We start from the raw sequence: 72,089 nt of genomic DNA, 5'->3' as shown, positions 1-72,089 counted from the left end.
TTGGTATAAGAATGACTCTTGCATTACACTTAGGTTGCACTCAAAGAAAAAGAATCTGAACTTAATTCCTGGACACAGTGTTCCAGATATTAAAATCTTTTCTGTACATTGATTTCACCTGAGAATTAAAACTAATCTACTTCTGGAATAGATTCTTAATTCCCATTGTTCAAATAAAGTGAGGTACACAAAACTTAAATTTGGAAACCATTTTTAACCTTATGAAACTATTTTCCAAAAGTAACAAAGAACAGCTTATACAAGCTTTTATCTGACCTCTGCTTCTTAAATAAAAAAACATGTTTTCAGGGAAATGTGTCTTGGAAGTAACTCCCCCCCCCCCCCCCCTCGATTTTTCTCTCTGGTTCTTGTAAAACATTAGGTCAGTGGGTTCATTTTATTTTTGTTTGTTTAAAGTGGGTGAAAGTTTCCTTCTCGAGCTATTATACTTGTAATATTTTTTTTAAATCACACAATAATCTTTAAGAAATACAAGAACAGATGGAAATGTCAAAAGACTATCAAAATTCATACCAAAGGAAATAGCATTAATCATTGTAAAAAGCCCAAATAACCCCTCAATAGCAATAAGAACCAAATGAATAAGAAATGTGTTGCTTCAATAGCACTGAGACATTACTGCTGATTTTTCTCACTGCTTGGCACATGAACTCAATAAAAATGTATATTTAAAAATGATCTTTCTCATTCTGACTTTAAGCCTGTGTTTCTTGTGGTGCTGTTATAGTTCATGCACACTTCATGTGCACTCCTGTACCTTACCTAGCATTTCTTCTTGCAAATGTAGGAGATGTTTTGGTTGTCCACTGAAATGCATTTTCGTATGCGTTCACTTGTGCAAATAAGCATACAAATCTGAAGATAAGACTTGCAGAGAGATTTGTATCTTGTGTTTTAAGCACTATTAACTTTGACTTCAATATCTTAAAGCATTACAAATCATAGTACAAATCAGTTGTTTGAGCCTGTATGGACTGCTGAGTAAACGTAAAAAGATTTTCTTGAAGTATTTTTCAAGGCACTGTTTCTATGTTCACCAGGGTGTGAGAGTGCCCTCCTAGAGAGTATGCTACAGGTGATAATTTAGGCAGATTTTTTAAAGGAAAATATACAACAAAAACTTAAGAATTTTTGTTAAAAAAATAATCTATTATAATTTTTCAATCTGTGTCACTTTGACAAGATTTAGGTTTTTTTCTTAAGTAACACACTTCTGAGAATATTCAGAAATATTTACCCATCTTACATTGTACCTCTAGTGAAACAGTTTTTCTACCTTAAGACTATAATTTTTACAAACCTGAATTTTTCTGTGAAAACATCCTAGTATGCTAAGAATATATTTGTATAACTCTTGCTTGTAAAGATATAGCTTAGGTCTATTACCTCTGCTAGCATTAGCTGTACTGGTATAGCTTGGCAAAGTCACACTTGTATAATTACATTCACATGTGATGACTCTGCCAGCAGTGCTACACATACCAGCAAAAATTTCATCAGCATAGACAAAGTCTTATTTATGCTGTTCATATTTGCTTTATTACTGGAAAAGAAAAAACGCAGTAGATTCATAGTCTGCCTAATTTAAGGAAGTCTTGTCAGAAATGTTTTGGTTGGAACTACCATCTTGCCTATTTCTTCTCTCTGCAAATTGCTTTGTCTTAGGTCCTCCAAAAAGATCTACATTTTCAGACAACTCCTACAGTACAATGAGCCCTTTCTGCTGCTTAGAATACAAGTATGTGGCTTTTACAAAATTTTACTGTCTGTGATACACCGTAGTGACATTTGTTAAGTTAGTGTTCCCCAAAATAATAATGATTTTACATAATAATAATAAAATCTTAACTAAATTGATTTGTTTGAAGTCTAAAATTATCCAAGAAGTTGAGAATAATCTTAATATAACAGTATGTGAATGGTACTATAGACATCATGTAATGTATAATGAAGTTTAAAGAGGTTGCTCTTTTCTATTATTAGGACAATTTTCCAGAATTAATCTTGAAAGTACATAATTTAATTCTATTCACTTAACTAATGTGGTCTTTCATTTTGTGTTGGCGCACCTCCCCGCCCCACAAATTAAATACCATCCCAATAATTTCAGTAAGCTTTTGATGTCATGAAAGTGAAATCAGTATCACTCGGTAAAACACAAACAAAACACCTGAAACAAAGTATTAAAAATAATAGAAAGCTAGCATGTTAATTCCTTTTTATGGTTAGAGAGATCATTCCTTATGGCAAGAGGGGCCAAGTCCTATCCCCACCTCAGGAAATACTCTCACTGTGATGAGCATATCAGGTCTCTGGGTTCAAACACAGCAATATTTAGCAAAGCATAACTGTTTTCAGTAAGTAATTCTAATCAGACTGCTCATCTGAGTTCTACAACCTCAAGTGTGCAGGACATGAAGTCTGCAGCTTACTTTTGGACAAACACTGTAGCCATTATTAAGAGTACAATCTATTTCCAGATTTCAGTTAGATTAAAATAGTTATGTTTGTGCAGGTTATCGTTACAAAAGAAACAATAAAATGTACTGTACAGACAGACATCTTACTCTTTTCCTGCACAACACTTGGCATTTTTAATCAATGTGTACATAAATGAAAAGAAAAAAAGCAGATTATCATATTGTCCTTTGTAATTCTCTTTCAAAATCTCCTGATGATAGTCCACAAGGAAATAATAAATTGCTTCTATTGTGGAAAGGTATGTATCTGGCTTTCCCTTCTGATGACGCCAGAAGCAAGTTTTCCTTGTCTTCAACTCAATTTGCAGCAATCCTGTCAAGAAAAAACAGATGACATAGATTAGACAATGTGGATTGGTGGATGGGATACCAAACAAGTCTTTAGTTTTGTTTTCTGACTTTGCTGCTAGCCTGTTAGATGCCTGCATGCAAATAATTTCTCTTCCTGTACCTCCTTTTTTTTACTCGTAAAATGGAGGCAATAATTTTATCCTCCTTTGTGGACCACTTTGAAATTTGATGAAAAAGCGCTGTAAGTTCTAGGTTACAATCCTCATATTTGCAATTAAAACTTATAGGTTATGCCTTCATTTGTACAGCCTCACAGCCCTCAGTAAATTGCAGGGTGTCTTCAGATGCGAAGAGTGAAACCCATATCTACAAAGACTCAGCAGTGTTCATAACATGATTAATAAACTTCATCTTTTGTAAAGCTAATACCTTTCAAGTGTAAAACAGAATCCCTTAGACTGTTAGTTTTGCTGAACTGAGGAATATTTGCTAAGATTTATGCTTGTTAAGTAACTGAAATATCACTGGGATTACTCAGGAGTAAGTACGACAGAATCTGGTCATTAATTTTATTAGAAACTAAAAGCATTCCCACTTGAGATGAAAGAAAAGAAATTTGGTCTCTATATGGCACATGAAAATCTTTTATCTACTATAGTCTCTGTAACTGTTTTATTATTCAGATGAATTTTAAACATGTATCTTGTTTTTTATGTTCCTTAAGATGCACAAACTACTCAAAATGAAAACCACCTTCATGTGTAATCACTTTGTAAACAGGATGGACAGTAGGACTATAAAGTATAGTGTATATACCTGTCAACAACTAGGATCAAGTTGTAAAATTATCTTTTTCTAAATGTGAAAATTGGATAATAAGTGTGTGTCATGGGATGGTTTAGTACAAGTAATTACAATATGGTTTAAGAATTGCTTGGAAGTTATGGACAGAGAAGTTTGGACAGAGAAGATTCAGTAAGGTCCAAATTCAGGAGTGCAAACTGGCTTATAGACAAGCATTTGTAATTCCATACTTTTAACCTTCAAACTATGTTTAATTCTTTCTAGTGTAACTGCAAGATGGATTTAGTTGTTTACTTTGCAGTTAGCAATATATGGTATCTTGCATAGTAAAAGAGACCTCTTCTACAGCATTATTTAAAAAACTGAACAGGAGATTCCATCACTGAATTTCAATTTTATTGCTGGCATTTTGGAACCAAAAATTCAAAATTACATAGTCTATTACCTCTAATAATCTCATACATGTGTATTCAAAATAGTAATCGGAAACGGCATTAAGCTTGTTTCCCTCAAGAGGTTTCAATACTTGAATTCTCAGCCCTAACCAAAGTGAAAACTTTCATCAAATTCAGTGATATTTCCACCCTAACAGCAGTGAACTAAATTTAGGGGACGATTCCTCCACTGTCAACTCCCACCTCTGTGGTTTGAATATGAACAAAAGTTCATTGAAGGGATCACCACTGACACTACTGAGCTTACCACAAATGCAGGATCAGTTAATTGCAAACACAGAATTTTAGGAGTTTTTTAATAAAAAAAATTAGAGGGGGTTAAGGGTTACGGTTTACTGAGCATGTTTCTATCATCTGTACTGTATCTATATGCATACAACGAAACGCAATATTTTATTACAAATACTGATTGTTCATATGAAAGCCTAAAATACTAAGGAAATCAATATGTTGGTTTTGCTTTTTTAGCATCCACATACTTTGAGCTCATTAGAAATAAATGTTTCTGTGAATCTGAGATCAAGAAAAGTGGAAATACAGCTACATTTAAATCTGCCTAGGTAATGTAACCAACTTTCCCTTACAAAAGTTATTCTGTGTATGTGTCTTACGGCAGACAATACCTTTCAGAGAGATCTCCCGCCTTTCCTTAAAGCCTCTGTTTTTTTTCCTGATATGCTACATCCTATTATCACAGCACAGTCCCTGTGTTCCTTCCACTATAATAATCAAATGCTCAGACCTGTAGGATCCTATATTAATCATGTTTGGTCACTGATGTTACATCTAGAGATGCTAAGTTCTTATCAACAAGATGCAAGTTGTAAAGTTTACACACAGGCTGAAGCCTGTTGCTTACTCTGAGCCTTCCATTGCCTCTTCATCCCTGTAGTTTGTATAGTGAACTGGGACATCCACTAAGCTAATAAAGTAAGACATTTGGCTAATACAAAGTGGATCAAACTTACAGGAAAAAATACCAAAGCAATTTGTTTCTTTAACCACCATCTTGATGCTGACAATAAGCTTCATCACTCATATGAAAAAGTAATCACTAACATTAGATGCAACTGTTTCCTTTCTAATCTAGTGATCCCTTTTAATGAAGTAATCAATCCTAGACATTACCAACTTTCAAATATTTCCTGTCTTTAACACAAGTGATTTAGTTTTGCTTTCTAAAGATGTATTACACCACTTTTCCAAGAAGATATAGAAGTACTTTTTTGTCCAAGTTTTCTTGGCTTTTTTTTTTTAAGATTGATGTACTCATTTGCTTTCTCTTGCAGTACAATTAGCTAGATTTACTCTCTATATAAATGCAGGCTCACAAAACACAAGGCTTTTCTTTACATTTTCTTGGCTTTATTAATGTTTCCATCCTGAATAAGTACAGCAATTACTTTTTAGTTGCAATTATGAACACTCCTTTTTGAACTTTAATATATGAGGAATATTTTGTTGGATGATGACTTCATTTGTAGTTGAACTGAAAAATGACAACAATTCTCTATTTTTTTCATGTGTGTACAACACAAAAATTCCATCGGTTTATGCCTAAGGAAGCTCTCCCCCATTTATCCTGCAAGTCAAAACTGCAATCTTTAAAAGGAGTATTAATGCAACTTACATCTGCTATGACGGGCGCTAAGGAAAGCAATGAATGTATGGGTTGTGCACACTTATACCTGCTGTACAGTGGGTAACATTCTCCCCTGGGTGTGGATAAGAGTGACTTGCATGACACCAGTCACACCTTACAGCAATCCTGAAAGGTGCTCAGGGAAGCAGAATACAGCTGGAACAGAGATGAAGTTCCAGAAAAGAGGGAACAGTCCACCAGATCAGCATTCACATGAGGTAACTGGAAATCATTCTTTAAGAGCTCCAGAGTAACACCAATCATTAATTTTTTAATGATATACTGCATAAGCTTCCATGGAAATCTTCAGATCCCCTGGCTGCCTGTTACTTTTCTTAAATTCATCCTTTTAAAATAAGTTCCATATGCTTTACAGTAACTTGCAACATGCAATTACTCTAATCTTTACAGTAATACTTCAATTTATTTGATAGAGTATGTTTTGTGTTAAACTAAATACTTAGTAACAGGATTTTAATTAGCCAATACATTATACTAACATGTGGGATTCTTTAATAAACTGACTAGATAGATACCAAGGCAACATTCATCTTGCATGTAAGAAGTCTGTGAAATTCCCTGTAGGGCCCAGTGCAAAGGAGGCATAAGTAAGCAGTTATATGTAGTACATATAAACTTGATAAGCTGCGTCCCTTTCACTAATGAAATTATTTTCAAATTCCTATTTATTTCAAAGGAAATGGAAAGCTGTTGCTAAATTGTTTTATCTTTTATGGTATTATTTAGAATACTTAAACGTAAACTTCTTGTAATGAACCTAAGACAAAAAACCTTTGCAGAATTACAAGTGTTTGCTTTCAGAGATGGGAAGGCGTGGAGGGCAAGGAGGCACTCCCCTTTTGTCTTGAAATTAGTGAGGTCACTGAAACGACCATGAAACAAACAACTTTACTAGAAAAAGAAACCAAGCCATGACATATTTGTGCTGAATCTCCTAGATCCCTCATTCACCTTCTAGTGGCCTGTCTGCTACTAGCATGTACAAAAATGGTCCCCTGTGTCTCCTGAAAAAACAGATAGCCACCTGCAAAGGAAATCTTTCTGGCTTCCTTCAGAGGTCATTCGAACTACTGTTCTATTGTCTGACATGACAGCTTCCATTCTGTGAGATTGAGGAAATTTATTCCAATAGAGACATGAGAGAAATAAACGTAAATGCTTTATTAATAGTAGTCTTACCATTTTGCAAAACACATTATATGACATGACAAGTAATGGAGTCTTTGGCTCGGGAAGTCTTCTACAGCACTGAAATAGGCTGTTGAATCTTTCATGTATACTCAAGATATAGGATTACGTATACACTTATATCATGCTCAGGTCTGTTATATAGACATAGGTCTCCCTTAATCATTCCTGTAGCTATAACATCTCAATATCAACTTTTTTTTTTTTACCTTGAAGTCGTTCATCAGTTATTATTTTGTTAGTTTGATTCCAGGTACTGTCAATAAATATTATTTTCTTCAGTCTAGTGCCTTCACTCCCGTTGCTTGAGATGCATTCATTTAGATTTTTTTCTTCTTTAGGTTCTATTTTTGCTTGCTTAAGGCATGGCTCTCCGGAACAGTCATTGTCGTTATCACAAATGCTTTTCTTGGTGTACTTTTGGAGATGGAAAGCAATATCTTTTACTGAAACTGAATCAGGGCCAGGAAATATAAGCGCTATCTAAATGAAGAAAAGAAAGATATCTGACTGTCAACAGAATCTAATAAAACACCAGGAATTGTTTCATTAAAAACCAGAAATTTTCTATCCCCTCCCACAACCATGTTAAGTCAGGACATGACAAAAAAGCATTTCTTAAAAAATATTCTATTGTCTAATAGGATAAAAGACTATGTCAAAATAATGAATAAAGACACTTTATTAGAGATCTTTAATTAAATGTCACCTCCACACCTCTACTACTAACTCTAATAATTCTGTAAAAAAAACTTTTTTCAGCTAAGACAATGGTGTCAGCCCTGAGGAAGTTCAGATTTCACTTGTCATTGCAGTATATGGGGCAGGAAGGCCATAAAGAATAGTTTCTAATTTTGTTCACAAATTTTAGACCAGAAGAAATACTCTCTTCTGCCCTTGCATCTACTGCAGGTCCCATGAATATCTTAAATGAAAAAGACCAGTGATGGCCCTATTTAGTATTTTTTCAGTATCTTATCGCAGCATTCAGGATCTGTGACTTGGAAAGCCTGGACAATACAAAGTCACTACAATCTCTTCCCACTTTTGCCTGCCTTCCCTGTTCCTCTTTCTGCTTTTTTCAGCTTCCTGCCTCTTTGCCAACTATGCTTTCCTTGATGGCTCATTTCCTGAAGAAAATAACATCTCTATCAGATATGTATATTATCTTCTTCTTCATGTAGTCAAACAATAATAAAAAGTGTTAATTATGACATCAAATGTGTAAATATTAGATTTCAGATTAATCACATCATTTAAATGAGCATATAAATTGAAGGCTTTTTCAGGCTCTGTGCTGACTGTGATAGACAATAGTTGCATTTTAGTAGGTTTTCTCTTTAACAGCAAAATTTAAAATTTTAAGTTTAAATACTGCAGCTGCTGAATACGATGAGCACAACACCGAACTGTTTAACTTGCTGTATGTTGAATACTTTCATATGTTTTGGCAAAATATTTCTTACAGTACACAATGAATCCAATTATCCATTATCTGTGGTGCTGAATATAGGAAATTCAGGGTGGTTAGATGGTGCTACAGGTTTTCTAAACTTTGGAGGACGGTCCATAATCACTGTATATTTGTAGGCCCAAGCTCTGAGAAAGTGCAAGATGGAGTGGAGTGGATTAATAGAATAATGCTTTCCTCCCACTCCCTCCCAGCAGAGTGCAGTACCACTGCAGGAGGAAGTACAGCAGATACCTCTGCATCTCTCCAGCACAAAGCCGAGCTATCTATATAGAATTTCTTACTTCATGTCTTTTTTCTTCATATTCTGGAATGCAAGGGTATTTATAAATTGTAACATCATCAGGTGCCAAGAGCTTAGCGTGCACAGCAGTGCTTTTGCCATCTGTTTCATTTGGATGTTTAATAATGTCAATCTTCAAAGGTAACTACAGTAAGAAAGAAAAAAAAAGGAAACAAGCACTATTTATGATCATATATACGGGTACAAAAATTTATGCAAAATCCAGGAGAAATCCCCCTGGGTATGTAATTAAGACGCATTTGACAATTTTTTAAATAGGTTTAGAACTAAATTAGAGACAGGTGACAAGAAGCACCTGTTACATTCTTTCAGTTCATATAAATACCCAAGTATGCAATGAACGCAATTGGGAATGCTGCAGTAGTAGTGTGGTAAAAAACTCTAGAAATAGTATCAGTAAAATAAATAAGATGTGGTCTTAATTTGAGCAATATAATGGTCCTAAATATGAATACTAATATGTATTAGGAATTTACTCTGTTGCAAAAATAGCCAGTTCGATGAAAATACACCTAAATACACTAGGTCAAATTTCTAAAGTACTTCTAAAGTATTTTCATGATGCTTTCAAATTACAGAGTGTCTTCAAATTGCATTTTAGTTCCTAGGTGATTTTGCAAAACGTCTTACTCCTCTTTGATGGTTTCTCTAAATATTTTAGCTGAAAGGCATTACGCTTTTTATTCTTTATTTATATTTTAAGAGTGGTTATCTGAATTATACAGCCATGACGTTTAAGAATGCCTTTTAGCTCACACTTACTTTATGTAAAATTCATTCTTGGTTATAGACAAATCATATTTTTTGTTCACAATATACTCTGTTCTGGCCAGAATTCTTAGAAACTGAAGAATGAAGTTAATAGCACTGCAAAGAAACTTTTAAAAACTAAGTGAAAACATATCATTTGCTTGAGAAGCTGAGTGACTTCAGCTTATCTTCTCATCTAGTACATACATAAATGTTTATGTGAGGACTGAAACACTGTCAGTGTTTGTATGTGTAATTCCTCAAGTAAGAGCAATAATTTTATCTAACTATAGTTTATTCATACTTATAGCGGTGTTAAAGATGAACATCCGTAAAGAATGTTTCAGAAAGGAAATTGTCACAGACAGACTGTTTGCTCCCTGTCCCCAGTAACTAAAAGGCACAAGAATATTATACAAAAAATCCATAAGAAATATTAACCTTCACAGTCGGAATTTCTTTGGTAGGGACAGTTTCAACAGGAACAAAGCATGTATAACAATAAAACATCCTTGAACTACTGCATCGGGGGCATTTTGATCTCCCGCTCTTTTTTGCTTTTTCAAGCACTTCCTGCGATGCTAACTGTAATTGTTGAAGTGGGTTATCTTGAAACGATGATGGAGTCTGCAACTCTAGACTTTCCAAACATTCAGGATTTCTTTTTGGTCCTTGAGAGTTTTCTTCATTTAAAAGCGGAGATGAATTTAAAGACATGGTTAGCTGAAACAGACAATATGTTGTAGCTGTCAAGTAGAAATCCAACATACTATGAACTAATTTATTGGATGCGATTCTGTATGATCCTATTTAGCAAAACGATACTCATTAAAGAAGGTATTTCCTGTAACAGAAAGAATAATAAAATCATCTGATTCAGTTATAGCACAAAGAACTCCAAATAGATTTCACGAGAGCATGAGATAAACAGCTAGGAAGAACTTGAGATCTGTATCCTTAATGCATGCTTATGCACATTCATAATTTTATTAAGATAAGTTATCCCACTCAACTCGTGCAGAATTATATTTTTTTTCTATTGGTAGGATCAGTGTCTAAAAGCTTGTGAGAACACTGGTAGACACTATTTACCTGGATGAGCAGTCCCATTAGTCCTCACCATGACTACTGACAATGAATTAAACGTCTACAAGACAAATCCATAAGAGAAAAAGTCAATTGTACAAATTTAGATCTCCATCCTGAAATTTATTGTGTGTGGGCAAACGAAACTACCTGAATGAAATCCCTGTTGACAGAACTTTGTGAGATAAAAGAAGTCTTCCAGGAACAAGGCTTGAGGCTGAAAAATTAGTCTCAAGAACTAAAACACAGCTTTGGTGCTCCATAGACAAGATAGTTAGTGCTGACCTAGTCTAGACTCACTCTGCAAGCTTGGATTTATTTAGTAACATTGATGGATTTTTTTTCAGGTTTTCTTCAGGACACACATCTCACGCTCTGCAGCTGGCATAAAATTTTCACTGTGTAGTCTGGGTAACATATCAGAAACATGACTGTATGTCCATACCTGAACCAGACAGAATTTGTATTGCTGTGTGCAGAGGTTCATGTTCACAGTGACAGTTTTAGTGAAACCCTTCTGACTAGATCACTCAGGGTCTTCAAAGCAGCCCACAGTCAGGAGCCTCACAGCCTGCAGTAGTCATAAACTGCCCTTTGCACTCTGTGCTGCATCATTTAAAATGAAAAAAAGTCATTCTCAGTATTTACTTTCAGCTAATTTAGGTTTACTTTTTCATGTCAGGGATCACACTTGTGAAATGATGTAACAAAACAGTCACGTTTAACAAAACCAAACAAACAATAATTCCTGAGATGTGATCCAAAATTAAGTGTTTAAATAAGACCAAGTGCAATTTAATTGAAAAATAACAAAAACAAAACACTCTGCTAACTTTCCAATAAAAATTTAAAATTGATCCCAGAAAAAGTAGTTGTTATTTTCTGGTAAAATTAAATACTCATGCATGCTATGATACCTTCCCTTTCCCTGCTGGCAGGCTCTAACTTTGGAAAGGTCAGGGATGTCCATTCAAATAAACACAAAATCAAATATCTATATAAATTTTATAGTGCAATTTACTTTTAAATATCTCCGAGATAAAAGCAAATGCAGCCAACATCTGAGACTAACCCGTACTATTATCAAGTCTCCTCAAGCAGCAGAGAGGGCGAGAGAGAGGCCCTGTAATTTGACATGCATTCCCAGCCTGCAAACTGACTCTTTTTAGTATAATGTCTTATGGCACTGTGGTGTTCAACTATGACACCGCAAAGCACTTTCGTTATTGATACTGACAAGAGATACGCTGCTCCAACGGCACAGGAAAACCTTTGTCGTCTCAAAATAATAGCTGTCCACCAAGTTACAGCAGTATACTTATAGTATACTTTTAAAAAAAAAAGCAATAGCGTTTACACGACTTGTAAGATCCAAATCTCGACTCAAGACATAAAATTTTAAGACCGTAAATAGCAACTCCATCTATACCTAACTGAAAACCCCAGATAAATCACTGCCGCTGGAGGGTACCCTCCACATTCCAACTGCCCTTCTAAGACAACTTAAAACCTCAGTTCAGGACTTGGGAGTTTTGTGTAAATTTCATGAAGTGCCAGAAAGCACGGCCATCTCGGTTACGGCCGCGGGAGCTCACCAATGCCTGCTGCGCGATGGGGCTGCAGCCCGCTTCGGCCTCAGCCCGCTTCGGCCTCAGCCCGCGGCGGTAACCGCTCCCCAGGAGGCAGCCGACCGCCGCCGCCAGCCAGGGGGAGGGCGCGCTGCGGCACTTGACGGGACCGGGCCTTTCTGTGGCGAGGAAGTCCCGGGGCAGCATAAAGCAGGCCGCAGGGAACGCAGCGGAGCTCTGCGGGGCACAGGCCGCTGCTGCTGTGGTGTCTCACGGCAAACCACTGCGCAGTTCTGCTCTCGCGGCCTGACTGAACGGCGCCCGCCACCGCAGGGACGCCAAGGCCTCTGAGGGCAGAAAGCCGCCGCCTACCGCGGGCCGGCCTAGCCGGCGGCCACGGCGGCGGTCTAGGGCCGCCCCCCCCCCCCCACCCCACCGCCGAGAGAGCTGCCAGGCCGCCCCGCGCACGGCCCCGAGGCCCCGCCAGCCCCGTCGCGGCCGCCTGGGCCTCTCGCGGGCCGCGGGGCTGCCCCGGCGATGGGCTGCCTCCTCTCTCCTTCCCCCGACCCCCGTGGCCTCGACGCCCTCGCGGTGGGGCGAGGAGCTCCGCACCGCACCGCACCGCTCCGCTCCGTTCCGTTCCTCACCCGCTCCCTCGGCTCCAGCCCCTTCGCGGGCCGGCGCTCGCCGCAGAGGGCCGCCCGGCTCTTCCACGGCCCTCACAGGCCCCGGAACGAAAGTGTCGGGCTCGGCCGCCGCGGGGAGGAGAGGGCCGGAAGAGTGTGCCCGGGAGGGTGCTTTTCGGCGCGGCGCGGTTGCTAGGGGCACTTGGTGACGGCACGCGCGGGCGCGATGGCAGCGCGTGCCGCCCAAGGGCCGCGTGGCAGCCCCACGCCACAGACTGACTGACTGACTGACTGACTGGGCGGGCCTGAGGGCCCTTCTCCGTGGCGGCGTGTCCTCCTCCCCTTCTCCCTTTCCTCTCCCTCAGCTCGGCTGCGGCCCGGGGTCACCCCCCGGTAGAGGAGGACAGCTCGGAGCAGCCTGAGTCAGGGTGTGGCTCCTAACGGGTCGTCTCTATCGCTGGATTTTGTGTTTAGCTGAGGGCCTCCCGCCCCGAACCGGCTTTTCCACGTTTTGTGTCACAAAAACCCGACCAGAAATCACATGCTGTTACCTGTGGGGAAGAAACCCGCCCTTTCCAGCGGGTTTCCCTTCCAGGTTTTACTAGCCCCTGGGAAAGATCTGCGACCCTTTACTCTCCCTGCGATGGGAGGTGGTGCCGTCCTGTGGGGTCTGTCCGCTCGGTAGAAGTACCTGGAAACCGTTGTGGTGGGAGGCTGAAGGTTTTGTTTCACTCCCTAGTTAACTCCAGGAAAGCTAGATCGGTTAGATGTTTTATTTTTTTATTTTTTTTCCCCACCTGGTTGTTCCCCCCCACCCCCCGGTAGTATGCTTACTGCACGCTTAGGGTCAAGTCCCAAGTGGTGGAAGAATTGTGTTGCTGTATTCCTCTCTTGTTTTGCATCTCTCTTTACATAAGGACATGGGACCTTTTCTGTGGAATTCCTTGGCCTGGTTGAGGATGCTGCTCCACAGTAGCATTTACCCAATATTCAGTGTTCAGTAACTGCATTTTTAGGTTGAAGTGACTAAACTGAAGCAGTAATTTTGGTATAGAGGATATTTCTCCCAACTCAGTGAAATAAAGTCTGTCATATATTAGTCATAATAGCCTTAGGGGAAAAAGTTGACATTGTAGGCAGATTTTATGCCAAACTTTGATCTCAGTTACACCCCAAAAACCTCACTGACTTCAGTGTGGTATTACATTCAGTAGCAGAGTATTTCTACCAGCATTCTGTTATTACTTGTTTTGGTTTGGCTTGATCCGTTTTTTGTGCTAGCAGTTCGTAATACATTGCAGTAGTAGGAAAAAATGGCTACATTTCACCATCCGTATTTTTTTTCTCTCCTTACGCTGTGACAATACGTCTTGATGTGCAGTAGTCAATCATGTTGAAATAACAAAGTGTTTATTGGACGCAAAGAAGAATTTTGTAATAGTTTATAGAATTTTTTCTTAATTATGGTAGGTTTTACTAAGTGTACCATGTCTTACTTTGTTTGAGTGATTTCTTGGGGTGCTTAATCTAGAACGTGTTGTTTGGGAATGAACAGAGCCTGCTCATTTTTTAAAAGCAGGCTCTGAAATCTGAATTACTCCTTTGTACACTTTTATTCTATTGTTATTTGCACAAAAGCTGTGATATTAACAAAACCATTTTTAGGAATAGTTGCTATAACATTTGTGTTTGGAGGTTCTTAATTCACAATTTACTAAAAAGATAATTTTTTTCAAAGCAGTATTTCTCACACTTGGTTTCTGCTCATATGTAACCATGTAAAGTTTGAGTTCTTAATTATACTGAACTCAGAAGATACCAGTTGATTGATTTCAGTAAGAGTTCTTCTAATCTGCAACCCTCGCGTTTCTTCCAACTTCTAAACAAAAACTGAATCTGTAAGAACAGAGCCAATTTGCGTGGTGATTGGACATTCACTTCAGTATGTATTAGTATGTCGATAATAATAGTACAAATATTTCATGTGGAGGTACTGAGAAGAAAATGGAAGTTCTGCCTTTATGATTAAATGTCCTTGCATATCTTTCACATCTTTAGCATGTTTCTCAACATCTAAGAATGTGTAGTATTCTTCTGTTGCTAATGTATGTTATTTTAGGGGTTTTTTAAGGCATTCTGGTGAGAACAATTCTTACTGTATGCCGGCAGAAAATGCAAGAGCCTCCTTTAACTTTTGAAGAATTCTTACGGTCTCAAGATTTGGTGAGTCCAACTGCTTATTATTTTAACTACCCATGTGTATGGTGAACTGAACATGCAGGAGTCAGGTCCTGAGCAAAGCCATGTAAATGTAAATATTGAGAACTGAGTTGAAGCATAGATTGTGTTTCCAAGACCCTCAGGCACTGGAAACCAAGAGGTCTGTAGAAATGGTGAATCTTTAAGAGAGCAGCCTCTCTGTTGTTCACTTCCCTTTTTCTCAAAGCTAAACCATGGAGGATAATTTTTGTCTGCTGTACAGCAATTTTCTATTGTTGGAAGCATGCTTGAGTGATGACACTGAATCAAGCTTTGTTTAAAATATTTGATCAGTCTACAGCATTACTAACGTAATGGAAAGTCCTGAACCCTGAGGCAAAAAGTTTGGATGAATATGAAAAGGGGAATAGCTAGTTTTGCTTTTTAATGAGATTTCTTTCTTTTCTTGTACTGATAAGACTGCTAGGGAAATCTTTGACTATGCCTTTGTATTTTGCTAAAGAATTTAATATACTGTGGTTACCAGTGATTCACCGAAATTACATTCTCTTTGGAGGAAACAGAATGTTCCTTTTGACATGCCTACATTATTTGCAAGTATTGATTCACTCAAAGCCTTTAACTACAGAGCTATGTGAAAAATTGCCCTTTTGCTTTGAACCAGAACTTTTTTTCTCACAGGAACAAAGAAACGAAAAATGTTTAAAAGTATTTTGATGGGCAGAACATTTCATTATAAAATTTAATTTTTTCTTTAAAAGGTGTATTTTTAAGAGGAGCAATCTGACATAAAAATGGAAATGCTTAAATTTGGGATAATGCCAAAATAAAATATTAATATGTTTTAATTTTCAACTTGGTTTTACTCACCTTTTCCCTTTTTACTGGAAAATACATATGTGTATTAATTGTTTGCATTTAATTTGATTTTTTTTTTTTAAAGAAATTGTCTTACTGTCCTGCTATTAAGATAGAACATGTCATTGTCTTTCAGCTATACTAGAAGGTTTAAAACCACATTGATTACTCTGTATTAATACTTACTAAGTTATTTCAGGAAAGTGACCAATTTGATGATTAACTTCAAATGACTGCCATTAGTTTCAACAATTTGCTCAAATATTTAAGCTGGTAGTTTAAATTCTTTGCTAGATCAAGGAACAGTTTCCTCCTCTGCTTCCAAGGCTGTTCTCAACAGATGGAAGGCGTTACCGTCCTTTCTGAGAACTTAAATTGCACATGATTTTATTTGTCCCTTTAGAAACGTAATAGTGCTTTTTTTCTTGACTTATCTCCTTCTGTAACTAAAAAGTTATTTTTTAATTACTCTGTGTATGCCATAATGGGCCTTCCTGGCCTATTTCTGGTTTTCTGTCTCTTTGAGATGATGTAGTCATCTTTGAATGCAGTACATGGGAGAGGAGGAAATCACAGTCTATGTTAACAATGTTGCCAAAATTAGAGATTCTTAGAAGGTATATGTAAAATGTATTTATACTGATATTACAATTCTTGATGCAAAATAAAATTCACAGATTACCTAATTTAATCTTTGCATTTGTATTATTTTCAGAAATAACTATTTTTACTACCTACTGATTGCAGAAGGAATGGCCAAGTTGATCTCTCTCAATGAGCCATATTTTTTGGTGGGTAAGTTACAAAAAAGATTATTCTTTCAATGCTATATGTAAATATTTGTATGACCATGTTCCATTGACCTATCAGTCCACCCTCAGATTTGGAGAAGAGAATAAACACATGTATCACTTAGCTAAGAGAAACATGCTGAAAAATATTTTCATTAGAATGTGGACCAGCATATCTAGAGAAACATCTTGCTGCCCTTGAACAGAGTAACCGATCGACATTGGCCCAGATAAGTCTTTACAGCTTTTCCTCAGTTTGCAAGTGTGAAGCTTATAATTTAAAAAATTCTAATAAGCTGAAGTTCCAGTTCTGCCTGGGCTTCAGGAACATTTTTTTTCAGGCCTAAACAACGTGCGGGCAAGTGTCTATGAAGACATGTTCTCCACAGATTTTGGTGTTATAAAGGAAAGATGAGATACACAGAAAGACCAAAATGGTGATTTTTAAGCTTTCCAGTCATTCCAGTGATGGAGTTGGACTACACAGTGTGTTAACTTTTGTGCACATACACATTTAGATGTAAATCTAGATATATGAAAAGTCTTTGCCAGATTAAAACTTCTAATCAATAAAAGCATCAATCCAGCCTCTATTTCTAGCTAAACCTTACTAATTTTTTTTAAGACATTGCTACTGAGCAAATTGATGCAGAGGAAGTTCTGACTCAGACAAGTGAGATGAGGAAAGCAAAGGTATATTACATATTTTTAATTCTTTACATGGATTAGACAAGAAAGAACAGATTTTAAAGTGTTTTTGTTGGATCCAGAAGTGGGATTTCACCTATCTCTGTGTGTTTGTTGGGGCAGGAAAAAAAAAACCCTACTTGAAAAAGTACTTTTTTTTTCCTTATATCTCCAAAGGTATTTTGTAGTCACCTAAAGTCTCCATTTTAGACCATTGTTCCTTATCTAAAGTATATTCACAGTTCTTAGTATGAATTCTCTTAGCTGAAAATATTGTTTATATCATTGTCTGAAATAGCATTAATTATGAATTAAGTATTTAAACCTTTTTCAGGTTGCCAAATTGTTGAGGAGTCAAAGAGTAGAAATGTAGAGGTGACCTTTTTTACGCTACATGTAAAAAAGTACACAGCGTTCTGTCTTATGAATGTGCTTTGAATTGAAAGTCAGATAAATACTTCCAATGCCAAACTGAGGGAAGGAAAAGTTTTGAGATTCACTCATTCAAGAGTCAGTCAATTTTTCTAAGACTACCTGAATTTGGATATATTGGGTAATGGAAATTCCAAATACAGTGTAAATATGATGATTAGTTTTAGTCATCTGGCATATTAGGGTCAAATCTTTGGAGCCTAGTGTCTGGGACTTTACAATGTGCTAGATGAGGGACTTGAAGGAGAACAAATGTGTCTATGGTAGTTTGGAATGTCTTGATCCTGGTATTTCTTAGATGTTAGTTAGACTTCAGGCATAACCAGACATGAATAGGTGTTTTATTTGAAATATTAATGTGAATACTGACAAAACTGGGCCTTAAATTATTAAGAACCCATTGAGTTAATGTGTTAAGTGATTCAAAATTTTTAACATAAGGCCATATCATATTTGTAATTTGGCTTACTAAAGGTTAATTAAAGTTTCTATTGAGGAAAATATTGAGATATGTAAAAATAACAAATCCTTTGTTAGATTATTCTGAGACATCTTGGAAATTTGGCATGGGTTTAGTCATTTTCTGATAGAAAAGAAATTTCTGAGAAAGAAGAAACTCACAGGAAACAAACCTCATCAAAGATGAAGCAGTCATTTCATGTATTTTTGACAGACTCTTAAGCGTACTAAAAGAAAGCAACTGCTAAAGAAAGTATCTTTATAAAATGGAGTCACCAGCAAGTGAACGCCTCTATTGTAAAATATTTTTAAAATTTTAATTCAGAAAAAAATTGGTTGTGTTTGAAATAGTATTTTCTCATTGGAGCAGCTATTTAACACAAAGGGAACTTAATAATTAGCTTTAGTTGCTAAATGGTTTTCTTTTCTTTTTAGACCTGTAACTACCCTGTTTCCAAGGTAAAACAGCTTTCAGAATTGCCAAGACATCTGGAAGCTCCAGAACTTTGGGACTTAGTTATAAAAGCTCAGCATTCCCAAGTATGTACTCTTTCTTCCACTATCCTAAACAGAAGCTGCTGATATGTAGTATTGCAAATATTTTGACACATCTGTCTTTGCGTTCCATGTTCATGCTCCTTTTAGCACTATTAGCATTTCTTGAAGCTACAAAATTGAAAAATCTAGTAGTCATTTATTATTAGGAGCCACTGTTGTTGAAAGATTCTTCTTGCTGCCCTGTCCTTATGTCCCAGAGTTGACCAATAATTAAAGTACTGAAATAAATAATGTTAAAATAGTATTAAACTTCAAAAAGAATTTCAAAAGTGATGTAAACCCAGAATTAGAATGTAGCGTATGTAATTTTATTGCAGTCCCTTTTGGCATATATATTACACATCATCTTAAATTACATGATCAGGTTTTTTAATGTATTGAGTACACAAATCTGACAATGCTCAGGGAGTGATTTAAGATTATGCAGTGAGATGATTATCTGTAGCACCTACATCTGATTCGCTGCAGGAATTGTAGGATTGGTAAAGTAGGAGTTTGCAGTAAGTATGTGAAACACTTGAATGCTATCATGCAAATTAATTTCAAATTAATTTCGTTTGTGGGTGATCATTCAGTTTTACTCCACAGCTGGTAAGCATGAACCTCAAGGTTGTGAAACTGATCTTGTAGCAGCAGTGTCAGCAGCAGTATGTACATACCCAAATACATACTCATGCCTCTCACCTGACGGCATAAAAAGTGAAAACATTCCTTATTTCTTTCATATGACCAACAGCAGCAAAATTAAGCCCTTACAGTGTCCAGCTGCTTCTGTGTGCTATTAATAATGTTAGTTAACAGCTCTTTTTTGTCAGCCAAGACAAGATTTATGTGATGATATGTTAATTCCCCCAGTGTGCATGCACCCATCTTTTATGTGACTGATGTGGTGTACTAATTATATGTAAAGATAAAGCTTTTCCACCTGCCCCTTGACTGAATTAGTCATAAAAATTTTAAATGACAATTTAGAGTATTATTGCAATACTAACCTTTCTGTTTCGATTTTTCACTCACTTCAGTGGGAATTAGCTATGGCCTCAAATACTCAGTCACTTCACTGGCAGACAAATGAGAAGTTATAGTCTTTCCATGTGAATTCAGAATTTTAAGTAACAGTTGCAAAAACAGGGCTGTTTTAGAGCTATGTGTCTCCTGTCTTTGTGATCTGCTTTAGACAGTGATCCCTATTCCTGTGGCCAGTTAGTTGACTGGTAGGTCATGGTAGCTTTCTCTGGGAAGGTCAGTTTGGGGCAGACTCAGAATTCATGGCACTGTGAAACGCCAAGATACAGTACGTTAGATTTTTTTATAACTTCCACTTGAAGTGGAAATGTGTAAGCCTTCATTAATATTTATCTTTAAAATGTAAATGCTTAATGTAATAAGATACAGATTACATAAGTATATATACGTAGAGCATAAATGAAACCATAAGGAAAAAGTAATTTATTTTACGAACAAATTTGAATTCTCACTATAGAACATTTTAAAAATTTGATAAGTAGCTACCCCAGATTACTTCCTTTATGCTGTTGAATCAATAGGATTGCATTGGTACAGAAATATATAGAAATGTGTGGAACAGATTCCTAATAGTCATGTGATCATAGTTACCACCAACATAAAACAATCACTAATTTGTTACTAGTATCAGATACTCTGAAATCCTGACTTTTGATCCATATTGCATATTAAGGTGTTATTATTAATCAAAATAAAAATTATTTTTATAACTTTTTTGCAAATTAACCTATCATTAAATACTATTACACAGACTGAATTTCACAATCTATGTTAAAATAGTTACTAACTGATAAGACTGAAAGATATTGTAAATGTTATATCACTTACCTACTGCATTTTTCTGAATGAATTCTGACTGCTTCAAATTTATAAATGAAGGAAACTAATTCCTGTCGTTTGTCCAAGTCCAAATACTGTCAAGCTGATAAAAACAAGTTGTGCAGAATGAAGGTTAGATTTAAAATTCAGATTGTTAAGTGGCCTTGACAAACTCTATGTCTAAATAGTGACCTGTTGATACTACTTGCTGCAAAACATGTGTGCATGAATGTAACATGTTTGAGAAAAGTGTTTAAATACAAACAGAAGCATGCTTGTTGAAGTTGACAGTGAAATATCAATATGCAGAAGTAATCACTAGTCCTACAAAATATGAAAATTCATAAATTTTTTGCACAAAACCTAATATCTTGGCACTCAAAGAATGGCTGTAGTCCTTACTATTTGCACTGGATAAAAATATTGTATGGGTTTATAATCTACAGCTATTCCTGTTGAGGTATTTGTAATACACTGCCAGAACCTGATGTAGCTTTCTGAAACACCACACCTGTGTTTTAAAAAAAACCCAACTTTGGAGGACTGATTTTAAAATTTTGTTTATTTGTGTTTAAATTTGTGCAAATGTACCCAGATAAGCAAGATACAAGGAATACAGAAATCCTGTTAGCACTTCTGCACACAGTTCTGGACAGTTTGCAATCAATGCTTGCCTCCTAATGTAAAAGGAAATAAATTAATCCAGCTTTGTTGGATTCCAGCAGTCTTCATCTGCTTTGTTGTTGTGGTTATTTACAAAATTTCTGTTCTTAGATATTTTTAAACTATGTAATAAAGGTAATGCCACAAGTGTGACTTGCTGTCTTACTAATTTTTTATACCTTCATTTTGTGTTTTAAACTTTAGGTATTTAGACTTTCAGTCTTAGGTTTACTGAAAATTTAAAAAAACAGTAAAATGCTGAGAGCATTGTGGGTATCTGGCAAATGCAGATCAGTCCTTATATTTTGACGACCAAATGTTGAAGTACCCAAAGAAGATGCTTTTGTTGTTCTCAGTAACAGTTAAGCATTTTCCCTGCAAGTTTTTTTCCCTTCAGTACTTCCTCAAACTGAAAGAAGTTCCTATTTGCTTGTGGAATTTGTTCCAAATTAAAATCCTTGTACTTTTTCCCTTTGGTTTGTTTTGTGGTTTTAGAATTTTTTAAATCTCTGCATTCAGTGTAATTAATATTTTATTGTTGTTTTGACAGAAAAATGTTCTCAAAGTTTGGAAAAGTGTGTTTCTCTCAAAATCATCTATTGCAGTGTTTCAGCATTCTTTTTGATGGTGGTTTCTCCAAAGTTTAATGTATAAATTAATTTCAAGCATTCTTAATTTCAAGCATGTTATTATCAAACAAATAAGCTGCACATTCTGCAAGTAAAAAATGCAAGTGTTTTACTGATTAAGCTCAACTGCATCAAGTGTACGCCCAAGACTTAACTTTTCATGTAACTTTAAAGAGCAGTAGTTGAACATATGAAGAGCTAATTTAGTTAGCAGGTTTATGCCATGAAGCTTAAAATAAACTTTTATATCAAATTGACTATTAATTTTACTTTGCTTACTTTGTGTAATGGTGTTAGGGTTTATAAAAGGTATGAGTTTGGAATATTTAGGTTAAGAACATAAATCAAGTGTATGGATTCTGTTACCTCAGATGATCACTATGTTCTTTATTAAGAAGAGAAGGAAAATATTGATGTGGCAGGAGATTGTGATTATGTACACTGGCTTTGATTCAGTACAGCACTTAGATTCTATCTTTAATTGTTAGCTGATAGACTTAACATATGCTTCAAATAATGCATGTTCTTAAGTGCTGTTCTGAATCAGGAACTACTGCAATGTACTAAAAAAAATATCTGTTAATATATTTAGAAAACATATTGGAGTAAGAGGTGGAACTAATTTAAGAATAGGTGTTTCAGTGGTAGTCCTTTGTATTGTCAATACCTCACATCATAGGATAGATAACCATGAACTTTAATAATGTCATGCATCAGTATATTAGCACACAACTATACCTGAATTTATGCTGATACCTTTTTCCTGATTTTTTCCCCCCTTTGAAGCCTAACCAAGAAGATCAATACCACTTATCAATACCACTTGTTTGACAGAATTGCAGAGTTTGTGGCACATTTTCTTCTTGTTCCTGGGGATCCTAAAGATGCTTATTTTCAGGCAACAGTACAATTCACATTTTCAGTGATATATGGGTAGATGCTGTATTTCAGCTTATAAAAGTATTAATGTGTCACATAAACCAATTTTCATGTATCTAGATTGGCACTGTTTGGCTCCAAAAGAGAGCTGGAAGGACACACATATAAGTACCAGAGAGAGAACAATCAGAAATGGTGAGGAAAAGCTAGAAATTATCGTGGGCAATCAGAAGTTAATTTTTTTGGCTCATATAAAGTGTGAATAGTAAAATGTAATGATAATATTGAGATGTGATTTTTTAAAAAACATCTTGTTTTTCATTAAATATAATGATTAGTTAAATATTAACAAATAGTGCTTTATTCTGCATCCTAATTTTAACCCTATGTGACTTGTTCAAAGTGTGTAATTAGTTGAAATCAGCATCCTCCAGTTCAGGCTTAACTGGGAACTTAGACTTATACATTGATTAAGCAAATTTTTGAGAAGTGAATTTCCCTATTGTTGATACAGTTGCCTAATGTTTCACACAAATAATAAAAGGTTGTACTATTTTTGTTTTTAGCAGAATGGCTTTGCAATTACTATGGTTCACTTAAATATTTTTACATTAACTAAGAAAATTGTAATGTGAAATATCTTTTGTAGCCTTTTTAGATACAGTATTATTCTTATGTTGGCAGTTATTTCCTGATTGTTTGTCACAAGTAGTTTTTGTCACTTTCTATGAAGCATTTCCTGAATCTATTACATGTTTTGATGATTATTTTAATGATAGTTTGGTAGACTTAATTTTTCAGTGGACATCAGGTACTGGTAGGTTTTTTTACTTCTCCCTGAGGCATATTTTGTCCAGACCGCCAAGTCTGTGTTTCAGTGAGAATCCATTGCTTTTTCCCCTAGTAATTATATACATATATATACATACATACATAGAAAATTGAGTACTAGGAATATTATTGTCAAAGCTGGCTTTCTCTGCTCAATAATAATGATGATGATGATGATATCTTAATTCTGATTATTGGTATATAAATATGGATAAATAGTTTAAAACTAGCCTGGTAAGGAGACAAAGAATCTGAGCTGACTGTCCATGGCCTTATTTCTCTTTAAGGAAAGGATCAGACATTTCAAAATGTTTTTGGCAAAAGCATGTCAAGCACAGTATGTAACCTGCATTAACTGTTAAACTATGCTGTATAAATCTGTCCTGACAACCTGTTTAGTATCCCACAGCTGACACAATGGAAGCCTACTGCATTCTAATTATTTATTTGTGTAGCAAGATTAGCTGGACTGGACATCCCTGTGTTTACTAATGATAAAGTTTTACTGCAAATATGAGACATTACTGACATTTCTGACAACCTGCTTGTGTTTCTATCTTTCTATCGTGATGCATGTTAGATCCAGTTTTGGAATTGTTCCTGTGTAAGATGACTAAGGATGAAGCTAGACTGGCATTTTTCAGTTGAATTTAATTAAATATTTTTCCCCATTAAATTAAGCTCTGATGTCACAAATGTAAAAGCTTGTATGCCTCAGAGTTTGAGTGGATGGGAACTGATTAATCTCTTTAGAGTTGGTATCAGGATGATACTGAATAGGGAGTATTGTATTTTTAAGACTATGTGTAGGCTCTAATCCAGTCCAAATCATTGCCTTATTGCAGTGACTCCATTCTGTAGTAACTCTATTAGCTGTAAAAGTGCTTGTCTATTTTGGAATTACCCAGCAAGGATATAATCATACCCAGAGACAACTTATAATTGAACTGATGAATGCAGATTTCATTTCACTGCTTTCTTTGTGCTACTGTGTAGGAGAAGTATTCTGGAAGAATCTATGGTAAGCATCTAAATGCAGTCAGGAAGGAAGTCTTACAATTCAAGCCCTAAGCAAAACTATACTAGTTCCTGGAAAAGCTGCTGAACATAGTGAGATTGGTGTTCTTTGATTAAAACAGAAGACTAGGAGATCTTCCCCAGTAACTATCTGTAGGTGGCCTTGAAGATGTCTCTCTATAAAATATGGTCACTTTGTATAAATATTCTTGCAGGATTCAGACTGAACCTGTCCTAGAAGTTTCTATTGGAAGTAGTATTATATTACCATTATTATATATCTGCATGTTTTAACAGTAACAGTTTATGATTTTTAAATTGTATATGTCATTTAATATCCATTTCAAAACTTAGTTTTAGAGCATATTTCTATCTTTAGTGTTCATTTACTTAGATTTCATGACAATGTGGATTTCATTATCTTGTAGATTGAAGCTGATTGACAAATGCAATAGAAATATGTTTTTGAAGTAGATATAAAATACAGAAATATTTTCTCAAAATCTTTCTCTGTGTCAGTCACTTTTGTTGGGCAGAATTTTCTTTTTAGTTACAGACAGAGAAAATTGTATGTAGAAAAATCACCCTGAAAAATTTAATTTAGAGAAGGTTTACATACTTCAAAGTTATATATGCACCAAACTCCAAATGGGCCTTTAACTTGGAAGAGCTGGGTAAATCCACAGTCCACAGTATACTCTGTAATGTGTAGCCACTATAAATAGATAATGGATAGAATTAACTGAAATTTAGTCAGACCAGAAAAAAAATCCAAAGAAACTAGGAGACCACTGCTATGGCATAGATTCTGTATCTGCATGAAATTTATGGTGTAAGAGCTATGCAAAATTCTACTGGAATGAATATTGAAAACCACTGAATAAAGTAAATTATGTATTGCTGCCAGAATAATTCACAACCTCAACAAAACATATGCAAATGTATTAAATTACGAGTATTGGAAGAACCACAAAGTAAGGATATTCACCCATGTGCAAAACCAAGCAGAAGCAGGAAGGGACATACTGAAAACTTTCCTGGGTGACTTTAAGTATATGAATATAATTATTTCAGTTAACAGGCTTGGATCCCAAGCCTAAAGTTGACCATGGGCATAAAAATCTGCACATTGAAGACAGGAAATAAAACAATTTTTATTTCATTTGGGAATATTCATAGGGTGATCTTCAAAATTAACATAAACATTTTTCTAAATTAAATTTTTTATTTTCAGGTCTAAACCCAAGGAAATGTGTATGGAAGAAATGGAATCTCAAAAACTTTAAGGCTGCCACAGTAAATCATTCCAGTAAAGATGCTACTGCTAACATATAAGCTAGTGCATCTGCCAGTTCTACAGCAGCTAGTAAGTCTTGTAAATATTTTTAAACATATAATGCACATTACTTTATGCATTTTGGAGTGAAACTTATAGTACATTGCAAAATCTAATTGTCAACATAAATTATTAGTAATATTTTCAGTTTGTTTTGCACAAAATCAAAATGTTATAGCAATTAAAAATGAATTGTGGATTTTTATCAGATAATTCCATTTGATTAAGCTATAACAGTATTACAAGGTACTTAAAGAAGCTACTGATACTCTGTCTCATAAAATCTGATGGTTTTGATTTGTCAGTTCCTCTAATACTAATGACAGCTACTCTTTATTTTATTCCTTTCTCTGGCACCTGGCTCCTGTTTTCAGTATGTCTTGCATTCAGGCCTCTAACTTCTACCCCTTTGTCTTCTCTGTCCCGATGGATCAGATCTTGACTTTTATTCTTTCATACTAGACTGCTGTTCTTTCTCATTGCTGCTATTTTAACATCTTTTCTAAAGCTTTTTGGGCTGATGTTGCTTCTAGCCTGTTCCTTTTCTGAACATTATCCAACGTTTTGTTTCTTCACCAATATTTTGTTTCTTCAGGCTAGCCAGCTGCTTCTCTCTTCTCCCTGCCTGAAATTTACTGTTCTCCTTCTAACAACTACAGCCATCGTTTTGTGCCACCAATCTTCTCTTACTCCTTTTTATAGTCCATCTGCCCCAACCATAACCAAACAACTTTCCCATCCTTGCCTTTTTTTTTCCCCATACTGTTTTCCATGGACTTATATGCTTTTTCTGGGTTTAGATCATTCCCCATTCACCAAGGTAGGAAAACCTTATTTTTGTTGCAAAATAATTCAGAGTAAAACATCTGGGAGAAAACTTATAAATTTGCATCATAAGTGTCATTTAAGGCAGTGAAGTCTGTGATTCTTTGATTTTCCATTTTCTAGTGTATAACTGGTTATATAGGATAGTCATTGCCAGTCTTAAAGATAAGCTGAAGAATGATTTTTGAAATTCTTTAGTGATGGAATCCACCTGAATGGGAAAAGATATCTCTATGCAGATTTTCAAGGCTACTCACCCCACTCCGTTGATAGCAGTCTTCCCACTCCCCAGCTCCTACCGTTTTCAATGATACTACTCTGACATGTTTTCTCTACAGTTATGTTAATGCTTAGGAAAAGATAGAGGGTTGTCTCTTTTATCTGTTAATGTTAAGGAGAGAAGGTTTGGAACATGCTGTACTCAGGAAATCCTGACTTACTGTGAGTACTGCAGACATGGCGGAGGAATGGAGGTGTTCTGGCATGTGCCATGATTCCCACAAAGCCTTCTCTTGTAATGTGGATGTGAGAGAATTGCATGAGGTTTTCCCAGTGGAACAGGCTACCTAAGCAAAGAGGAGAGTTGCTCTTGAGACCTAGCTGAAGAATTTGGTCTCTACAAACGAATACAGCTTTGCAGAATCTTTGTATGGATTAGCTATGCACATCTGTGGCTTAATAAAGTGAACTATGTTACTGTCCTTATGTATTGCCTGTTAGCTTTCCTGAATAATTTTCCTTTTTAACTTTAGTATTTCTTTTCAAGTACAATTTAAAAAATGAAATATGTTTTTTTTTAAAGTTGAAAGTTAGTGTTAATCTCATCAGGTTGCAGTCTTGAAAGGAAATTCTTGTTTCCAGAATCCATTTTTTTGTGTGTTGCTCAGTTTGCGGTACAGTTTTTAGAAACAGAAATGTATCTATGTTTTTGAACAGAGAAACATTTGGGTTTAAAAAATAATACAGTTTTACAAAACCTAAAACCAGTGGAAACATTTGCATGATTTTTATAAATTCCAATAGTTTTGTTGTGGTATAATCGTATTTCCTTTTGGATCTTGGTCATTGTGTTTCTTTACTAGTACATGAAAACAAGAATATGAAACTGAGTAGAAAGTGATTATTTGTGAAGCAGGTTCAGTAAATCACCTCAGCTGTTGATTAAAATAACACTTCTGACCTAAGGGAGTCTGGTTTAATGACAGTAATTTCTGAAGTCACTGAAGCTATTGTTATCTTGATGTTTCACTCCAAGATATAATGACTTGCTTTTTCCTATGACAATAAAATAAAAGGGAGAAGCCTTACTATTTTAGCTCTTCCTGTTAATATCTTATTCTGTGAGCTAGTTTATTGCTTTAGGCTTGCAGGATCTCACAGTTCTGTTCAATAATCCCTTGTTCTCTTTTATGACTACTGAGAAGTTAGTTGCTTGTCCAGATCCACTTTGGTGCCTAGCTTTTGGTGAAATCAGTAGGAATAGGGTGTATAGGCAAGTTAGCTGTCATATTAATGTGTCGTTTCTTACACAAGAATTGAGTGTCCATGGTTTCCAAATGTTCCTTTTTCTCTAAAGGGTCTCATCTGGTGTTCCTGTACTGTGCAATAATATCACAGCAACTCATATAGACATAAACAAGCTAACCTTCTTAGCTAGCTTGAACAGAGATAATAATCTAACTGTGATGGTATGGAGTCCTGTGTAGCAACAGAAGTCACCATGAGTATGGGTAGAAACAGCTGTATCTCCTCTGCTGACCTGTGTCCTGTTATGGTTAGTCCGGTAATTTAAAGCTAGTGTGCTAATGTTTTAGCAGCATGTACCAGACTTGGACTTCTTTTTCTTACTTATTGAAAAGGACATTGAAAGTGGCTTGCTTAAAGTTATGTAAGAAATCTGTAGCAGAACCAGGCTTCAAAGGCCAGTAGATGAACCATGAAAGCTCAGCAGTCACCAGCTAATGACTTGATTCTTGTCCATCAAAACTGGTGCTGTCCAAGGTAATAGTAAATTGTGTTTATGCTTAGACAGCCAGCCAGTTGTAATTGTAAAGGGTGTCAGTCCTGAATTCAGATTAAAATTATACTACATAACATTATTATTATAAAAACATCTCTAGTGGTAATAAAGATATTGCTGAATTAGTTGGTAGAATAGGGGGTTGATTCTTCCCCTCTACTCAGCACTGGTGATGCCACACCTGGAGTACTGTGTTCAGTTCTGGGCTCCTTAGTACAAGAGAGACATGGACATACTGGAGAGAATTCAATGAAGGGCCACAAAAGTGATTAAGGGACTGGTGCATCTCTCCTGTGAGGAAAGGCTGAGAGAGCTGGGACTGTTTAGCCCGGAGAAGAGAAGGCTCAGGCAGGATCTTATCAATGTATATAAATACCTGAAGGGAGGGTGCAAAGAGGACTGAGCCAGGTTCTTTTCAGTGGTGCCAAGTGACAGGACAAGAGGCAATGGGCACCAGCTGAAAGACAGGAGGTTCCATCTGAACATCAGGAAATGCTTTTTTTACTGTGAGGGTGACTGAGCACTGTCACTGGTTATGCAAAGAGGATGTGGAGTCTCTCTCCTTGGAGATATTAAAAAAAAATGTCTGGACATGGTCTTGGCAACTGGCTTTAGGTAGCCCTGCCTGAGCAGGGGAGTTGAACCAGATAGCCTTCAGAGGTCCCTTCCAACCTCAACCATTCTGTGATTCAGTGAATAAAGTGAGACAGAGATTCTTTTAAATAAAGGTGGAACAATGAAACATATTTGATTGGGGTTCTTCCCTTCAGGAAGAGGGACATAGGCTAGAAATAGTGCCTTTGCTGCTGTATAAACCCAGAAATATATAAATAAGACATTACATAAGGATTCACATGAGTTGTTCAGTTAGCATCACACCATATCTCAGTCCATTGTTGGCACATGGTCAGAAAACAGAGGTGCATACTAATGAAGACAGGTCTGTAGAATGAGCTGTTTTCAGTGTTTACCTTGCAAAACTAGAAAGATTTTTTGTGTTTTAGTCTTACAAAATTCTGAACATCCAAGTGACACAAATGCTTCCTAATTTCACTGACTCTGTTAGCTCCAGAAAGCGCTTAGTCTGCAGAGGAGTCAGCTTAAACTTGACCAGCCTAACTCCACAAAGGTGGGGAAGCTGTTGATAAATGTAAAGTGAACTTGTAGTGAGTTTCACAAAGCTATATGGGTACTACGTAAGGCAGATACCTACTTTCCTTATGTAGCTGAGCACACTAGATATCAACTTCCTTTTGAAATCCATTGAACTTTGGCAGCCTACTTAACCTGACAACTTCAAGTTCTCACTAGGTACCCCTATCCACCCTTTAGGTACCTGGTATCCTTTAAGATCTGTATTTCATTGAATAATGCTCAGTGTTCAGATCTTTAACCATCTTCGCTAAAACACTATTTTAGAAATCATCTTAAAAGAAAGGATTCTTATCTGATGTTGGACTTCAGTCTGAAAACACTGTAACCTTTATGTGACAAGTTTATGCATCTTCATTGTAATTCCTTCAGCTTTTCTGGTTAGCACTGAAGGAAAATAGTTTATTGTTATGAAGTAATTTCCTCTGAACTGAGTTCTTTTTTTCCCCTCTGTGTCAATCTTTTCAAGTGCCAGACCTCTAAATAAAAGAGTTTTCGTAATGAAACAACCAATCTTGGTAAGCTAGCATCTGCCTTCCAAACAGAATTGAAGAAAATTTCCCTTTTTAGGTCTGGAATGTAAGCAGTTACAGAATTTCAGTGTCTGGAATGCTTGAGATTTACAAGCTAGCTTTCCTCAGCCAGGTGTTGTGAAGTTATTTACAGAGTTCAAGTTTTAACACTTGGTAGTTTTAATACTATATGATTGATTTTTTAATTTTTTTTTAATAATTAAATTTGCAGTTGTATTTTAGGTAAGACTATGAATTTAAATGTATGGTGTTAAAAAGCTTTTTTAGAAATTTTGCTGTGTGAATATCATTAAAGTTAATATAAATGTCATGTTAAAAACCTCATGCAAGTCCTTGAATATTTTCCCATCTGAGTTTCTGCTTTAAAGACAGTCCTAATCTTCAGAATTATTCTACTAACAGCACAGAGAAGTTAGCTTTTTTTTAGCTAATAAATTCACCTTCTCCCCTATTTTAAGTAAACATGTGATTTAAATAACTGTTACCTTTTAAACTCATCCAGTGATGTAAACAGTTGAATTTTTTTTAAAATTTTTTTTTGTTTTGTTATTAAATGTTAGTTAAAAAAAAAGTATAATATTAGTTCTAAATATAGATCTCAGCTCTGATGATGACAGTTTCCCTAGTTTGGGGAAAGCCACCTAATCTGTCACTTTCATTTTCTACATATGTTAAATGTTATGAAATTACTATGTTTTTTAAAAAGTTAGTATTGAGGAGTTAGATTGCATAGGCTTATGAAGTATTTAGACTACTCGGATACTGGTCATTGAGTCCAGTGAAATACTGTTGTTCTCTTATTACTTTATTGATTTAATGTTAACTTACATTTTGCTTCAGATCATTCAAAAAGAATATACATCTTTTCTTCAAAAAATAATTTAAACCACAGACAAGTGTATTTTAGTAATTACTCAATTGATTAATCATTTAGTAATCTGATTATTACATATGCTATGCACAGTGGTGTTTTAAAGTACTTGCAACAGAACTAAAAGTACCATATCATATCTTTTAAAGGTCATGGAAATTGTCCAATTGGCTTTTTTTTTAATTGTGTTATGGGATGTATTTACACCATTTTGCATACCTTTAATGACATACAAGTTATTATAGATAAAGTGAGGCAAATGTGTAATTATCCCCCTAACATGGAAAACGTGTTTGTGTAGTTGTTCAAAGAGGTGAAACTGCACTCTAAATGGCTGTTTTAAGAAAAATAACTTTCATATGGAATCATAGACTTGTTTGGGTTGGAAGGGTGCTGCAGGTCTCCTGTCCAATGTCCTGCTCAAAATAGGGCCCACACTGATTTTAGACTAATTTGCTTAGGGCTTTGTCCAGTCAGGTCTTGAAAACCTCTGAGAATGGAGATTCTGCAGTGTTCTATGAGATTCCCCATATGAGATTAGCTCATTTCTGTGTCACAGAGTATTTATCAGCACTAATACAAAAGATAAGTAAGTAGAACATTGTTAATTAAATTTAAAGAGCCTGCATAATGGAGCAGTTTCTGGGAAATGTGAATGGTTGTTGAAGGTGGCTAAATAGAATGGCTATTTAAACCACAGGACCTTATATTTCAGTTCTAAACCACAGTCTATTTACATTTTGTAGTATCTGTGGTAAACAAAGAAAAAAGGTATATGAAAGCCAATGCATCTGAAGGAAAAACAAAGAAATTACAACTGAGTGGCTTTTATAGCCCACTTTGTTTGGGTTTTCTTGAACTTTTGGTATTATAAAGGTTAGTAATGAGCCATATCCAGACAGGTGTATCTGTTTCTTTTCATACGAACATGTTTTCCTCCCACATGGTGTGTTGCATGATTGATGTTAAGATTGGATTGTGATGTAATTGATCTAAAAGGCTCTTGTGAGGATTTCCGACATCTATTTGAATAACACCTGTTAAAATCTAATAGATTCTCTTTTTTCATCCTTTTAATAGTTTGCTACTGTAGATTGTCACTGTAAATTTTCTTATTATTATTCTCTGGTTTTAGCACTAAACTTGTTTTTTTTGAGAGAGCTGAAAAGAAATATATTTTATTTCAGAATAGATTTTCTAAATTAAAGATACATTGAAAATTGCTCAACTGGGTCAATCTGATCTTGCTTTTCTGTTCACCTTTTTCATTATGTACTGGAATAGAACAACCCAGGATATATTCTAACCTCTAAGTCTGTTTGGCTATTAAAATGCCAGAAGAAATGAAAGAGAAAGCATGAAAGAAAGGCAAAATACTGATTTTTCTCAAATACAGTGCCTCCCCTGCTAAGTCACCTTAAGGAAGGTATTGTAACATGTAAGGCCATATGACTGTGCTATTGAAGGACTGTATCATTTGCACTCAGGTGTCTTTTTGTGAACCATTCACTCATAGGATGCATTTCAGATAGGACAGCTGCAAAATGTAAAGCAGCCTTGGCTTATCTGATAATGATGGTAATATAGTGATCCATTAGATAAAGCATATAGCAGGAAGGGCTAATTACTGTTGGGGTTCAGGAATTGTTTGACTAAGTTTCTGTATTCTTGAATTACATAATCGAAATATCTTTAGAGGAGCTTGTCTGTATCTGGATTGTTCTCTTAATTTTTATTTCAAAGCTTCAACTAACCTAGTTTAGAACTAGAAACTTTTGCTAGTATGTTAATGTTGATTATGAGTGTGAACTTTGTTTCAGTGTTTATATATCCACAGAAAGTAGTGCAGACAGTTATCAGTGAAAAAGTTTCTTTGATAGTAGTCTATTGTGTTCAGTGAACAGTAATAGATAAACTAGCAAAAGCACTGATATAGCTGTATTGACAAATTTTTCTGCATAGACCCATTTATATCTACACTTTGATGTTTGATATTAGCAAGTCAAAAATCATAAATGATTTCCAGATTATAGTATTTGTTAAAAAAGTATTTTTTAAAAAAAAAATTTGTTAAAGACAGTTGTTGCCATTTTCTGTGAGTGTTGTTATAAAGAAAATGTCTCATGTAGGAGAAAATGATTGACTCTAGGCACTTGTAATGAAAAGTAGAGAGCATTTAGGACCATTAGTAATTAACTTGACTCCATCCCAGTCATCTAGCAGCTGTTTTAGCTAATTTTTTGGTGATTTTTATCTAAGCACAATTATCACAATACTGAGAAAACTTGTAGGCAAATTGAACAGAATGAAATGGTACGATGCATTAGTCATGTAGGGCTTAGTTGAACACTTTAATAGCTAGAAAATTAAGATGTCTTTTCTTCATCAGGTCACACTGGTTTTAGTTGAAGTGTCAGACTAGTCATACAGACTCTGACATATTTCTGTATCTCTGAGTATGGTTCTACCATCTGAGGATTAGTTCCAGTACCTGCTGGAACTGTAACCTTCTTTTACCTGGTATAATTCCAAGCATGCTAGTAATTCAATTAGCAAGAGTATGGGGCAAAGATTTTTTACATTTTTGCATTGTTTCTTTTGAGATGTCCATTGTGCGATTTGCTGCAGGCTGTCATTTTTGTCTTCCATCCAATGTATGTTGGCAAGAGGGTTGTGTACTAGTCTTTGTGTCTGGTCACAGAAAAAAATTCATGCATCTCAGCCAGACCATTTTGTTATTCCTTTAGAATTAAAAGCATATGAAACAGATGCAGCTTAATAAGTTTTTTGGTTTTTGTTTTTGTTTTTTTTTTATAAATAACATTTAAATAACTTAGAACAATAAAGTTCAAATACAACTTAAAATAAAGTTTAATGCTGTAACAACAGAAGAAGCATGTATAAGGATGGAAAAACAATATTGAAAGCTGTATGCCCTAACAGGAATTATACAAAAGATAGGATATGTTACATAAAAAACCTTAATATGTCTGAATTTTTGCTTCATCACTATATAAAATGTTACTTTGTGAAAAGTGAGATGAAGTACATTATTTATTCCTATTCTTATTTTACATACACTATTTGAAACATCTCTTAGAGCAGCATTAGGTATTTGTTTCATTAATAGATAGGAACATTTTGTAGTAGAGTAAACTTAATTTTTCCAAACTAACTCTTTTATCTGAATACAAACAATAAACATTTACAAGATTATATTTAATTTTTTTCTGATCATATAGTTTACGTATAGGATATCAGTTTCTCAGGGGAAGTATTTAAAATACTGCTCAGCTTCCACATTTACTATTGACTTGATAATCTGACAACTCATTCCAGCAGCCTTAAAGTCTGACATATTTTACACAACATTATCATCTGCTTATTATTATTATTATAGCAGCCATATTTAAGAAGCAGATAGGATTTTTTAAATAAAATATTATCAGATAATCAAGTAATGACTTATTCTTCAGGGTAAATTAATTTAAGAAACTACCCAGTTACAATGACTAAGATAATGATTGTACAACTCTTTAGAATTTTTTACAACTTTTAGTTAGTAAATCTGGTTTTGTGTATATTTTCAAATCTTTTTTCATGTAGTCTCTTAAAAATAAACATAAATGCGCAAGTCCAGCTTGTTCAGTTTCTCAGTAGTATTCCAGCCTCTCTTGATATCTTGTCAAATAGTCTTCTTAAAAATAATCTTCCTGCTGGAACTAGTTCTTTATAGATCATTTGTGATTAGGATATTGCCAGAGGAAGAAAGTGGGATGCTCTATGTTCTTTCTTTGTTTTTTTACCTTTCATGGGGACCCCTTTGTGGTTTAATGTAACAAACATCTCCTTTCCTTTGTGTGTCCATTTTGCAGAAGCATATGTATTATAATGATTTTCTTCAATCAGTTCTATGAAGTTGCAGTCCTCATTGCATACTTTCTGTTGAGAGTAAATAATAAAATAGAGTAAAATAAGTGCAAGTGTTCTTTTAAATACTTAGATTAGGGAAGATGGGAGAAGAATATACATTATAAACCCCATATAATATTAATATTTTTAAGAAATAAATTGGACTTTTGAAATCTGAGTATTGAATATTTTAGTTTTGTCTATTCCCCCTTAGTATTCCACATTTTTAAAAAGTATATAAACTCTAATCACTGAATTTATTAAATAGACTTAAAAGTCTACTATGGGATGTATGGGATAAGTACAGGATATATTTTAATTTGTTAGGAATCTATGTTATACAAACTAAACAGATGCTACATCTAAAAATACATATCTTTAAGATTGTACGTGGTGATTGTACACACAAGAGAAGTTTGCATCCATACCTTTCCATAGAGTCTTCCCGACTTGTTCATTGCCAAAAAGTATTCACTTTCCACTCCTTTGATTGCCACTATTCCAACTGCCACTGTTCGGATTTCTAGAATACCTGCAAAGGCACACAGTAAGGGCTGTAAAATGGTTGTTTGTTCTCCCGTCAGCTTAGAAGGTTTAGTTGAACTAATATTCTCTAATACTTCTGTGTTTATTGAAAATCTGGAGCAATCATTCTTAAAAAAACAGAAGACTTATGTATTTATACATGTGAAGAAAGGGCTAGACTTTAAAAATCATCTGTATGTGATCATGCCTGCACACAGCCCCTTAAAAAATTGTATGGTGATAATTTTTAAGTCTATACTGAAGTTGCTATGTTAGTACAAGTAACTTTTCTGTTTTCAAAGGATCAGCATATCTTAGAATTTATCAGGCTCAGGATTTAATTTGGAAGAATTATATACATAGCCATCAAGGTTCACAGAATCTGTGTAAAGCCTTGATTTTGAAGGCTTGTGTAGCAGTATCATCTTCTTGAAAGAGTGTAAACCTTAGAACTTGCGAGTGATAGAAAACAGACCACAGTGTCTTAAATAAGATAAAGTATTTGCTTGACCTTTGTGTGCTTTTATGACTGATTGGAGCTGTAAAGATATGTGTATTTGAAAATCATTAAAAGCTGCTCTGAGAACTTATTTATTCAAAACCAGAAAACATTGAGTTGTTTTCTATAATTACTTTATTTTCATCTCACTGATATATATCTGCAACAGCTTTCTGTAGTCGCTATGATACATTTAAGTTACCTGCAACATAAAAAATATTCTCAAGTTAATAAAAAAAACACTGAGCAAAGGCAGGAGGGTGGTGTGAGTTATTAAGGAACACCAGGTTGTTTTCAAGCTTAAATGTTATTGGTTTTGTTTTAAGTAATATTTTAGAGTTATACTTCTGAGTTGGAGCCGTTTTCTTCCATACCAAGTCACCTACAGAACTGTGTGTGGCAGCGTCTGTACTGTGACTTGTTCTCCAAAATGGGGTCTTTCAAAGCCAGCCAACTCTCGGCAAATTCCAATAGCTAAGCATGGGGGAGACAAGTGAAGGAGGGGGAGAGAGAGGCTTGTGTTAGATTGTCACCTGAAAGACGACCTTCCTCTTTAACAAAACATTTCCTTCTTTTCCTCTTTCAAGTTTGTATTGACTCTTCACAGCCACCACACATGATAATTGTTTTTCATTAATTAGTTTTTTTAGAAAGGCATTAAATATCTATGGTATTTCTCCTTCCCTATACTTTTTTTTATATCCTGATGTCCTTTGCTTTCTTCACTGTTCTCTTTTGCTTTCTTCCCTGATATTACTGATGTATCCGTCCTAGCCTGTATTGCTTACTTTTTTCTTCCTATTTTCTCTACCAGTAGATCAGTTACCTCTTCTCATGGTGCGTGCTCTGCTGGGCGTTCATCTCTGAACACTTACATTTCTGTATGTCTCTATAATGCTAAGCCAACTTTACTTAAAGCTTTTAGAATGCTCTGACAAGTTCCACTCTGCTGCAGGCCTAGCAACAATTTTTACAAAGGGTAATTTCTAACTGAAACTTACAAAAAATTTATTAACTTTCATTTAAATTTCACTTTAGAAAAACCACAGTGAGTCTGAAAAACAGATGAACATCTGCATCTAGCCAAACAAAGAACATAACAGTGGAAGGGATCTCTGGGTCATCAAGTCCAGTGCTCTGCTAGCCTGGGAATTGCATCAGATAATTCTCTTTTCATAAACTTTGCCAATACTAAATTGGAGTTGTTATTTCTTTGCCCCCAGTGTTTCCGCCAAAGGCTGTTCCAGAGTTTGATTTATTTTAATGGCTAGAGACTCTGTAGTAATTTGCAATCTGCATTTTTTCAGCGACAGCTTATATCCATTTGTTCTTTTGCCTGTGCTGGCCATTAACTTAAGGAGAGGGCTTTTTTTTTAAATCTATGTTTGAGTTTTCTATTTATACAGAATTTAAAAAATGAAAGATTCAAAATGACTTTTTAAAACAAGTCATGCTAATAGGAACTGAGATTTCCTTGAGTAAGCTGATGTTGGCTGAAGTTACAGTAACTACTACTTTTAAAAAGGAACTGCCAAAAGCTTTTGTCCAAAGCAATATTATTATTATTAGTATTTTTACATTATTTTTCAGCTTGGGTTTTTTTTTGAAGTAGATAGTGACATTCATACTAACTTGTAGGAATTATTTTACATGTGATAGATTTATAATAATAATTTATAATTTATACTAATATTCAGATCTTTACATGTTTTTTCATCTTATTTGTTAAAATCCCATTATGCATAAAAAGTAATGCATTTTAATTAAAGACAGATAATTGGAGATTCATAGACTGTTATGCATATTCAGTACTACTTGCTATATTATTATGTGCTTTTCACGATTTTAAGCCATTATGTACCCCCAGAATTAGGGCTAGCTCTCTCATAAATAACATTTGACACCCTGACTCAGATGTGATATGAAATCCAAAGAATATTTTAGGTCTTTGAATAGCACTTTTCTAAGGATACTGTGTCTGTGCATCTCTCCATAAAGTTTAGTGAGGGAACACCACATAAACTCTCCAATAACTATGTCACATTAATAATGTTGTAATATTAGCAATGTTCAAGAGGAAGAAAAAAGACCACAGAGAGTTCAGTGGAAATAGAACTTGTGTATTCTTTATTCCCTGCTCAGAACATGTCTATCTCAGAATTAAATGGCCTATCATAAACTGCATGTGCTGGTTTTTCTATTCCCAGTTCTAGATCGTGTCTCATCTGTTCTGATGTGTCTTAATGTATCCCTGAAGGAGAAACAAAGCATGAATTTTTCCCTTTTCAGCAAAGCATTTATGTAATTTAGGTCTCTGAGGCAGCATCTCACATGTACTTTTGTATTTGATGTGCAAGTGATTCATCACTGAGTTTCTCTATTTTAAGGGATATACACAAGTTCCTTTAAGCAATAAGACACTGTAAGGTCCCTTTTCTCTTTCTGGAGGCTGTTCCTCAGTAATTCTTCTTTATTTTAATTTCAGAAATGTATGTTTGCTGCAATTCATTACTTTTTTTTTTTTCTTTAAATGAAACAAATTACATAGGAAATGGAAACACAATTTTTAGCAAACCGGGGAAATTAAGACTTTACTGTGTAGTTAGAACTGTGATAGCTGATTTTAGCCGCAAATTTGATTTATGATATTTCGGTATATAGTCTTTTGTATGGAACTCACTTGTTAGTTTGTATATGAATTTAAAATTTCTTCCTTTATGTACAGAAACTATGGAAAGAGACTATTAAGGTTGAGAAGTCATACACTGAAAGTTTATTAGTTTATCAGTGTCAGCATTGCAGTTGTATCACATGCTTACATTTGGTATCCAATATCAGAGGCCTCTCACAGAGCAGGAAAAATGATTTTTGAGTAATATTCAATTTAATACAGAGATTTTGGTACAAGGTGCTTCTGAACATACAAGATTTATAAGGTGACCAGCTTTTTCCTGCACACCTGTTATGCGCTGCTTAATTCTCAAAGCACAAGTTCTTTGATGAATTAGTTAATGGAATCTTTAACACTTATAAACTACATAATCTTACCGTGAAAACATCTAAACTACTTTTCTATTTTTTTAATACTCAGCTTGATATAACACAAACTTTGAGATTAAAGAGACGTGTGGATAATGGAAATCACTGTCTCTTCCAATCATAATTTATAACATACTTAAATATAAAAATAAGTTTTTATATTATACTTACAGCACCAAAGCAGGAAATTCCTAAAGGGTATACCAAAAAAATTAAATAATAAATCCATAAAATAGAGAAAGTAAGTTTTCCCTCTTTGATTCATTTCCTTTCAGTATCTCTATTAAGTCAAGATATCACGTTATATTACACTATATGACATTATAGTCATATTGGTCCGTCTCTATTTTGTATGTATTCCTGATACTCAATCGCTGTAAGAGAAATTACATAATGGTAAACAGACATTAGGATGTGTTGTTGCAGATGGGAACCTAATCCATCAGTAGGTGTCAAGAGGTGATAAAACTGTTCAACCAAAATTTTGGCCAACTGCAGATATTTCCTGTTTCTTCTATACTTTCTGTAATCATCTGATACTGGCGATTCTTGCCAACAGGATGCTGGGCTAAATTAAATTTGGATCCGAGCTGATATAGTTATCCTTATGCTCTTAGTGTATATGGTTTGTTACACAGTTGTGACAGTTACATTCAGCCGTGTCTCTGAATGTCGTCTTTTTAGTTAGTTTGGTTTTGGTTGTTTGTTTTTTGTTTGTTGTTGTTTTTTTTTTAAAAAAAACACTCTTATTTTTTCTCTTCTCTTTCATTTTGAAATGCTGCATCACTGCAATGTCTTTAATAACACTAGCCAGGAACAACATTTGGTGTACTGGAAAGTAACCCAATAATCTCATTTTTCTATAAATGCAGGAAGAGCTTTGCTTCTGAGTAATTGGTGGCATTAAAATCAACAACAAAAGAGTAATATACTCTAAAGATTAGCTTTATAAGGATGGTAACCTGATTTAAGCAAAACTCACCAAAGCTAAAAAATGTCTTTTCTAGTATACCATTTTTGACTGCATTTAAGACATGAACTGAATTAAAATGTACTAGTTTCGTTACTCCTCTACTGTGAACCTAAGTGTACCTGAGCTTCAGTGTTCATGCTAATTCTTTTTAGCTGGTTCACTGGAATAAGGTAAATCTCTATATCCATAGAAAAATGGTAATAGAAATAAACGTACTATGTTGTGTTATGTTTGTAGGCTATTTTATACATAAAGGCAAAAATTCTGTCCTCATTAAAGTGAATAGTAAGATTTCATCTAACTCAGTAGAGCCAGGATTTTATCCCTATGGCATTTCCTTCAGTGAGGCAGGAGAGGTATATTAAGCTAAAATCTTTTCAGAAAAAAACCCACACAGAAATAGAGAAAAATGCTGAACGGGCACACGTGAGATTTGTCTTTGCCAGTTTCTAAGTGTTAGTTTATGTAGCACCAGATACTTCAGAGAAATGATAAAGTACTAAAATCTACAGTCAGAAATTCCACTAAGGAAAGCCTCTTCTCCTCAGTCTAATATTATACCATTCTTTGTCTTATATTAGCAAGTCCATTCTTTTGTGCTTCCTTCTGAGGTAGAAAGTTCTAATCCTTTCAATATCTATTCATGAAAAGGAAAAAGTCACCAAGCTAGGATGGGAAAAAGAAATTTCTTATATGTAGATTGTGTCATTTAAATACTCTTTTAATACTCTAATAACCAAAATTACTTTAAAGACATGCTTAAATTGATAAGATGTTGATGATGAGAAGTTCAGAAGACCAAACTTCAACAAGGTCTTAACTATCCTTGGTTTAAAAATGAAAATGTAGCTATGTTTTTCAGTTACTTTATCTAAAGCATCCACATAAAATTTCAGAAGAGGTTTAAGAGAAGACTTGAATATACCACAAAGTAACTGGGAAAGAAATTGGATTAAAGCCAGAAAGTGTGTGTATGTGGGGGGAGGGGGGGGAACAACCTGAAAATGGGCATACAAAATTGAAAACAACTGTAATTTCTATAAAATCAGCATGAAATTCCAAACAATTTTATATGGTTGCATGGTCAGTGTATCAAATGTAGCTTAGAATTCCTGTAGTGAATAAAGTTTCCTACAGAGCTGAAATTCTGTCCGGTGTACGTAAGACACTCAGCTGAGATGGGCTATAGTTTCTCATTAGAAGATGACGACTATGGATGCTGGCAGCAGTCTTTTTAACCACTTGGTTCAAATTAAATAACAGACAGTTGATATAAAATCCAGTAGAAAAATACCAAAGAAACAAAACAACCCTTTAGGTTGACACAACAGTTTCAGAGGGTGAAATATATATCAGTTTTTGGAGACAATTTACATAATAAATGAGATGAGTTTCCTGGCATTCTGGTCTAGAACGACAGTTGCTCAGTACTTTACAAGTAGACGCTTTTATGTCTGGACTTATTCTGTGACTGTGGCCTGGAAGACAGGACAGTACTTCGGGCTGGAAATTTATGTAGAAAAATTGTCATTTAGCTACATCATTGATATAAAATTGAGCATTCTCATGTGAGATAATTCTTTCCTGGCAAGTGGTATTTGATAATTTTGTTTTAAATCACCTGATATTAAGTATCTTCTTCTGATTTAATTAATATTTTGCATTAACAATTTTCACCTTCTTTATATTTATTAAACTTTTTTTGCTTTTACAACACAATAATTCTGTGACATTTTATTTGTTTTAACAAATCTTTGCTTTTATTGCTATACAATCTGTTTACAGATTATATTAAATTGATTTCTAACTGTATGCAGCCATAGCTGAATAGGCAGAGTTTCTTTGTGTTTGCCCCGATATCCTCAGATAACAATATCCTATCTATAACAAAGTAGTGAGACCCTTGTGATTTAGCAAAATTGGGGCATTTTGTCTTTAATCATTTTGCAGGTAAGAGTCTGAAAGAGCAATTGCAATTCTTGCTTCTGAGAGCTGTAAGGAAACCAGTAAGTGCAGTATATTACTGAAGATCCAGCAGGTGGTAACATCCTGTCCAATGGGTCTTTGGAAGAGAAGAGAGAGTGGAACCACTGAGCTTCCTATCTTTTCACATGCTAGGGAGCTGCCCCAATGTGTCGGGTAATAAGACTGCTCAGGAAGATTTTGGAAGACGTTTTAAAGTACACATTGTGTTCAGTCCCTCATCAGCTGGCTCTTTTTCCAAACGTTTCATACATTGCCAACATCCCCTCAATATCGATTGCATAATGTTTCTGGTCACTGCTCCTCGATTTGTTAGTATCAGAGTTTCTGTAGACATTAATTCAAAGAGAAATTTTGGCATCTGTTACATTTTTCAGCAAGGCTGACAGCAATTTCATCCCAGTATTTTTCTGTTCTGTCAGGTACACGTCTTATAAGAAAATGTTTAAGGGTAAGATGAAAACTGCTAAGAAGACTTCTGTAGTCTTCTAAATGCTGGAAAGAAAGGAAGAGGAAGAAAAAAAGAAGTATGGTTTTTAAGGAAAGAAAAGTAAAAGTCCAGAAACTATTTGATATTTTACATTCTTATTTCCTTTTAAAACAATAGCTAACATAATATATCTAATGCTGATTTTTAAAATTTTCTAAATTATTTACAATACCAAATTGTATTGTATGGTATTGTGCATGATATTTACAGCACTTTATTTCTTGTGGGCTCTCTGTGCACTGAAATTGAAAAAAACAGTCTGCTGCTGATTTTTAGGGGTAGGGAGGCTGGCACTGACAGTTAAGCACTTGTGAGGAACGTGTTTGTGAAACAGCCTTTCCAAGGCAGACTTGTCTCATGGTAAAGTATGTGGAATCTCAAATAGGGAAAGAGGGGGCAGAAAAGACTTGGATGGAAAATAAGTCAAAACAATATGAAACTTCTAAATTTCATTAACTTGTGTTTCTAATTAATTAAATTTGGAGGACATATTTATGAATTCAAGTGACCTTTGCAGATGATTCCAGGCCAAGAAAAATGCTCTTGTCATTGCTTACAAGACAGTGTTTAATGGTATTTAATGTAATTTGTTCTTTTGTTCTGGGATTTAATAAGTTAATGTTTGTGCCTCTTAAAGCAAGAAAATACAAATTACAGTCGTCAATCACACAGTATTCTGGAAAACTTTCATAGTGTTATTAGTGCATGTGTGTATTTGGTGAGCCAGCACAGTAAATACATTCATTAGCTGGCTTATTACACTTGAAATGTTTTTCCAGAGGAGTCTATCAGTATCTGCTTTCTGAAAGTAAATTAATACTTTCATTGGATAGTTTTGTAAGTCATTGGTTTCAGGAAACATTACCCCTCTTTATCTCTTTTTAAAGAATAGTGTGTATATTGTGAAGTATTTGTTTGTGCTTAAGTTATTTTGATTCTTAATAATATTTTTTAATGGACACGTCCTAAAGTTCATTTTTAGGTAGAGCAATATGTGTGCTCATTGTCTCTCAAATATAAAATCTAATGGTAAAAAATTTACTGCAAAGAAAGGTATTAATTTAAAAGATATTATATTATGATTTAATTCCTTTTTTACCCTTCCCCATTACTAAATTACAGTTGATAGAAAGTAGAATTTGCATTTAGATTTTGTACTTTTCTTAGCAAGAGAGTGAAAGAGTTTCCCAGATGGTACCTCATAGAACTTATGAACATAAGCTTTGTAAGTAGAAATATACAAGTATATGGTTGTATGTTATAATGGCTTTCAAAGCAGAGATGGGATTGTCTCCACCCCAGAAATTTTCTGTCTATGGACGTGATTTTAATAAACAGTTAATTACGGTAACGGAAAACAAGTTGGTACATACATTCACTATCACTTTCTTTTTTTAACTGTCATATATTTCTTTCTCCTTGTGATGCTCAGAATTTGGATTTATGGCATAAACACATATCAAATATATTGTTGTTTACAGTGTGGACCAATATGAAAAGCTAAAAAAAGCTTTTATTTAGAAGTTTTTTGCTGTATCCATGCGTGCATTTGCTGTGCATGTGTAGGCTGTCTGAAGCACTCTAGATATGAATATAACTGTAAAAATGATCTGCACATAAACAATGGATCTGTCAAGGATTTTCGGTAGAACAGTTGAAGCTACTGCTTCAGTGAGGTGCCAGACATCTGGATATCATGGACAAATATTCAAAGCACTCAAAACTCCTGGTTTTGTCCAGTGTGTAACTTCCAAGCAGAAAAAATTCTAGTTGTCTGAGGAAACATGATTAACGATAGAGAGATATTCCTTGAGGACTTGATGCAGCATATTTTTCAAGCATCCTCAAGTAGCAGAATTTGCTTGTAAGATTTAGTATGTGTGCAGAACATGTTTGATTACGCATAAATAGCTGACGTTTAATCACCTTTTTGCAATTCATTGGCAGAAAACCAGTAAGCATACTATATTAAAAAAAATCAACTAACTAACTGCTAAACAAAAGTCCATCAAAGTATTGTTTGTACTTCAGTGGATTTTCATTTATTTTTCATTTATTGATCATTTCAACATTCCTTACGTGACATTACATTATCCATAGATTTCTCCACTGTTTGCCAATCCTATGAACTGATTAATACATGCATTGCTAGATAGAACAGCTTTATAATAAACTGTTGTCCTGGTGGTATTCAACAGTCGACAGATAAGTTAGTTACAGAATTTGAGCCATGTCAAGGTTTCTGAAACAAACTGCTAACTTGATAACTCTGTGAAGACAGTATAAAAAAAACGCAAGATGAGAACTAACCAGAAGAGAGAAGATACGACAGAGAACTAAAATGACTGTTTAGAAATGCTGTTATTTTACTTACAAGATCTGTTCTTTGCATGTGTACTTGGACTTGTGGGTGTTTACCTTTATGACAGAAAAGGAAGGAGTAAGCCGCATTCCAGTCTTAACCCTGCATTGTTCAAAGTATTTACACACATTTCACATGCATCATCAAATGTATTATCTGGGCCTTCTGAATATGTATTACTGGGACAACATCATGAAAAGAAGAGTCTGGTTTGAACTTCCAGATGGATGTTTAGGAAATACACCTTCCTTTTTACTTACAAGCTTACCACATTTGATCTGCAGTAGGAAATATTAAAAGCCATAATACCTTTTCAAGTTATTTTTCAAAGTGAATAAATGTAAAGCAGTGCTTATCAGTTTACAACACCCAGGAAAGCTTACCTCCACTGATTACTGCAGTGACCATTTTGCAATGAATTACTGCTGAGGAGAAACAGCTTAGAATTTCCAAGTATTTTTCCTTATTGTACAACCATTTTGGCCTCAGTTTTATATTAACTCTCTGCTGATGTTGATGAGTTAGATAGTTTTGTAAATCAAATGCTTCATTCTTCATTGAAAATGGTAGTGTAATAGGAATTGGTCTAGGATAGTCTGACTCTAAATTGCCTTCTCTCCTGTGTATGTCTCTTTGGAACATGAGCACTTTGGACCACTGTCTTTCCCATATTTCTCTTGATTTGATCTTCAAAACGAAAAGGATGTGACATTTTTCACTGAAGTAGATTGTAAAACTATGGAACTTTTGAATTTAGAGGTCTGACTTGTGAAAAGCAGTATAGAGTAATGACTGAATAATACTGCCCCAGGCAGTCATTCACTTGTGAATTTCTCATTAAGCTTATTAGAACCCTTCACTTTGCTGATCTCCACTGTGCATTTCGTATAAATATTTTCTTGATCTGCCTCTTATACAGCATGTAGGCATTTCTCATTTTTTCAGGAAACTACATTTCCCTCCAATAAAAATAGCCTTGGAGCTAAACATATGGTTATAATGAAAACTAATATTATTTTTCAGAACTAATAGTGTCATGTAAAATCCAAGTCTTAATCCTCGGCCTGAAGAAGTGCTCTCTTATTACAGCATTAATAATTTACTGATATTAAAAATGGGAAAAAAGCATGGAATGACTATTTACAAAATATAATTGTTTCCAAGCGGTAAGAAAATAAATGATTTAATAGTTTAGAGCTAAACTTGTCCAACAAACACTTTCCCTACAGCTCAGATGAAAGATATTTCTAGTATTTAAATCTTCTGTGCCATTTTCACTAGAATAAATTATGTTTTCAAGCTTTGCAGACTTCCAGCATCTAGCTTCAAAATAGCAAAAGTAAATGTAAAACGCTGCTAATTAACCTTTTCACAGCAAAATGAGATACATCCATTTAGTGGTACAAAACTTCCCAAATTTAGAGTTTCAGTGCTTACAGCTATTTTGATTACCTGAAACTTGGAAAATTCTACATAGAACTAGAGCCTCCTGTGTCTCCTAGTTCTTTCATAATGCAAAAGTCTTTAAATATATTAATTTGTTCTTTGATATTTGTTAGTACGCTATTTTGTGTTTTCATCTAGTAAAGAGCTGGTGTTTTGGTGTCTTGCCCCAGCACCATGGCTGATTAAATTTCCTTCCCCCTTTCCTGGGTAGAATTAGTGATCATAGTTGACATAGAATTAGTCATGTCATTTCTATGGAAGGCTTTGTCTTCTGTTTTTCTAAGGAAAACAGGAGTGCATATCACATACCTTTTCTGTGTCTAAGAAATTGGCTGATTCATTATCTGAACTGTGTTCTGAAGAACTTCAGTTCCAGGTGCATTTCATGTGCTATTATGGCTTATCACCTGCATAAACTGGCTGCAGGCAGTTGCAAAGGTGGCATAAATATAACACGGCACTGTATGCTGGACTTAGTTAAAGGGGGCAAAAATAACATCTAAGGCAGAGCCTGTTCTTTTCTGTATGAGGTATTCCCTCACCCTCAAGGTCTAGCTGTTTTGTTCTGCATATTGTACTGTCTCCAGCCATTCCTGTGGCAGCTTCTCTGGTCCCTGAAACAGGCTTGACACAAGGAATAGCAGAGCCGTATTCTGGGGACAAACTGAACCTACGAACTGCCTTCCTGTTCTTTCAGGATAATTTAGAATTACACATTGTTGACAAACATTACTAAAAGGTATTGTTAAATGCTCATAGAATGATCATAATGACATTCTCAGTGCTGAAAACTGTATTATCAGTTTAAATATAAAGTAAAATGCATTTTTAATAATGAAAATGTTCCCAGATGTAGCTATTAACCCTATTTATTATTTAAAATAAGTAAAACTCAGAAAGTAGACGCATAAGAAAGAAGGTGGCTGCAGTATTCCGCAGCTTGAATGTATACTTAAGGGCCTCTGGCATAGGAGCAAATAGTTTTAAGTACTTTGAAATTTTGGACAGTAAAATTTTGTTTCATACAGTTAAGAGAGCATTTTGTTCATAAACACTGCAATCCCTATTGCAAGAGATAGACATGTTTTCCCACTCTAAGTAGTTATGTAAAATGTACGGCAAGCACTACCCAACTGAATATGTTTTAGTTCAATTTCCAAATCAGATCTGCTACTTGGTGCAGGAACAGTTGAAGGCAGACATCTAAATATACCAGTTACAGCATCTACAAGAACACAAGCAGGCAGGACGTAATTCCTTTCAGGGTACAAAATGCAAGAAGCTGCTAAGAGAATCATACTAACCCCTTGCTGCACCACAGAGTGGGAATTGATAGAAACCATCTGGCTCACTCTTTCTGCCTTCAAAACACTACTGGACATATATTTATATGATATGGTCTTTCAAATTGTTCTGGTTTGCTGCCGACCAATAATTTAGATTTAGTTAAACTTTCAAAATCTGTATTAGACCAAACACTGAAATGTAGATTCATAGAAGGAGAAAATTATTAACTCCTCAAAACCAAACGCAATCTAATTATTTAATCCAATTCTGATAAATAAGTTAGGATTTTTTTTACCTGATGTTTCTCATGTCTTGCTCAGTATATGGATCAAAATATGTGTCAATTATCTAACAATTTTTTTTTTAATGTCTTAATAATTCCTTGTCTTAATTTTGCCTAATGTCATTAATTTATTTCTAGTTACACACTGTTTTTACCAGACTAAAAATTTTGTCTAAGATGAAAGCCTGACTTTAGGGAAATCAATAGAATATTTGCCATTACACCCAGGCAGCACTTTGAAACCTCTCTCTTTGTTTACAGGATCAGGTATTTATAAATGTGTTACTGTCATCCGGTTAATCTTTAGTTCTCTTCTAGCTTTACAATTCCGTATCAAAACTGAGAAAAACAGCAGTAGCAGCAGCAGTGGAGAAAATTGTTCCTCTGATTCAGGACCAATTGCTATTACTAGAACAAATATACTGTGGGAACTGTAGCCAAATTTCTCTTTTATTTTGTATTTATTTGTGTGATTTTTAATCTGCCTTTTTAAATTCAGCTGAATTATCCAGTTTGAAAATCAGGGGGAGTTTTTCAGTTTTGACTTCAAATGCTAGGATGTAGGGGAAATCAGGTGTTAATGATTTTGAGTTTGATGATACAAATTTTCGTGCACACAGTTTTGCCCATGTGCATAATATCAGAAAGTCAGTGAGAAGACTATTGCAAATAGTGTTATGTAAATCTTTTCTTGAGTGCACAGATTTTCTGTGCTTTCCTTTTCTCAAGTGTTACATAGAAATAGTGTCCTAGCTTTTTAGTGAAAGCTACTTGTACCCTAAAAGTAGAAAGAAGGGCTCTAGAACTAAGGGATGCACACATTACAGTGTGTTGTGTTAGAATAGTATCATGTTATCTTCTGAAGAGAAGTTATCAGTCATAGCTAAAATGTAAAAAGTCATGGAATAAAGATAACAGTACTGAACAGTTAACAGAGCATAGCATTAGCCAAATTATGTGAAAAGTTTCTTAAACTTTTTTAACTTTAACACATTTTTATTATTTGTTATTAGTTTGTTATTTTATTGCTAAAACAATTAAATTTAAAAATAGTAATAAAATCAGTATGCCATAACAGTCATCTCTCAATTAACCAGAGGCAAGTATTTAAAATGTGATAGAAACTACTATACTTTCTCTAACAACTAAGGAAAGTTTCCTGTGGCCCCGAACTGCATAAGGAGGGACACAAGGTCTCCTGTGCCTGTCAACTGCAGTAGATAGTTTTCTTGGTTGTCAGAGCACACAGGTACTACTAAATCACTACATGGTGACTGTTTATAATGAAGTTATCTGTGACCAGTCTGTTAAAGGATTTAATATCTTAAATTCAGATCCATCCTGGCAGCCATATTATATATTGGCAGAATTCCAGATTTCTATCTCTGACAATAATCGAACAACCTGTTTGATAGACTACAGTGCAGTGCACTGGCATAAGCATAAAGACATACTTTTCTCTTGATCTTGAGACAAATGGAAGATTTCATACTACTCAAGCATTTGATAACAGCTTCAGACAGGGGCCTTCGGGAATGCTTCACTTTTCAATTTCTTTGCTACAATTCACGTAATTCTTATTTTGATTTTATATGTATTGGTGACTTGAAGTTTTGATGAGCTCTATAGAAGTAATACATAAGCAGTCTGTAGCAGAATATATGGACCCCTTAAAATCTGGAAAACAGCTGGTCTGTGATTCGTAGATGTTTGAAAACATGCATTTCAGCTAATGGGCTTAAACAAGGACCTTGTTCAAGCAGAGAAGAGTAAACTGTTCTCTGTAAGGAAGCAGAGTAACAGGGTAGAGATTTCTTCCATAGGTTCATAGAGCTAGAGGACTCAGATAAAGGTTAATGGGGTTTTAATATTAGACTACAGGCTGGGCAGCAGAAGCTATATGTGCAAATAAAGGGTTTGCAGCTCTTACATTTCTATTTTGTGGAGGATTTGAATTAAGCTTGTATAATTTTGTGTTTGGCAGACTCGGCATGCAGGCCTTTTTTTGATTCTGCATTGTATTTATGATAATTTCTATTCCTTATGGTAGTGTTCTCTCCTAGTATTTGTAACATAAAAGTAAAAGAAAAGTTACTGTGTAACACTAAACTGGGCAGGAAATTTTAGAGCTGCCTTGAAGACCGTAAAGTTACAACAGCACAGAGCTTGGCTGTTCCCATAATGGTATGTTCTAAAATATATACAAAAAACCTGTTCTTGGTAAAGAATTTGCTATGCTTTTTGCTTTGACTGAAACAATTATGGTTATTCCGAGCACTTAAAGTGGTGAAGAAACCTTTTCTTTCTTTGCATAAAATATTCATGATTTCAGCTGTATTGCAAAAAGGAGCTGGAGAAAAAGTACCAAGGTTGATTGAAAAGACGATTGTTTTTTACCACACGAAACAAAACAAAGTACTTTTCTTGTTCTTAACTTGGTCTTTTAGTGCCACAGTAATTCGTCTATGACTATCAATGTATTCTTGATTCATATGTGAATGCAAATGTTATATGGTAGAAAAAAGTTTACAAAAGTAGATTATATTTCTACTATTAAATATATATTCAGTATAAATAATTAAATCAGTTTCTACTCAGTATAGAAATGTGAATCTATGGTTTTAATATAGCTCCAAAAAACTTAGAATAAACTTCCATTTATCTCTTTCATAGAGCAATATAAATTTGCAAATGTAATAGCTAACTATTTTTCAAGTTGAGTATCCTAAATTGCGTATATTCTGGTGTATTGTGCTCTTAAGCCTGTATCTTGAGTAGAATAAATAGACATAGCAACATTACTCCTAGATAGATGTTGGTAAGATACAGATAAGTCATCCTGACTTGAAAGTCAGGAAGAGATTAATGCTGGAACAGGAATTTCATTTTTCTTTATGCCCAGTCCATATTACCAATGTTATGAAACCATATCTTAAAGTAAAAGCACATGGATTTGCAGAAGCAATAGTTATTATTTGGCATCTTTTAAAATTAACTCCTCAAGCCATTGATAGGCATCAGTAACAAAACTCTTACTGATTTCAGTAGAGCCAGGCTTTTACAAACGGCATATATTTGTCTCTTTCCTAATGTGGGTCTTTCAACTCTTGAGCAAACTTTTCCTAATGAATCATAGGGTTAGATAGCTTTTCCACTAGTCAGTAACTTAACTCCTCCACAGCTGTGCAATATTTTTTACTTTCAACAGCAGCTATTTCGACTAGTAATGATAGTTCTCTATAGTTCATCAGTAAGTCAATATGAATAGAACAGCCATATTTTGACTGTATGTTGAAAAGAGAGCTAATGCTGTACTTCTCAATGATTACTTTCTCATGTTGATTACATCTCTGTGTTTTTGAGTATGTATTTCAATCAAATACCATGCACACAGAGAAGGAAGTATTTTTTTCATGTAGAAATCTGTTAATGAAATAAATATGGCACTGTCTGCCAGGGTTCAAATTGGACTTCTTTGTACAATACCACCTGTGAGATAAATTGCAGCACATGTGATTACAATAGATGATGTGTACGTAATTCTTTAGGGATATACTAACAGAGGCTAGTTTGGGATGTAGCTGCCAGATAGCTGTTAAGAGGAAAACAGAAACCATCCCACTGTGATGGATCTGGAGCTGGAAAAGAGTGAACTCATGAAATGGGAGCTGTAACTAGCAATTCTACTTTGGTGACTTCAACTGAAGGTACCCATAACTGTGTTGTTGAAGTATGAATGAGAAGACAATATAATAAGTTGTGATCCAAAATCTTCAATATTTACAGTGCTGTATACAGGCAGAAATATCCTGCATTTTCCTGCATCACCTACATTCTAGTTTTGGAATTCATGTAGTTAATTGTTTGGGGAAATAAGCATGATTACTTTCATGTACAATTTGTACAAAACTAATGTTTGTTAAATTTTGTCATATGGATTAGAACATCCCAAACAAAATGGTATCACAGACAGAAAACAGTGAACAGCTAATGTGAAGAGGGAGAAGGGGAAAAAAAGATCATTGTAATGGCAGTCATACATTTTAACTTAGCTCTAGCAGGGAAAAAAATTGTGTATCTTATGGATACAAGATGATCACTCGCAGATGATTAGCAGAAAGTCAGGAAATATGGGTTCTATTATTTATTTTGTCTCACACAGTTGCATAACAGTGGCTACTTGCACATTTTTTAAAATATCTGAAGTGATTAAGAAATGTAAGTATCATATATATGCTGTGGGGTTTAGGCTTAAGTATTGCTTTTTGAAATGTAACTTGAAATGTCCCTTGAGTACTTGTCAGCACTTTTAGCAAATTGTCTCTGGGTTGTCTACAGATCCTATCTGAAAAGGACAATGTACAGAATACCTACTCATGTTTTTGAAATATTTTGTTATATAAGAAGAAAAAGTGGGATTAGTATTTAGATTTATTTTGGCAAAGATGGGTATTTATTACATTCAAAATGTTTAACAGTTCTGAATACTTTCTCCAATAATTTCTCACAATAATTATGATAAATGTATCTTTTATTACTAGATCATTTTCTGCTTAAATGATATAGCCATTGGAACTCATCACATTCTCTTAAATAATCTGGTTGGATCAGAGCTAGGCTATTAACCACCTTACTAAATTAGGGGGTTTATGCCTCATATGTTATGAATCACCTGAAAAATTCTGCTTTTGGTCTAGTTTGGACTAATGCTAGTTTTATGATTTTGTATAGACCGATGTTGCCTCCAATATTCCTTCTGGATGAAAGTGCCATTTCAGAAATTCTCATTAAGTCATTTAGAATGTGTCCTAGAACAATATGATTAAAATAGATTAATTCAAATTCAAAACACTGAATTACTTAGCTAAAAAAATTAACAGAACATGATTTCCTTGAAAGATGTGGTAATAGCTTCCTAGAAAGATGTGGTAATCTTTTTTTTTTTTTTTCTCCCCATTTAATTTTGTTGCATGACAGTTATGTTCAGTAATATAGACTGAATTTCCCAAGTCACACAAAGATGCAGTCAGAAATGAAGGCATATTAAGTAATTTTAGTTTGGTAATTATAATCAAGTAGCCTGAGCACCAGTTTGCTAATTTGAATATTCTGATTGAAATTGGGGCATAATAATTTAAAAGAATGTTTTTATTAATAGTTGTATTATTTTCATTGCTCAACTTAAGAGGTGTTTAAAGGGGCAAGTATAAGTGGCCTAGGACTCTTGCTGTTTACTTTATAATTTGAACAGACTGTCCTAAGGCTACTCTCAAAATTCATGTAACATTTGGTTTCCTTTGAATTGATAAATATTAACTACAAACTCCAATATCAATTCACCCAATTACGTGGCTGTTACACAGTTAGTAAGGTAGGAAAACATGCCAGACTGTCTTTTACAGCCTCAATAAGAAAACTATCCTCCTGACTGCTGAAACATGCTCAGACACAATGCTTGGTGCTCTAAAACATAGTACCAGTACTGTAGGGATGGCAGGATGTAAAAGAGAGCAAGAGGCTTGAAACACCTGTGTAGCTGATTACTTTAGTAAGTGGGAGGAAGGAGGGCACAGTTAGCCCCTTGTAGCTGGCCAGCAGTGAGGAGGATTCCTTACAGGGAAGAGGCTCTCTATGTTTTTCCAGCTGTGGTTTTCTCTATGGTTTTTTTATGTTGTCTCTTGCCTGATAAGGTAGTATTTGTTTCCTGAGTGGATGAATGGTCTTTCTGGAATCATAATTTGGACATAAGGTATAAGAAAGTTTCTTTTTTCTGACTTGTATACAGTGTTTTAGAGTGCTCTAAAGAAGAACTTGCTTGCCCTGGAAATTATGTACGTTTTTATTTGGTTTTGGTTTTCAGTCTTGGAAATATTGACCAGGATCTCCATGCTTAGTAAAAAATGTAAAAGGTTTAATTAGAAGAATGAAGCTTACTTTAATTGGAAGAATGGCATTTTGTCACCAGTTAGTTTGAAAATAGCCTCTTGAAGTTGTATCCAATATAGTTTTTGAATAGTAACAACATTTATAGGGAGAGTACCGTTTGAGTATTTGTCATGCTTGTAGTTCATATGTTGTCAGAAGTGTGTTTAGTACATGGCAGAGGTTTCTTTTTGTACTACGTTATAGCATGGTATTGGTAAGATGGTGCTAAACTAATGTAAGCAACAGTGCTGGGTGGGGAATTCAGTTGTGATGAATCTCACTTTGGGCATGGGTATTTGTCCCTGTGCTTATGTAAAGGTAATATTACAATTTTTTGCAGTAGCATTGGAAAGTGATATGGCTGTGATGACTTCAAGGCTTCTCAGGTGCAGTTTCCCCACATAAGCAAATGTAAAGGACTGCTGCTAAGGAAGATCTTGTACTGGCCTTTCCCACAGTGTAAATCTGTCTCTTGTTGCGAGGTGGCCCTATCAAGTAAGTCTTGTTATTTGAATCATTATGTGCTGCATTTACACAGCTAGTTCCCTAAATCCTTGTAAAGTCTCACCAATAAGCACTCAAGAACTGCTTGGATTTCTTTGTATCACCTTGGATGTTATGTGCAGTCCCTATGCTGCATAGGCTATTCCAAAGGAAATCAATTAGCATGGCCGAGTTGAAGTTGCTTTTGCTGGTGAAAGTTGCACTTTCCAATTGTACTAGTACTGGCTGCACTCTCTAGGATTCAGTTGTCCTTTCTACTTTATTTAACAGCTTCTGTCAGGGTATACAACTCTTGTTTTCACAAGGTTTTTGCTGCAGAAGCTACACAAGCACTGGATGGAATCAGTCTATTCCCCACTCTGTGCAGCCTTCTTCCCTTGACTTAGCTAGATCCATGTTTTCTCCCAAACCCATCTGCTTAGTGGCTAGCTAAAGAGCCTGAACATTGCCACCCTTAGAGTTCGTGTAGACCCCTTAAAGGGCAAATATATCATCATAATGCAATGTTGTGCATGTGTTATGCAAGAAGCCAGAAAGCTCTTGTAGTGAGCACTTTCACACACCTGACAAGCTTCTAAAACTTCACATTTGCCACTACATTGCTTACAGCTGTGCATACAAACAGCCCACAGAATTATGGTTCCAGTTCACCTGAGCAGCTCTGGGACTTCTGCACAGATTCACATGCAACCTTTTCAAAATTTGATGTTGATTGTGATTATCTTTTCCCCTAATATCTTCAGCTCTAGATAGTATGTATGTTCATCTGTAATAATTTTTGTCTTTAACAATCATGAAGTTCTCTATTTGCTTTTTTTTTTTTTTTGCCGTAAAAAGTTACTATCAAATCCCACTTGACATTTAGAGGTCATAAAAACTTATAAAATTAGCACAGGTTACTAATGAAAATATGCCTCATGTTAGCAGGTGGGTTTTTTCTGTTTTGAAATACATTGCCTTCTAATTAGACAAATATCAAAAGTCCAAGGTATCAAAATGGCCAGGGACAAGTCTGATCAGCTTCTTTTTATAGTCTATAGCACCTCCCAGTGTCTATTAAAATGTTTAAAAGAAAGCAAGCTAGCTTACCAAAAATGGAAGTAAGGTAAGGCGTGTATGTTATTAAAGGTTGAAGTACTAACACTAGGAAATTCCTTAAAAAGAACCCATGGGTAATGGGTGTATTCAAAAAGTGTTTTGATTGAAGGAGATGAGCAGTGTTTGTTCACTCCCTGTTGAAGTTATTGTGGTTATAAATGCTATGAAATGGTCATGTTTTCTGTGGTTTTGTTTATAGTTTTGCATTGATCTAATGATGTTCTGACTGTGCTTAATTTTGAAAGATTGCATACCGAAGGAAAATTTCAGTGGTTTTAACAGAATATCTAGACTTTTTAATAATTTCATCCTGTTTTTGAATTGTCAGATTCCCACTATAACTTTAAAGACCAAATGGTCTGTTGGAATAAATTGACATAGCTTTGCTGATGTTAACTGGGATTTACCCATCTGATCATCTGATTCAACCTGTTTAGAATATTGTAGTCTTTTGTTGATAAACTGTGCAGGTACTAGAGTCATGTCATAGGCAGTGTGTCAATACTGGGGAAAAAAGAAAATCCCATTACAATTTAATCCTCATTTTGTCCTTTGTTTCAAAAGCTAAATAATAGTCAAGAGAGCGTATTGATTGCATTGGTATTTTTATTGCTTTTTTGGTGTATTTTCATGAAGTTGTAGCCCACTTCTGTGAATATCCACTTCCAACTTTTCAGCACCAATTGTTGTAAAGAATTTTTTCCATTTGTATAAATGATGTCATGTGTTATGAAAGTTTTAAAGTGTGACAATTCAGTGCTATGATTGTTAACCTCTATTATGTTATTACTATAGGAATTTTCACTGTTAACTGTTTCTTAATAATGTTTCTAAATAACATACACCAGAAGGCTAACTTGACCTTTCCATCAGCTCATACCCAGAATTAAAAATTAAAAATAAAGTCAAAGGTCAAAAAAGACAATTGAAATACAGTTGCCAAATATAGACAGTCAATTATGCAATGAAAGCAGTGAACCACCCAAGACGAGTAACAACCTTCGTTGTCTAAACCTATTTTGTTTTGATGAGGAACGTGTTCCAAATATACTACTAGTTGATACATCCTGTGGTGTGGAACAGTATAATGATATGGTTTAGGATGTCTTGGGTCTTCCTGAGCTTTAAGAAAGATGGAGGGGAAAACCAGCTTTGTTCTGTACTCAGGGATCCTAGAAATCTAAAAAAAATCACTTTCAGATACTCAAACAATACAGAAAGCTGGAAGCTGTGAAGGGAGATATCTGGATTTTGGTTTTGTTTTGCAAGACTGACTGTATAAGGAATTAAATTTCCTACCAAATTCTATTTGGCCATATGGAAAATTGCTTCCTTAAGATACATCTGAGCTCTGTGTTTTTCTGTCTAGCTACTGACTTCAGTTATTTTAGTTAATATTCTATTAGTCAATTAATATCCTATAATAAAAGTATTTAATATCTATAACATTTACACACAATTCTTTTGTAGGTTTGGAAGTTTTTTCACTAGTAATTTTTAAAGCTCTTTACACAGAGGTGAATAATTCTTTTTCATAGAGGCACAGAGAGTTTGAAGATTTTTCTCAAAGTCTGTAAGCATATTGCTTAAAAGTTTGGATTAGCCTCAAGTCTCTGGAGTCTCAGGTCAGGGCCACTTCAGCATATTTTCTTTAGGATGGAGCAATAACATGCTTAATGATACAATACTGAATTTTTTGTACATTCAGAAATTGTAAACAATGGGGGAAAAAAGCTGTGAGGGAGAAGGGGCTGCAATTTATCTTTTTAAATGTATCCTGTAACTGCATCTGCAGTTGGCTGCTAAACTTGATTGATGGTTCCATAAAAATATAACATTTCTCATTTCTGATAAATCTCAATATTGAGAGATTCAGAAAAACTGCCAGGTCACAGCTGAATTAACACAGGTGTATCAAGGTCAAAAGAATCAGTTCAAGCACAACGTGTATAGATTCAGCTTCAGTGTTTTTCACTGCTCTTACTGATTTTAGCTCATACCCCAGTTTTGAAACGCACACAGGCAGACATAGCGCTGTTGGTGTGTATGTTAGCTTGTGAAGCTGCTGCCTGTGCATGAGCCCAGAGGTTTGATTCTCTCCTCAGAGCTTATGCAATCATTTTGTGTTCAGAGAAGAAAGTGAGTATAAACTGCTACTGTTCTGACTTTACACATATTTTTCAGCTGGTAAATACCATGGAATAAAGAAGGTGGTGAAGATTCAGGAGGTATATTCAGAAGTTATTAATGGTTTTAACTGTGTTTGTGGCACCCCTGTTTACTGTGTCAGCTGAGCACTGATCTCGACACAGATACATGAGATCTGAAGAATCTTGCTGCAATGGCTCAAGATTTTACTCCCTCCTTTCTTCTCCTCACTTCCCCGAAAGTGTACTCTTATCGAAGAAGCCAGTAGAAGCTGTAAGACAGGCATAAGTCAGCTGCTTCTGTTATCTGCATCTTTGCTAAAACCCATCTTCATCAGCAGTTGATGGTGAAAAGCTGGGATTTGTGATAAGGTATAGGGTAACGTATAGGCATAGAGTCTCTTCTGGTGGTTGAAACTTGAAGGGTGGTATATATCACCAGTGCTAGACAAAGAGCTAGACAGAGCAGGGAAATCTGTTATATTTAGATCTGATTAATCACTGTAGGAGAGAAAGTCATCCTTGGCACTGTAGGCAAAGTTTTGAGAGGATACACATATATTGCCATTTGAATGAAAACTCTCTCTGTTATAACCAAGAAGCTTAGCAGACTGCTAATGTGAAGCAAAGGCACTTTCACATTAGTGAAGATTTTTCTCCTGATGCCAATGTATTGGCTGGACCGACAACCTCTGAAAAATCAAGAATGGAGTTGCAAAGACAGACTTTCTGTTTGGTTGGAACACACATAACCCTTAACTGAATCTGGTACATCAATACCTGCCTTGATGTATCTGATTTTCAGATACTGAATCTTCTTGCTCCTCTATGTAATATGTATTTAAGAAACAGAAATAAAATTTGTATAGTGGCACAGCATACATAGTCCAACATTTGTTTTACCCTAAGAAGCATATATATAAAATGCTATTAGAAATAATTTTGATTCCTAAGCAAGTTGAGTATTTAACCACTAACATGCATATAAAGTATATTTTGTCATCAGTTAGGGTTGATTTAATATTGCTGAGAACTGTGACTTGTTGGATTTTGATCAAAATAGAAGTAGTTTTCCAAGATAAAAATTTTAATCAAGATTTCAGCCATTTTGTGCCAAGATCTCACTAGACTATCTTTTCTTTTTTTACTTTTTTTCGTTGGCTTTATCCACTGAAAAGAAGAGGAAATAGGCACTTTCTGGGTTTAGAGCACACATGGAATATGATAGGATCAGACATCTTAGGATTCAGGTTCCGGGAAGGCTTTTCTAGTAACTAAGAGACCCTTTGAAGTCTTTAAAATGAGATTCCAAAGGCAACAGAGCATGGAAAGTCCTAAAGCATCATCCAGCCGTAGTTGTAAATCTTCTTGGGTAGAGTCAAAATAAACTCTGATTTTTGCTGCCTTTTTTTCTGAACAAAATTGAATAAAATCTGGCAAAATTCATAAACATGAACTGAAATGGAAGAAGGAGTAAGCAGTAATAATGAGACATTTATTTTCCATCAAAGATAAAGGGTTAACAAATTGTCGTGTTATCTCCAAGATTTGTTCAGTCACTCTCACTTTTTACAATCATGAATTCAAAAAGTCTGTTTTGTGTGCCCACTTAGATTATTTTACATGAACAAGATACAAAGTTTATTTTTTAATAAAAAGCATATAGTTTAGGCTTGGACAAGGTATAATAAGTGATTGGAAAAATGTTTATGAATAATGACAGATTTTTCTGGGTGACCTCATCTCTTGGCTGCTTCCTAATTCTTGCTTTAGTGTTTCAGTATGTGACTCTCAGTTCTCACTCTGCCTTTTAGTTTTCAGAATGAAAGCAAAGCTGTCAGGTACAAATTATTTCCTCTGCTTAATGAAGATCACTGTCCTCTGATTTGCTTAGTTTACTCTTGAGTTATCACCTTTATGTCCACCAGAAGGCTCTACTGCTTTCTGAATTGTGTACAGAGTAATATTCTTCAGGTACCTAACAAGGTCGTCATTGTTGTAAACAGGATTCAACAATGTGCTTTCACTGAAAACAGTACACACACATTTCTTGGACTAAGCAGTTAACTTCTAATGCGTTTTGAAACAAGTGAATGATAAATACAGATTAATTAGAATTGGTTAGTGAGGATTTGGTTCAGTATTTAATTTTGTCATGGAATTTCAATCTACATACATTTAATACAGTGGCTTTTGAACTAAAATCTTAGGAAATTTTAACACTTCCATTATTTTTGCTGTTACTTTCATAGGATGTGTATATGTATTTATTCTGTAACTTACTAGAGAAGTTTGAAATACAAAGACCCTAATTCCTCACTGTCTTGGCATTCTAACGTTTATAGCCCCGACTGATGAGAGAAGCTCTGTGAATTTTGGCACTTGCCAGAGTTACGATGAAGTTATTCTACAGACATTTCTCAGTGTGAAGATTGCTCTTCACATTATTCATGCTTCACAATTCATGGGCTGAAAACAAGCAGTTGACTGTCTGCAAAACTGTCAATGAAGCTTCCTTTATGAAGCGAAGTTATGATAGTTAAAAATGTGACCTTTTTTCTTGTTTTCACTTTAGTAGCACATGTTAGTGATTCAAAAGGGAAAAGGATACCCTTTATTTATTATGTAAGTGGAAAATTAGGATAAAATAGTTACCTCTCAGAACAACACTCTTCATACCCATTGATTAATTTGACTGCAACTGTGCTGGGATTCCATCCTGAGAAACAAATTTGATTTACCTTTTACTAACTTTCAGAACTGGAAATCATGGAACATGATGTTTTTTTACCCTGAGATATGAGGCTTTTAAAGATCATATGCTGCTTTTCAGAGACCCTGGATAAAAACAGCCTGTTTAGTCTTCTAATGTTAAAAATTTTGCTTAGGGAAAGTGTATTAATCCAGGTGAGGGTTTCGGGGGTTTTTTTTTTTTGGTCTGTTCCCCCCCCCCGCCCCCCCCACCCCCCATGGTAGTATTTTCTTTATGGGTATTTTAGTAGAGAGCCATAAACACATCTTCAAAAAGCCTTCTTACATATTCTGTTCAATAGAGGATGTGACCAAAAAAAAGTTTTTCACAATAATTTTTTTACTTTCTCAGAAAATTCAAGTTATCAGTGTTTACATTTTTCCAGTCCTCTTTGTCTATATTTCCCTATTCTACTTGTCCAACAAAAGCATTTGGATATTATTTCCTAGTATGCAACAGATAAATTACAGCAAGAGACTTAAACTTAAGATGGTGGGAGACTTCCCACATACTTTAGTTAAATTTAGTGGAGACAGTTCATCATAGCGCACATCAGTTACCAGATAAACCATTCAAGTATTGATTGTTTTTTCTCCTGATACTTGTTGCATTTACCAGAAAAAGAATTCAAAATTATTTTTTCACTGCAATATAAATGTAAGGGTTTAATGACTCGAGGTTGCCTTTCTGTAATTTTTAATAGTTACCATCACTAAATATTCATAAAGTGTTCAGAAAACTACAAGAAAATGGGTTGCCTTTAGCACAAAATGATCTGATATTCTCTAATGGTTTCACTACAGAACATTTCAGGGTGTCAGTGGGCTTCAGCAGCATGGGCTCCTTCAGAGAATTGAGAACCTGTACTTGAATTTGAAATAATGCTAAATTACTAACAAAATTTTTATTTAAGCATCATGGAACAACAAAAAAGCAAATTTCTATAATTATTCAGCTCTATATGCTGTCATAATCGCTTTAAAGTATTTGTAAATAATAAGAGAAAAAAATGGGTACTGTGGATATTCACTTATCTGCAAAAATTTAGAAGAAACAATTTCAACAGTCAGTACATTTTGTTCCAGTGATTTTTACGGGAGCAACATTTCACTCCAAAACTAGCCCTATGGATCTGTATTGTAGCAATGTCCTCCTGAAATTCAATGGGAGTCTTCTTGAATATGGACCAAATAACGTATTTGGCTGCTGGCCACGTGTTGTCTTTCAGAGGAGTATGCTTATTTGCTATGTAATAGTGTAGGAAGAAAGGAGACATATGGAAACAAATTTTAAAAGAAACAATAATGTTGGTCAATGATGTTTTAGCCACGCAAGTTGCCAAGCTCTTAATGTAGTCATGAAGAAAAGAAATAAATTATGAAGCCCACTAGCCAGGCGCTTAGCTTGCAAAAGTGCTGTTCTTATAGAAAATAAGCAGTCAACTTTGGTTGAAAGCTGAATCACGCTAACAGTTCTTGAAGTTGGATTTATTGATTTCTTTTGCTGCTGCTCTTATAAAAAGCACAATAATAGGTACAACCTACATTAAAATTGTATTTAATACCATCCTTGAATATATATTTGTCCTTTCAGTTGACAATAAACACTAGACCAGCATGTCTCTGCCCCCTTTTCCTTATAATTTCGTTTTGAAACATGCAATATAATCCTATGTATTTTCCTGTTGTATCTTAATAAAGTAATGTCTTTTCAAATAAGTGTCATATTTCTCTAAATAAACAATATATTTGTAATAACATGAAAGCTAAAGTAGCAAAAATAGTGACTGTAAAATAGATTCCTTCAAGTCTAAATGGAAGATACATAGGTATTTGTGTGAAAAATACAGATTAGTACAACAATTCTTTTGCCAGTTCAAAAATTGTATTTGGTACAGCTTTGCAAAATATTATATGTCCATTCTCTCTAGATGAGTCATATTTTTGGAAGAAAGGGGAGAGAATATTTTTTCAGCATCATGATCATTGTAATAATGAACTGCAGAAACTATAATAGATTTTGTTCCTGGCTTGGCAGACTATCTAAAAGATTTTGCAAGAGAGTTTACATAATTCTTTCCATTGAACTTTCTAGTATTGCATATGTTTTAATTGTTAACTCAAACACACCAAACTTTTAGGTAGTTTGTGGACTATATAAATGTGGTTTAATGTTTCATAAGTATTTTATGAGCAGAGTTTGTGGTTATACATTTTCATACTTACAACCTTAATTCACTTGTTAAAATAGGCTCTCTGTTTGCTAATAGTTACCAGCTGTAACTAATGCATTAGCAGATCTACAATGTAGTATTTAAAATGACGCATTTCAAAATCAATAACAAATGTCCTGCTGTAGGATTAATTGGAAAACTTGTCTTATACAATGGTCAGTACCCTACACAAAATTCTTCTAAAATTATGATAAATCAAGGAATCAGAAACAATGATGTATAAATTTCTAAAAACTTTGAAATAGGAAAAGGAAAAGTATTACTTACTGTAGTTGTTGTTTGCTTCTCTTGTCCCCTTTACTTTGCCTCGTTTATCAATCCTCATATACCACTGAGTTCGACAGAAAAGTCTTCTCACTCTTACATCCCCCCCTTCCATATAATCATAGCTTCTGGTATGTCGCTCAGGGCTGGAACAGTTCACATTTGTAGCCATTTGCTCTGGAGTCATGTCATTGCAAGCTAAAGATATAGTGCCCATTAGAAAGATAATGTAAAAGTATGATCTGTAGAGCAAAATTGGCAGGATCCATGTCAGTATCCATTTGTGCATTATAGTGCAGTGTTCTGGGTGTTCATGAACAACATAATGAAAATTAAATCTCAAGTAGACTGTTGCTCTTAGGTCACCGACCTGCCTTCTGTCTTTACGAGTTACAGATTCATTTAAATGAGATTGTTCCCTCTTCTAGAATTCTGATCGTTATTCCTTAATAGTTAATGGCGAAATAGAAGAGCTTCTTAAATATCTCTTCAGTCAGAATATCCTTTAAAGACACAAGTTATAAAAACCTTTGTTGTCATGACCTTCTGTACTACTTGAATTTGCTGCTTGCACTGAAAGTAAAAGATCTGTGAGAAAAGGTGCATGTATAAGTTTTTATGCTCAACTGTTACAAACGTGCAAGGATACATTATGCTATTGAAAAGTACTATACATAAATGTATGACATGCTAAGCTGATTATTAAAAATATGCAGAGGTATATACAATAGATCTCTCTCACACAACTTTTTACATGAACAGACATTTAAACTGATTGTAAACATAGTTCTGTCTTCAGTTTTAAGTCCTTCCAGAAATCCCCTATTGATTCAGTTGAACTACTTTCTCATGCATGGTAAAATTCTGCTGAGTACTTCATACCCATATATTCACTATTAGCACAGTCTAGCAGATAAGTTTTGTCTAGTTCACATTTCAAAACAGACCTCATAGTCTTAGCCCTGTATTTTTATTCCCACCCTTTTCAGTTTGTTAATAGAAATAGTTTTCTTAATGCTTTTTTAGTATCTAGCATATACAAATTAAGATAAAAGTTATTAGCTATTAGAAACTGTTGAATGTTCTTGTAAAGTACAGATAACTTACTTGTTCTTGTTGATAAGAGCTGAATACTCAAGTACTCCATTTCTGTTGTCTGCTTTTTGCAACATGAGACACTCTAGTGTAGCTACAAACTTCTCAGCTCAGAAAGACTCCACCAGAATTATAATTGTTTCCATAAATCAACACGCTGGAGAGATGGTGTGTATGTGCTTATGCGTGCGCGTGCATGTGTGTGTTGAGCCTGTTGTTCAGTCCTTTTCGATAAATACCTTTGCTGACCTCACTTGGAAGCAATTAGAATTTAACCAGTCAGCTGTCAGTTGAATGCACGAACGAAAATAAAAGACTTGCATTGTATCGTGTCCAATGGTCATCAGAGGGAGCTATGTACATAGTTTATACTTTAAATCTCCAAGAATCTACTTTCTAAAAACATATATTTTGTGGTGTGTGGATAGAAATTGCTTCGTATGCTAGCTAGTATTTCTGTGCTTTGATTTAGGTCAGTATTTTTCTGTCCTTAAAAAATTCTTCCTTCTCTCTTTTGTACTCACATATTTATCTCAGTTTGCTTTCAGATCTCTTCTGCAGTTTGGTGGATTCGTAGTCTGCTTAGTGCCTTTCTGATGGATATATGAAACATGTGGGTCCATTATGTTCTGTGGAGAAGGGTGTACTGTGGCCATTATAGATGATGCAGTGTATTTTTATATCATGGATTTGAAAAGAGAAACAACTGCACTGAGGTTTTTATTTGATCACCCACTAGATGAAAATGAGAATGTATATTTGGATGTTTCAAAGTCTGACAGTCAAACACAACCTTTATCAGCATGAAGAAGAAATTACTACTAGGGAACAGCCTTCCTTAGTGTCCATAGTTACTAGTTCTCCAAACTCACACCACAAGAATGAAAAGTGGCAGCAATGCAAGAAAAACCCTTATACTGCATACCAACCAATGGGTGACCAGCAGGCGTAAAATACAGAGAATCAAAATAATGGGTAGATATGCCTTGTTTTCTGCTTCTGTATGCTTATTTCCATCTTTGGCACCAGTCTGCTATCTGAAGTCCATGTTCCATTTTACCCTTAAATTCTGCTGAGTTTCTGGTGGATGTATTTGTAAAACGTACCAAAGCCAAGTTTTCAGTAGCCCCTTATCCTGTTTAATTTCCACACTGTTGATGTGAGTATACGTCCCTTTAGTAAATAATAGTAACAAGGAAAGTTTGGAACTAATCCACATATTAAGAATAGTTTACTTACCTTTAGTTGTCTATACTTGATAATATAATGCAGTTTATAATTCTCTGCTTTTATTCTACCCCCACTCCTTCCTCTCTGAGAAATGGATAACAGTTACTTCTTAAAAATTGAGTAAACTGTAGAGGCAGTTAAAAATCATAGGGAGTACATATATGCCACCTTGTGGTGAGGGGGACATAATTAAATTGGGGTTTTTCACTGGAGTGATCCAAATTGAGCATAAAGTTGTATGGCACCAGGCAACCTTACTCAGTCTTTCCTATACACAAACACAGAGAATGAGTCATTTCCTTCCTTAACATCCTCAACTTCCTTCTTAGTGCTCACTTGGATTAATCCCATTTGTCACTCTCTTTGCTTTCTTTTTTTAACCATTTTCACTCGAAATCCAAAGTTGATCAGCTTTTCTTATCAATATCTCCATTTCAGCATAGTGAGCTGTCCCCCGTATTCTGTGGCTCAGCCTAATTTTCCTAGTTCAGCAAAAGGCTTAATATTTGCACCTTTATGATACGAAAGGTAAGGCACTTGGGGATTTCAAAGGCTGGATGCCTGCACTAGATACACAAAATGGCTTTCATTAAGCCTTGTAAACTGTGATTCCAGCTATTTCCAGTTTGATTTGCATCTTGTCAACCTGTGACCACCCTTCTGACAAGAAGTGGGGCCTGAAGTGATTTATCCCAGTTCGTTTTTTGCCAGTACATTTGCTGGATTTATATCAGTATGTTCTCTGATCCATTCCACAGTCTGAATTCAGAATGATAGCAATGAAAAAAATTTGTGGAATTCAAAAGGCTTATCTGTTGTGTATTATAAAGAAAGCAATTGAGGATAAAAGGTAATCTGTGTTTTACTCAGCAAAGCAGGATGCAAGTAGAAATGTTTTTGTAAATACTCTGGGTCTTTTATGTGCAATACTACCTTTCACTTTTGGATCCATACTGTTTTTAATTTTTCCTATTCCTTGCTAACTTACTGTTTCTGACAGTAAGAGGAGAAAAAATACATACCTGAGGTTTTAGTTCCAGAAAGCTGGAGCTACTCACAGTCCAGGCATAAGCATGTATTTCCCTTCGCTCTGAAAAAATAAATTACTTACTAAGTGTATTTTTAAAGTGGTGCTTCAGTTCAGATCTTTATGAAGTTTTGTATTTAGAATACATGAAAAGCAGTTTAAATAAGGTGGTAACTCTAAGTTTAGTCAGTGAACAATGCAGTTTAATTACTGCTGATAACATTCATATCCTCACATTTTCTAATAATAGAATAACTTTTTTCCACAATGCTTTAACTGCAGTTTTATTTAAACATACAGTTTCATGTCTTGCTATACAAGTAGAACTGCATATTTTTAATGAAAGGATGCCATCTTGATTTGCATATACAAGCCAGGTTTCTTTACATAAATCTCTGATCCCTTGAATGATCCAACCCCCTTCTGTTTAAACCAAGCATAACTAATATCTCTCTCAAACTGAACTGTCTTCGTTTTATGGAAGACTCAGCTCGACTGGCATTTCTTCCTCTATGTTCTTACCAATGTGCTTGCCCAGGGCTTTGCAAATCCAATTCCAAGCAAGTCCTTAATTATATATAGAAATTGTCCACCTAAAATGCTAGTGATTTTGCATTTCTTTGGCGAGACTGTATTTGAAGAAATGTGTTAAGGTATCAGGACCACAGGAAACATGAAAATGTGCAAAATGCACATGCTGTAAGCCATCTTTTAATATATAAACCTGTGCCCTTTATGTTAACCTATGCATTGGTTCCTGCTTCCTAGTTGATAGATGGTTATCCACAGCATTGCTACAGTGCACATGCTGAAAAGAAAAAGTGGAAATGAATTGCAAGCACTTTGCTTCCAATTATGAAGATTGTGCCTTCAGCTCAAGTAGAAACAGCTTAATAAAGTCTATTTCCTTTTCACTCACATAGGAAATTACTTTTTGTCCTTTTAGATGAAAACATGACTATAGGGATCCGTGCTTTCCTCATCTCCAGGCTGACCTGTTGTAATATGTACCACCCAGGTTTGGCATTGGGTCATGAATGTGACTTTTTAAAAAAACCTCCATTTTGTCCAGCTTGCCCTCAGGGCAACACATACCTGCTAAGAAACTATCATTCTGCTGTTTCTTGTTCCCTGATCCATTTCAAATTTGCTTTAGAACATCTTCCAGAACTTTCAGAATTTAAGACAGTAGGAAGATAAAAGTCTCTGTATCAGACTTTAAACATAAGATGTTGGGTTTTAATGCCCTGCAGCAATAGCTAAAATGGGATTGGAACGTCCTATGGAAAAAATTCCGCAGATGTGAAGGTGCTAAATGTTCTTATGGTTAAATCGTTATCCTTAGTTCCCTCATCTCAGAAATCAGGATTAGATCAAGGTTAACGTTTGCTACATGCAAAAGATGTAAGTGCTACTGTTTGTGCAAATCTTCCATCAACACTGATATCTGAAAAACACTGCAATATGCATGCAAAATAAACTCATTTAACAAGGCAGTAAAAACAAAAGACAGATAAGGAATATGGCACTTCAGTTTGGATTTATCTTTTCAGGATGTAAACTTAAGTGTAAACTTAAGATTAAAAACCATAATTATGAATCATTTGCCTGCCTGGCTGTAAGAATGTCTTTTTGGTTTTGGTAACTGGTATGGGTTATTAAAATCATATTGAAATTACAACAATAAATTTTTCCTAGCAATTCTCAAAACAGATCCCTTAAACATCATTCATTTCTTTGTTTCCTCCTATTCAGCCAGATCATATTGAGCTGATTTAAATCTACAGGAAAATTGGAATGAGATGCAGTAGATACTAATACAACAACAACAACAAACCCCAAAACCCCCACCAAAACAAAACCAAACTATCAAATAGTTGACAACTATATAAAAACAAAACCAAACTATCAAATAGTTGACAACTATATAAAAACTTTTTTTTTGTTTTTGTTAATTAACTACAGCAGATGTTTTTTATCCAGCTTATTTTAGGGAAAACAAAGGTTGGGAATACCTTAGTTCAGTCAGTAATAAACTTGAAAGGTAAAGGCATCCAGGCTTTTTTCATGAGGACAATGGAGTATCATGATACTGATTTTTGAAGGAGATGGAATGAAAAAATAATGCAATGGCAGTCAGATGACTCCTTCCTTTCTGAATGGAGTTTGCACAGTATATGGTTATGACAGGTCTCCTTGTTATTCATAGCTTGATAACCCTCAACTTCAGGGAATCCTACTTGTGATGACATCAGGACACTCAGACTGTGATTATCATAACCTAAGATGTTGTCACAGAATTGAATTGTAACAGTACGTTTTTGGTGGAGGTACAAAAAATATAGAACTGATATGAGAAAATACTGAGGAGAACCATTTATCTTATTTATTACCAGGTGTGAAGTTCAAAAGTCTCTCTTTCTGAAGTGATCCATACATTTGTATTCAGATTTTACTTTTACCAAAATACTTACCACGTAGTGATTTCTTCTACCTGATTTTAAATATATTCTTTTAAAAAATAAAAATAAAAAAAAGTGTGGCACCTTTTTATATACACAGATGGTTGGATAAGAATCAGCTTTAAGATGTAGATTTGTGGAACTTTGCTTAAGTATTGTCTGAAAAACTTGCAGAAAACTATTGTTCCTATGACTTTACATGTAATAATTACATTTTACATTTGTAGCAATGAATATAAAATGACGTATTCGTGTTTAGCTTTTAACTCAGCTTGTAGCTATACATAGATACCTGTGTATATTACATATAATTCAAGACTGGATTATGCAAATTCTTCTGTGCTTTTTTCTTTTCTTTTGAAGCGGTCAAACAAGCTAGCCATTTTTAACCCTTCACATAGGTCTATATATAGCATAACTATTATTGTAATTTACTTGGTGGTTAAACATTGTTTGGACCATATAAAAATAATTTATGAAAAAATAATTTATGAAAAACATCTAAAGCAAGAATAAGTTTTGTTGCCATGATAATATATATCCATTATTACCCTATCTATTTGCTTCTCTTTTAATCTTAGAAAACATTTTTAGTTCCTTCTAATTGGAGCCCACCTGAAGGCAGATTTTGGAGAACAGTTTTCAGCCTTTTTTTTTTTTTTTTTTAATAATTTTGAAACTGTGGCTTATTGATCTGCTGATACTACCTATATACCTCATTGAACAAAGGTTGGTTGAGAATGGAAAATTATCCCCTTATTCAAATATTTCTTTATATCTCTAATTAAAATCTAGTAATGGAAAAGAACTAGATTGCGCAAATTATATGGTCCTCTCTATGATTTGCGCCACAAGTTGCGCTCCTTGATTAAACCACAATGAAGCTGAAATTATTAGTAGACTTCCAGTAACTACCTGTTGACACCTAGTTAGATGGCAGTGCACGAAGCACTGCATTTTCTGATGTAAAGATGCTACCAGTTAAAGTTAGAAAGAAAAGAATGTTAAAAGGATTAATAAAAATGCACAGCAAATATAATGGCACATTACTTAACAACTTACGTAGATATATACCTGTACATAATGAAAGGACTTGCAGTATCACTTAGTAGTAGGTAACCCTACACGTATATGTGTAAGGTAGTCTATAACTCATCTGAAAGCGAGCTGGATGTGCAAAGAGAAGAGATAGTGATTGATCAGAATTTGGGGAAAAAATGCTTTAGGTGGGAATGTGCAGAGGAAGAGAGAGGCCAGCACTGAAGAGATAAAGTTCAGAAAGGGAACTGGGGAAATTTGAGGAAGGGACAGGGACCTAAGTATGGAGGTTGTGAGTCAGCAGACAAGGAAAATAAACCAGGAATATTTCCAAAATCCTAAAGTGAAATGAAGCTTTACAGAGAAACAATTTTTTCAGCACCCCCTACATGGCAAATCTTTTGCCATGGCCCAAAACATTAGGTGCCTCTGTGGGCTCACAGCTGCCTTCTACAGCTGTGAGTTTCTCTAGTTAAATAGGCATGATAGATGCAACACGTACTGTCCCTATTGCGTATTGTAGGTGCAAAAACGCTCCCGTGATGGAATTTTAAAAACCCAGGCTCACATATATACACACTCTACACTGAAACATTATTAATGCTGTGAAGTAAAATATTCAAAAGGCACAAAATGTTAGTTATCCATCTTGTGCATTAAATCAGGGAGGGAACTTGTGAAGAAAAGTATGATGATGAAAATTAAAGTCTGTACCATAGTATGTACTCACAGACACAACCAAACCAATGTTATCAAAGTAAGCTCTTGGCATCTCCATTCAGCAAGTCCAGGATTTCACCTGAGGTTTAACATGGATTCCTTCTTTAGGATTCTATGTCATTTGTGAGTGTCTTGAGATTTAACCAGATGTTTTTTCAGTGGCTTGCTCTTTTCTGTACAAAGTAGGTAATAAAGCAGGTTGGTATAATCAGTAAAAACAAATGCAAAATAACAAAATGTGAGACTGTATATGGCAGAAATGCTACTGGGTTACTACTGTGTATTTAATATTTGATTTTAGGAAACAGTTGGAGTAAGAACTTTCCTAACCTTCAGCTAGTTATATGGCCTATTGTTACATGTGTTCTAAAAGCAAAATAATGTAGGGAAAAAGTGCCCTGTTCCCCTGCAAAGCTGTGCTGTTTGCAGAGAGTTAAAAACTTGCCAGTAGATTCAGAATGAGAGCAATTCTCTGTAATGATTGCATTATTTATTACCTGTCTGTCGGAGACAAGGACACCACTTAGTGACAGAAATGTTTACCATTTGAATGGTAGATAAGCATTTGCTGAACTGAGGGAATCTAATAAAAGAGTGTCTTTACTAGAGAATCTGTGTTAGTAATTGGTTTACAGAGTGATCTCCACCACATTTCCTCACTCTTTCCATTCCCTCACTTACTGATAATGAAGTCCATGGTACCCTACTAAATCTATGTAAATTCAGGCCAAAATAGTAATTTGATAATCTAGTAAGGGTGTGAAAGGAGGATGTAAAGTGCTAGCAATCTGAGTCCAGTTTACCATATCAAGTGCAGGGTTAGAATAAGCATGTCGGCATCATTCCTGAGGCATCTCGTATAGGCATGGACTGGTGAGCCAGTTATTCTAATTATAAAAGGAAGAAAAGAAAGTGTCAAAATACCTTTGCATTCAAAGTAGCAGGGCAAATTGAGACTATGTCAAAACTGCAGAATTTGTTTCAGAACTCCTGCAAGAGAGTTAGGCAAATGGGACACTTGATTTCAAACTGACTGTAATTAAAAGATGCATAGACTGAGGATTACCAAATAGTTTATATTGCAAGTAAATAGCACCATCCTGCTCCTCTCTGTACATGTAGTTCTGTAGATTGAAGGAGTGATCCCTTCTATTTGTGAACAGCTGTACTTTCAAGAGTTTAAATGTCTCCCACTGCAGCTGTTGCTCTGTTAGATAGTTGTTTGCCTGGCTTGTGGCATCAGCAAGGATTGAATTTTGTCAGCAACTGATGAAGGTCAGGCTTTGAAACAGATCTTAATCAGAATTTATGTTGTTCTGATCTGCCTCTTTACTCCTGGCTTAGTTTGCTTATCATAACTATCACATTACTGAAATAATTTCTACCCTTTTAACATTAATTCCAGTTGCTAGTTTTTCACACTTACTTTTGACAAAGACTGTCTATTGCAACTAAAATATTCTCTACCCAAACCTAAGTATT

The 72,089-nt window shown here is 35.0% G+C and overlaps 3 protein-coding genes across 13 annotated transcripts; 1 reads left to right on the top strand and 2 right to left on the bottom strand.

Annotated features, from left to right (window-relative positions):
- Window positions 1-356: 356 nt before the first annotated feature.
- On the bottom strand, window positions 357-12,849 carry DTWD1 (DTW domain containing 1). 6 transcript variants are annotated; one of them, XM_049812504.1, is made up of 6 exons: window positions 12,729-12,772; window positions 10,520-10,574; window positions 9,869-10,150; window positions 8,658-8,801; window positions 7,112-7,385; window positions 357-2,814 (listed from the first exon to the last, which is right to left on the bottom strand). In XM_049812504.1, exons 2-6 carry the CDS (start codon window positions 10,535-10,537, stop codon window positions 2,585-2,587), a joined length of 948 nt encoding a protein of 315 aa, XP_049668461.1. In that variant the 5' UTR covers window positions 10,538-10,574; window positions 12,729-12,772; the 3' UTR covers window positions 357-2,584. The 6 variants fall into 6 exon arrangements, with proteins under 6 accessions (XP_049668461.1, XP_049668459.1, XP_049668462.1 ...); XM_049812502.1 differs by lacking the exons at window positions 10,520-10,574; window positions 12,729-12,772 and adding exons at window positions 10,959-11,119; window positions 12,109-12,178; XM_049812505.1 differs by lacking the exon at window positions 10,520-10,574 and having other exon boundaries at window positions 12,729-12,849.
- Window positions 12,850-14,879: 2,030 nt separating this feature from the next.
- Window positions 14,880-19,797, top strand: FAM227B (family with sequence similarity 227 member B). Its single transcript, XM_049812567.1, is given in 7 exon segments — window positions 14,880-14,934; window positions 16,536-16,588; window positions 16,590-16,649; window positions 16,651-16,783; window positions 17,202-17,269; window positions 18,590-18,694; window positions 19,735-19,797. Coding segments are annotated over 7 exon segments (537 nt in total).
- Window positions 19,798-34,291: 14,494 nt separating this feature from the next.
- FGF7 (fibroblast growth factor 7) lies at window positions 34,292-64,319 on the bottom strand. Of its 6 annotated transcripts, none has more exons than XM_049812507.1 (4): window positions 64,143-64,319; window positions 63,039-63,277; window positions 35,654-35,757; window positions 34,292-35,255 (listed from the first exon to the last, which is right to left on the bottom strand). In XM_049812507.1, the coding sequence occupies exons 1-4, from the start codon at window positions 64,205-64,207 to the stop codon at window positions 35,061-35,063; spliced, it is 603 nt and encodes a 200-aa protein (XP_049668464.1). In that variant the 5' UTR covers window positions 64,208-64,319; the 3' UTR covers window positions 34,292-35,060. The 6 variants fall into 6 exon arrangements, with proteins under 6 accessions (XP_049668464.1, XP_049668468.1, XP_049668466.1 ...); XM_049812511.1 differs by having other exon boundaries at window positions 63,039-63,233; window positions 64,143-64,311; XM_049812509.1 differs by having other exon boundaries at window positions 63,039-63,608; window positions 64,143-64,281.
- Between the last annotated feature and the right edge of the window lie 7,770 nt (window positions 64,320-72,089).

This window comes from Accipiter gentilis, chromosome 10 (genome assembly GCF_929443795.1).
Source record: "Accipiter gentilis chromosome 10, bAccGen1.1, whole genome shotgun sequence".
NCBI classification, from domain to species: Eukaryota; Metazoa; Chordata; class Aves; order Accipitriformes; family Accipitridae; genus Astur; species Astur gentilis.
The sequence above is the reverse complement of the archived record's forward strand: the minus strand, read 5'-3'. Positions and strand labels throughout refer to the sequence as shown.

What these genes read in the sequence shown, in the direction of transcription:
- FGF7 (XM_049812507.1), bottom strand. Translation starts at nt 64,207, where the DNA reads ATGTTGCAAAAAGCAGACAACAGAAATGGAGTACTTGAGTATTCAGCT. An exon ending in GCTCTTATCAACAAGAACAA is followed by an intron (nt 63,278 to 64,142) that starts GTAAGTTATCTG and finishes TTTGCTCTACAG; the next exon opens with ATCATACTTTTACATTATCT. An exon ending in AGAAGCAAACAACAACTACA is followed by an intron (nt 35,758 to 63,038) that starts GTAAGTAATACT and finishes GTGCCTTTGCAG; the next exon opens with GTATTCTAGAAATCCGAACA.
- DTWD1 (XM_049812500.1), bottom strand. Translation starts at nt 12,288, where the DNA reads ATGCTGCCCCGGGACTTCCTCGCCACAGAAAGGCCCGGTCCCGTCAAG. An exon ending in CCATCGCGCAGCAGGCATTG is followed by an intron (nt 10,151 to 12,108) that starts GTGAGCTCCCGC and finishes TGTCTGTTTCAG; the next exon opens with CTAACCATGTCTTTAAATTC. An exon ending in ATGAAGAAAAAAGACATGAA is followed by an intron (nt 7,386 to 8,657) that starts GTAAGAAATTCT and finishes TTCTTCATTTAG; the next exon opens with ATAGCGCTTATATTTCCTGG.